General features: G+C 44.9%; 1 long non-coding RNA gene across 1 annotated transcript; it reads right to left on the bottom strand.

Annotated features, from left to right (window-relative positions):
• Positions 1–29319: 29319 nt before the first annotated feature.
• LOC144142090 (uncharacterized) lies at positions 29320–57685 on the bottom strand. The gene is made up of 3 exons (XR_013316824.1): positions 57573–57685; positions 44041–44127; positions 29320–29576 (listed from the first exon to the last, which is right to left on the bottom strand). It is a non-coding gene; the product is annotated as an uncharacterized LOC144142090 (long non-coding RNA).
• Positions 57686–72089: the final 14404 nt, after the last annotated feature.

Here is a 72089-nt window from a genome sequence, read left to right as displayed (position 1 = left end):
ATGGCATCAGCTATTGTAAAATACATATTTCGAATCCCCGAAGGGTGGTTTTTTTTTGTGCAGGTACTAAATTATATAGGAAATATTACCTAAATGAAACGTCAAGGATGTTCCACTCACCAGTGACGAAACGTGTTTTCGGTGAAGCAGCTGGGTCGCAAGACATTTTCGCACAGCGAAATATGCAGTCATGCATAGCAGGGCTAAGGGGTATGTTGTTATTACGCCGCAAACTTAATAACATTTATTAACACAGCACATGTCTCAAATGAAAGGCTGATGTGAATCAGTAGCGCCACGTGTCTCACGGGCACTTAGCTGTATGCTAGGAGCATATGCATGTGCGTGGCAGGCTGGGAAAATGAAAATGACATGACTGGTCTACATGCTCATTGCCTGTTTTTGCTTTTATTCATGGGTATCACGCCTGGAGTAACCAGAGCGGTGCAGTGCTTCCAAGCACAACACGAATGCTAGTTAGATCCGTCGCAACAGCTGCCGTTTTTTTTTAAAGAATGCCCTTACGTCGCCTTTGCGGCGCTAACCTAATATCCTCGTATTGGTGAAAATGTAGCATTTAGGGGTAACTTTTTGTTTAAGAAAGCTTGCACGCGAAAAATATTTGAAAGTTTAGTTAGCATCCTACAAACTAATATTTCAGTTAAAGCAAGTCTGATCTCAGTAGCCGTACCTGCTTTTTCAGAGCTTTTTAACTAAAGGAGAGATGTTTGGCCATCATTAGCTGACTCAAAGAAAGGGGTATTCGCGGAAGTAGTCACTGGAACCGCCTGGCACTCGCGAAGCTACATAGCATGCCACATAGTCCCCGCGGACAAGGGGCTCGTTCCCCCGCACCATTGTATTTCCCGGCCACCGCGACCCCTCCTTCTAGAGATCGTCACGTACACACGCGCAATTTTCTGGCCGGAGATCTTTTCTAGATGGGTGGCCGCAGAGAAAACGAGTATTCTGCGGCCAGATTTTTGTCGTTCGTCTTCGGACCTCGGCTGGCCAAACAAACAACAAGTATTCCGTGGCCAGATTTTTGTCGTTCGTCTTCGGACCTCGGCTGGCCAAACAAACAACAAGTATTCCGCGGCCAGAGTTTTGCCGTTCGTCTTCGGACCTCGGCTGGCCAAACAAACAACAAGTATTCCAGCGCCAGATTTTTGTCGTTCGTCTTCGGACCTTGGCTGGGCAAACAAACAACAAGTGTTCAGCGGCCAGATTTTTGGCGTTCGTCTTCGGACCTCGGCTGGCCAAACAAACAACAAGTATTCCACGGCCACATTTTTGTTGCTCGTCTTCGGACCTCGGATGGCAAACAAACAACAAGTATTCCGCGGCCAGATTTGTGTCGTTCGTCTTCGGACCTCAGCTGAGAAACAAACAACAAGTTTTCCGCGTCCAAATGCATGCCGAAGAGCCTAAGGTCTCTTGCAGCCCAAACTTTTCCAATGGCCAAACAGGCCAAGCATCGACATAAAATAAGCCAAAGGCTGGCCACGTTTTCTGTGCTGCCTGGGTTACTGCGTCTTTTTTTGTGACCATCTCTTCCCACTCAAGGAATCTTTGTCTCGCCTGAAATTCTCCATTGTTAGAAGCTTCGGTGATGCCTGGGGAAGATGGATTTACCTGCACGTAGCGCCAGTCGTTTCGCAGGCCTCCGTCATTTGAGTGTTTCTTCGCATCTCTTTTAGATCGTAGCCTAGTTTGTGATCACATTATACTGCTGCCAAAAGGGGGGCCCTCTTGCTAGTTCTGTGCAATAAAGAAAGGTCTAATAAAAATGTGTTCCAGCGGTGCGATTGTGCCAGTATTAAATACTGTACTGGTTTTTTACCACTACTTGTTTTTTTTATTTTTACAAGACACAAAGGCGTGATCAATTTAAATTGGTAACTTTACATGTCGATTTTCTGAGCAGAATGAATTTTGATACTTTTTAACTACTCTGCATAACGAACTCCTGTAGGCCTCTAATCATTGAAAATTTTCTACTTCTTAAAGCACTAAATACCCGTTTAAAATTTTCCTGCTTGTGAAATCTGTAAACACCCATGTTTTGTCATTTTTATGTGTGTGGATTTTTATCCTTCGCTCTGGATGGACTTAGATACACGTCATTTGTCTGAAGGTGATTTGGTAGTGCATAGTTGGCTGCTCATAATATTTTTGTAGAGAAAGTTAGGAAGCTAAAACGAACTGAGAAGGTTCAGTTTTGACTACCTATAGCGAACAATTTTTTTTTTTTTGTGTACAGAATGTGTGCTAATTTTGCTACCTTCAAGTCCCGTGTTTAATTCGTAGCCCAGAATGCACACAATTTTCTTTTCGTTACTTTGTTACTGTCTATCCGGCAGAAAGTTTGAGAACCACAGTGCAGTAACGCTGATGCCGCACGCCGGTGGTTCACAAAATGCTGTCTATTGCTTTGAAATAACTATAATAAAGAACTCAAAACCAAATTCTTGGTAATACTGCGAAGCTGGCGTGGGCAAAAAAACTCTTCAAAACAATCCTCTGTTTTTTGGGGGGCAATTTAAACTACTTTCCCAGCAATCAATAGCAACAGTTATAGGTATAACCTACACGCTTCACGTCTCGAAGAAAGAAGATTGTACTCGGGCACACCTATTAGTGAAGTAGCTAATAATTTGTGATCACAACCATCTATGCTTTTGTGAATGCACACATTCAGTAGCACTACAGTTCAGACAGATTTAGAGCTATACAAAAGGTTTACTCTCAACAAAAAAGGGAGCTAACTTAGTTTGGTCTTCAACGTCAAAGTTTTGCACCTAAATTTGGGACGTGGTGCTTTAAATAAGCACCAATGGTGAAGCGCAACGGAATCATTTATGTAGAGCTTTTTGTTTCAGAGGACTAAAACATTGGTGCTTGAATGTGATTGCGAATACCAACCCAAACCCGCATAAACGCAAGTAACCATACCTAAAAGCCTTCAAGTGCCAAAAGCTTACGTCACGCAAATTTATAAGCCCATGCACACAAAGACGTGTGCTACGTTTCATCTGCGGCTACCGGATCGATAGAAGCGAAAGAAAGAAATATGGTTATTGATTCCGAAATTAAAATATTTGCACCTTCTTTAAGAGTGTAAATGGGTTTAGGGTGTTCTGTTGTGTTCAGCATAGGAGGAGCACAGCATACTCGGTCACAACAATCTTCCTGCCTGAAAAAAGGTTTTGTAGGGAAAAAAGAACCTTACAGTGAAAGCGGCTTGTGCGGAGATTTGGCAGAATATTGAGGTACCCAATGACAGGAGCTCCCTAGTAGACATTGATTGGCAGTGCAAACGTGTGACGCCATTTGTGTACGCTCGATCATTTCAGTTATTACAACAATGAGTTACGTTGCAGTGCAAGGTAGGTTTTATTGGAATAAAAAGACAGAATCTCTACAAAAATGCTTATTGGCCCACCGCGAGCACTTACAAAATTTATCGCATCATTTCATACTCTGACACTTTCGTAGACAGTTTCCAGAAGCGTGCCGTGTCTCTTCTTTCAGAATATCAGATTGCATTTTGGTTTGTCAGAACACGTGCAGATGCACTTAAATTTTGTGTACTTGTAGGACACGCACTAAATATCCAGCTCAGAAAAAGTACAGGTATTTTAACAAGGAATAATCTAGGCTTTGTGCAATGCCATGCGACCCAGCAAGCTTCTGGCAACCGTCGAGACATGCATCACCGACGAGATTGGTTTGTTTATGTTTGTCGCTGTTGGCGACGTGGCAGTCCATGTTTTTCTAGACATTGTAGTCTTTGTGCCTAAACACACCTTTGTCGTGTAGGGCAATCTTCTATTTAGGGGTGTTTTCTTCCATTGACTTTCGTTTTAGAGATGACATAAAAGGCAACATTTCCCAGAATTTTCTCCTGAACTGGCGTTTAGCCGGCATATTCTATTGTAGCGACATCTTAAACAGGCAATCATCAACTAGTTTCAATGAATCTATGTTTTTCTGTCTGAATCGTTGAAGACAACACAACCTTTTTTTGAAGAGCGTGCCATTAGATCATAAGTGTACCGCTTCGCTCTGCAGAATGTTTGGAATGTAGGGAAATAAGTTTCCGTATTTTATGGCGTAATTGAAACTGTCTTGGTACTTTTCGTTCACTACCTTCGCTCGCGGCGACCAAAGATAATAAAACTCACGGGTACACTGATCATTTCCGCAACTTTCTTGCTGCTCGTGGTACCTTGAGAAAGAAGATGAATAATTGGAAGGAGTTCATTGCCTACAGTGCATGTTGTTCGAAATAAAAAGTCGCTACGTCGTAGGTTCATTTATATCACCTAAATGCATTCTATGAGAGGGCCTTGCTTTTTGTCAAAAGCCAGCTGTGCTTTTAAACGTTTTAATTTATTTTCAGAAGGTTCACAATTGTTGGCATATTTTGAGACATAAACATAGTGTGTGTGAATTTGTATTGATATAATAAGTAGGAACAGAATCCCCCAAAAGTCTTACTTGAGGCAAAAGGCTGAAGTTGCCTAAAGTATAATGCACTTTTGGGAACTCTAAACATACATTCATTTTACAGCGCACTTTGTCTACACATATTTTTCAACTTCATGAAACTGTTCAAAGAAGAAAAATCGCTGTGGGTTTCAGGAAGTATTTCTGTTGATCGGTTTTGCAGAATCTTTATTGCGGAGAAATTTTAACCAGGATTTGATAAAAAACTCTCCTTGCCTATATTATAGAAGCGAAATAAACAAGACAAAATACAAGTCAGGTTTGTAAAAGACTGCGTTGTAATGATAAATATGTACTTATTTCATCTCGAACTCGAAATAAATATTGGAAATATGAAAGAAAATAGTCGACATTGGCGAATCCTTATTACTTTGTGGATATTTCCCTGTAACGCCACAGGATCTGTAAGTGGCATTTGTTACAGTCGGCCTAGGCAGTCAGCAAGAAATATCAGTGGATGCTTTTTACGGGGTGTCGGGACCCGTTTGGTTTAAAAACTGAATGTTTACGTACAGTTTCACCCTTACCAACGGTTTGAGTGCCGGACAATATGGCATTACTGCCGCCGATTGAGTAATACATAATCGCATATTTCAAAACGTTTTTGCTTTTTGATTTTAAAAGTGCCTCACAACTGCGATGATCTGTAATGCGGAATTTGAGCGAACATGGTTAGGTTTCTTGACTGTGCAAAATATAGAGAGGCGAAAGAATTTCACAGCAACAGATACGCATAGTTACACATTACATATTTCTTCACATTACTCCTTCTTAAAGAAACACTCATATCGCATTTCTTTATTGTCGTGAAGAGGGCTTTGTTTTCGAAGAAATAGAAGAATAGATACTCCAATAGCAGCAGGAATGTCTGGTTTTCATTCACGAGGATAAATAAAGTATTTCACTAGTGGGCACAATCCTGGGCGGTGTCACGTCACAGGGGAACGAGATGTCCTCGCAGATAAGTGGTAGGATAGTTCTGTTTGTCTTGATATCTACCATAAATTTCTAATTACTAACATTGGTGTTGATTCATTGGCAGTTAATGCGAGACGCAGGAAGTGCATGAAGGCTTCTGTGAGCGCGGTATTCGAGACGTATACAACCACTACTATCAAGGCGCAGTCGAAATATGCCGTACAGAACCCGCTAACTTCTTGTGATGTAGCCAAGATTTATTTTGCCATTGGTGGCAGCCCCATACGTGAATAGAATACCACTCCCGTGGCCACTTTGTTGCAGGCTTTGCGAGGTGCAGCACTGCAGCTTAAGTGGTGGCCCTCACTTTTGGATTCCGACGTCGGCGGCGCAGAACATATAGTCCGGGGGATCGTTTAGCTGGAGTCGCCGATGCTGCATTTCCTTCGTCTCTGAGAACGATCGCGTAATCGTCAATCACTCGACACATCTCGATGCTCTGACCTTATATCGCAGTGCGTCGTCATGGCTGAGAATGTCTGGCGCTACCGCGTCATACCGTCCTCCCCCTTACACTTTAACCCTACTTTCATCATCCGCTTTCGTGCTCGCTATAACTCGTCAGTCTTCGATGTCCTCCTTAGTCGCTTGGTCTGCGAGGTCCACGGCGCCAACCCACTAAAAGATCATGAGCTTATTGTTGATGTAAAAAATACCTTTCATGACTGGAATGAAGATGAGTACATTATTTAGGCTAGTTCTTGGAAACTGGACAACACTTTGTTCTGTCTTACTGGCTTCTTTAGACACAGAAAATGTTTTTACTGGTGGTTGGGGGGGTATAAGGGATCGATGCAAAAGCTGAGCTACCAGGCAGGCAATAGTGAAGACTTGGAATAGTGAAGAATTGTTTGCACCCACGTTGAATTTTCACAAAGGGTAGATTTGTACTGGTTCCATCATAAAGCAAGGGTTCGGTTATTTTTTGAACTCAATAAAACCAAACCCTTGTGCCCAAGAGGAACACGTCCTTCTGACATGTGTGCTCAACGCTCCATTGTATCCTTTGCGTAAAAGCTTTGTAAGGAATTGCCTTCACAAGTCCTTCTCGCACACCCCAATACATTTTGCTCTAAAACAAGTGTGGTGGAACACATTTGAGGTTAATCGGCAAGAAATATGGTTCAGCCACTCCAAGAACGTTGCACTCTCCTTTTAGAGATAACGCGTCATGTGGCAGTGTTGCCAAAGGCACGCGCGCAGATACAGTCCGAAAACACGTCCACTGAAGCCAAGCCAAAAAGTGCTTTTTCTCTACCAGCAAAAATGACAATGTCACCAACACCTGCCCCGCACGCATTTCGCCATCTCATACCAGCCCAGAGGAGCCTTTCCCCTTCTGAAGAATTCATGGCTATCTAATCTGTATTAGTACGCAGGCAATCATTTATCTTATCATATATGTCCGAAGAATAAATGTACGTTAACAAAAGGTGACATAAAAACTATGCGTCTGTACATCGAAATTAGAACGGTTGCTATCAAATGATCTGCCTAATAGCGTGGTAAAATGATATGCATTTTCAGTTTTACATGTTTCTTAAACCAAAAACAAAAACACTGCAGCACGAAACGCTCGGGTGACAAAATTACCAAAACCGCAGGTGACTATTACGCAAAAAATACCATTCATGAAATAAAATAAATCAGAAAAACTCACTTCACGTTTTACCCTGCGAAGGAGGATGGCCGATGAAGTTGGCTTCCACTGCACTTCGCCTTGCAACTACGACTGCGGAGGAATGTTAGAATTTAAAAATGAGAACGGGAGCCAGTCCCAAGTAGGTGGACTATACCCGCATGGAAGTTCTCTGAACGCCGACCGACACGAGCAGCGCTAATTTTGACCGCGACCCCGATGAGCCGGCGAAAGCTAAGCACTCCGTAGCATTAAAAACCGAAAAAATACCGATTGTTTTCAACGTGAACGCAACTTCTATCAGAAATACTTAGCCTCCACATGTCTGTTAAGTCGTTACCAGCCTAATCGACGTGCATAAATTACTGAAAAGGCGTAATGCCTTTTGCAATAATTTACATATTTCGCACCGAATTATGGCCTGATGTATTTGACATGGAGAAGAAAAGCGCGAAAAACCTTAGAAAAGGATATATTTTCCATAAGGCAATTTGAATACCTTCTTCTGCAAACGGGAGAGCCGGAAGTGGACGTGGAGGAGCACGGAAGGGGAGCATAAAAACGAAATGGACTTCATAATATGCGATAACCCTGGCGTCGTGCAGAATGTGGAAGTGCTCGGAAAGGTAAAGTGTAGTAAAACGGCAAACCATGAGAATCTCTACCGCAGCTGACAGAATAGAACTAGCCGAGCTCTCAAAGTTAATCAATAAGCGTAAGACAGCTGACATACGGAAGTATATTATGGAGAGGATCGAATACGCTGTAAAGAACGGAGGTAGCCTGAAAGCAGTGAAGAGACGTCTTGGCGTGGGGAAAAATCTGATGTATGCACTTAAGGATAAGCAAGGCAATGTCATCACAAATAAGGATAAAATAGTCACAGTGGCCGAGGAGTTCCATAAGGATCTGTACAGCAGCCGGGACATACAGGGTAATGCCGAATGAGACAGTAGTTCAGAGGAGATAGACATCCCACCAGTGACGACCGAAGAAGTAAGGACGGCTTTGAAAGAAATAAAACGGGGCAAAGCACCTGGTGAGTATCAGATAACAGCAGACCTCTTGAATGATGGCGGAGAAATTGTGCTTAAAAAACTGCCAAACCTGTATACGCAATGCCTAATGACCGCAATGGTACCGGAACCTTGAAAGAACGCGAACATCATCCTAATCCGTAAGAAAGGCGACATGAAGGACTTGAAAAATTACAGGCCGATCAGCTTACTGTCAGTCGTCTACGAGGTATTTACCAAGGTAATCGCTAACCGAATTTCCGCAACCTTAGATTTCAGTCACCCTAAAGAACAAGCAGGGTTCCATAAAGGTTATTCAACAATGGACTATATTCACACGATCAATCAGGTGATAGAGAAGTGCGCTGAATATACTGAACTCCTATATATAGCCTTCATAGATTATGAGAAAGCATTTGACTCGGTCGAAACACTAGCAGTCATTCAAGCATTACGGAACCAGGGGGTAGATGAGCATTATGTAAGAATACTAGAGGATATCTACAATGGGTCTACAGCTACCATCATCCTCCATAGGGAGAGCAGTAAAATACCTATAAGGGAGGGAGTCAGACAAGGACACACAATCCCCCTAATGTTATTCACAGTATGTTTACAAGAAGTATTCAGAACAATGAATTGGGAACAGTTGGGAGTAAGGGTTAATAGAGAATACTTGAGTAACCTCAGATTTGCTGATGACGTTGCCTTGTGAATTAACTCGGGAGAGGAATTGCAACGCATGCTTGCCGCACTGTACAAGCAGAGTAGAACAATGGGCCTGAAAATAACGGGCAGAAAACTAAAGTAATGATCAATAACCTCGGGGCAGAACAGCGGATTGAGATAGGTGGCCAGGCCGTGGAAGTAGTAAGCGAATATATCTACTTAGGCCAAGTTGTGACCCGGGATTCCAACCATGAGGCATAGATAATTCGCAGGATAAGAATGGGGTAGAGTGCATTCGGCAGACATTCTCAGATAATGAATGGAAGCCTACCATTGTCCCTTAAGGAGAAAGTGTATGACCGCTGCATCTTACCGGTATTCCCCTACGGGGAAGAAACTTGGAAGCTGAATAAGAGGGTTCAACTTAAATTGAGACGACTCAGCGCGCAATGGAACGGAAGGTGATAGGTGTAACATTAAGTGACAAGAAGAGATCAGAGTGGGTCAGGGAACAATCGCGTGTTAACGGCATATTAGTAGAAATTAAGAAGAAATGGATGTGGACAGGGCATGTATAGCGGAGGCAACATAACCGTTGGTCATTGAGGGTAACAGAGTCGATCCCTAGAGAAGGCACACAGTGGGAAATAAACGCAAAGAGACATGATCGGTCCATACATACAAATCAAACCAAAGAAGACATTCAAAGCTTGCAGTATAATTTGAGAAGAGAAAAAGCGTGAAATAATAAACAGAGTTTCGGTATACAATGAACATGTGGCGTGCCTAAAGGTAACTGAATACAAGCAAGAAAACGGACACACATTCAGAAAAAAATCTACAACAGGTGAATACCTCCTGCGTACTGAAAGAAACAAGATGATGTCATTACTTATATAATGTGATAATTGTTGTAAAGGAGATGGCAAATTTTTTCTGATTGTTTTCGGAAGCAATGCTTTCGGGAAGGCCATTCCACAAGTGAATGGCAACAGTAAGCACAGAGAAGTTAAACGCATGTGTGGAACTGTATAAGAAGGAAAAACATAATTTGGTATTTGAGCTGATCACCCATGTTTGAGCTGAGAGCGAAGTTTGAGCTGATAGCCCGTCGCGGGAAATTCCCGTACAGGTTCTTGCAGTTCAACAGCTTCTTGCATCTTCAACACACATTACGTTAAAGTTGGTCCTGTCACTTTGAAAATATTAGTCGATTCAGGCTCTTCGGTTTCAATTATTTCGGGGAAGGTGTTTGAGTAGCATGTTCAAAGTGTGCCTCTTCTCTCCGTTCCTGGTGTAACGCTTCTGGAATATTCCAAACGACCACTTTTCTTTCGAGGCTTCTTCTTACTGAAGTTTCCTTCGAGAATAGCAGCGCACCGCTGCTGTTTTATGTCGTTGAAGAGGGCACTTCTCTCCCAGGCTTGGATGGTTTTAAGGCATTGAAGCTGCGCTTTGAAGGGTTTCAACTACAGTGCTTTCAGACGATTATGGTACCAAATGCCGAATTAGCTTTGAAATGTCCGCTCGATCCGTCCATGCAGTTGCTACCAGCACTTCAGCAAATCTTTGCCTCCCTCTTCATAAATTGAAAAGATCTCGCCAAAGGTTTTCTCCCCAGAATTAGGACATGTGAATGTGCTCAGCCGGTAGCATACAAACTTCGCCGTCTTTTTTGATGTTACGACCATGCGTGTATTCCTAAATGGAGCTCTTGGAAAGCTTTGACATCATTCAATGTAATATTGTTTCAGGATGGGTGTCCCCCAATAAGTCATTGAGAAGAAAGAAGGCAGTATTGGGCTTTGTGTAGACTTACGCGAATTTAACAAGGCGATAGTTCTGGTCAGATTTTCACTGCCGCACATGGATAAAATGCTTCATGGTATTGTGGCGCAACGCATTTTTCGATGCTGGCAGCTGCCTAAGACCTCCTCGAACCTGTGAGTAAGGACTCGACGGCTTTCAGTACACATGAAGGGCTTTGCCGCCTGAAACGCGTTTGTTTTGGGCAGGCGTAAGCACCTGCGACTTTCCAGGGTATGTTCTCTCATTATTCGCAACTATGCTGGTGTCCTCTTTTACATTGATGACGTCATTGTGTTTGGTTAATCGGCTGAGGGGCACCTAAGAACGTTGAGACAGTTCCATAGCGTATCAAAGACGCAGGTCTGAAGCTGAACGGTAATTATGGGTTCGGAGTTCTGGAGCTTCCACGTCTTGGGCCATGAGGTGAGGCCTTAAGGTATATTGTCACTTCTAGGGAAAGTAAACGCCATTGCAGAAACTCCAGTTCGAAACAACGCCGCCGAACTCAGTTCCTTTCTTGTGTTAGTGGAATACTACGCAGAGTTCATTCCGCACTCAGCTGAGATGGTGGAGCCAAAGAGAGCTCTACTTAGGAAAGACCAAGCGTTCACCTCGACTGCTGAAGTGGGTAAAAGTTGCCCCGCTGTAAAATCGGTATTGTCCTAGGATGTCGCTTTCTAGATGTTTGACCCTGGCGTTCCAATAATAAATCCACTGATGTGTCTGAATGTGGACTTGCGGCAGTTCCTCAGCAACGCAGTGGTCATCCACTTCAAACTGTCGCTTTTTCATCACGCACGCTGTCGTTGGCGGAAAGGGAGTACGAAGATAGCTAAAAGGAGGCGCTTGCATGAATTAGAAGATGCGAACATTGGCATGGTCATCGGTAGGGGTGAATATTCCCTCTCCGAAAAGATAACCAGGCACTCCTTTCATTACGGTCCTCGCAGTGTTCAAGCCGCCACACACTCAGAATCGCACGTTGGTGCGCAAAGCTACTTCGTTTAAAATATACGATGGCGTACCAGAACGGCTCGTCAGACAGAGCAGCAGATGCTCTTTCGCGGTCGCCAGTCCATATGGCAGGTTCGGAGCTTACTTTGGAGGACGAAATTGTTTACACGGTGTTGCCTAATGTGTTGGTCCACGCTGCCAACAACTGAGCAATCGTTGAATTCTGGTTTCGAAACAGAGAAACAAATTCTAAGTAAAAGGGTGGCTACACGCCTATGTCAATAAAAAAATTGCCACAAAAATGCTCTCCAAATTTATCCTGAACCATTTTTTGGACAACAGTGTCTAAAGACCGATTTCGTGTGAACTTCTCACAGTTGTTTCCCGTCAGCTGTGAAAAGTCGCTGCCATCCTTGTTAGGTGTAAATATATTTTTAGTTGATATTGTTGATATTGATGCTAAGTAACCTTTAGATTTGGGACCACGAAACTTTAGAGTACTTGAGCTAATAGTGTGGCGAAAAATGTATTACATTGTTATTTGTTTCAGGTTTAGGGAAGCATGATTCTCATGACACAAAACATGCATACCATGGCAGAGCGGTTTGGCTATGCTCGAAACTTGGCGGCAAGTGCAGGACTTCAGCTGCGGACCTCTGAATTGACTTACCAAACATATGATGTCGAAGAATGCCAAGGAAAGTGCAGAAAGTCTAAAAACCCTTCAGTCTCTATTGACGTACACATTGTTCTTAGGGTCCCACATGTGTCACTCTTCTTAAACGTAATAGAAAAAATGTGCATCACTGCGCTTCGGCATGTTGAAAATGCACTAGTTGGTATCTTCTCTATGGCAGCGGCATGCGTTTACCGCCCTTATAAGGACTAAATATTGCAAGGAGGGTTCTGATTATAACGTCTTGACAGGAGCTCGAGTTTCAAAGTAAAAAAACGAAGAAAAACTGAACATAAACTTTCAGCGCTGCAGGCGTGCGATGTGATGAAGATGTGCTACCTGGCCATACCATTGCAAGTGGAGTACAAATAGCTTTTATAGAGGAGCTAGTGCTGGAGATGAACGTCAATGCCTGCCGGCTATTATGTCAGCAGCTAGTAACATAGGTGCTATTCTTCATCTTTCATGAGTATTTATTAGTAACTACAAGTTGAGCGCAAGCTTCCGTCGTTAATATTGTATCCGTTGCTCTCTGTTTCTAACGCAACGTACGACTGTAGGAAATCGTAGCAAAGTAGAAAATAACGCAAATGAAGCATTGCCACGGGCATAAAAGTGAAGGCCCAGCTCAAGTATAAGCTTTTGCTCGGACAGGAGCACATCAAAGAAGCTGTTTACACACCACGTAGATATAGTGAGGCGGGGGCTGCTATTTACGTTTTGAAGATACCGCTTTAAAATAATCTTTTTCGACCAGTTGGGTTACCTGATTTCCGTATAGCAGGCATAGTCGGGAGGTAAAATCATGTTGGTTGAAATAAAACTAAAAGCAATCGCAGCCCCCCAAAAATACCGGCCGCCCATTGAAAGACATTGACGGTCTCGAGATTTTAGACGATGTTGTCGCGCTTTCAAGAGTTTAAACAGTGTTGTTATCACCCTTTACTAACAACCAACCCTTTACCTCAGGTTTTTGCACGACACGTGTTCGCATAACCTTCTTACGCTTCCTTAAACAATAACGAGCTTTTCGAAAGGAAAGACGCAGCTCTTGCCAAGGATTGGTCTTCATTGCACTTAAAGACCCTAATGACCATTAGGTAATTGATGTCGATTCCACTTTATAAATGCCCTGGGTGATTGCTCACACTGGTCGCATACACACTCACATAGGCACCTCTTACTATCTCCCTGAACGTCACACCGACTTTGTCGACATTTTCAGTTACACTGTAGGAAAAAGTTTATAAAATTTTTAATTACTGCAGTAATTACAGAAGGTGATTCATGTATTCCGTCCCTCCGCAAAATAACCACGTCAAAAGCCCTAGTTTCCTTCACTGAATTGATTACCGTACGCTCAGAATATTAACCACTGATCACACGCCGGCCAGTTACATATTAGATACTATTCTAAGAAATCAACCTGGCACATAAATTCGCTTAGGTTAAAATGTAACCATTATTACAGTGATTGGTCGGTAATAATTTCTCGTGTACACACATTGAGAAGTCTTCAATTGCGCCCGTGCGGGCATAGCAAAATGGGCGCTATGCCGCAGTAATTAGGCGTTGAACTCCTGATTGACTTTCAGGATACTACGATGAATTGCAAATGGTGTATTGTTTCGGACAACTAAAACTACTAGAGCAAATAGTGTGACAGAAATAGTTATAATTTAAAGGACGAATGACATAAGGTTTACGTGATATGACGAACGGCTTTTAAACGGAAATGAAGAGGTTACGAAAAACCCATTCACTCTGATAAATGCGAACCCTGGCAGGCGCGTAAAAAGGTTTCTACGTTAACGGAACGGGCAGTGAGTGAGGCAAAAAACAAATATTTTTATGTTACTTCAATGTTACTTTATTATGTTATTTTATTGTTATTTTTTAATTAGACTGACGTATATCACTAGAACAGCGCAACGAGTAATTTGGGCAAGCTTTTGCGAAATAAATTCGGACAGTTTCCAGAGTCATCCTGCCTCTTTCACTCTTTGCGTTGCCGCAGCCGAAAAGAACGGTTAGTTTAAAACCGATTGTATTTACACCACATGGTGTAGAATGGGCCGTATCACCGCCGAGCTACCGCAAGACTAGTACTTGACCCGAATGTACAACTTCAAAGTTTTTTAAATGGCCGTACTTACACGATTCTAACGCGCTCCGGTTTTCGTCAAAAGTTCTCTGCAAATTCTATTGCGTATAGTATTGACCTCAAGGCAGAACTTGCCTAGGAGGCGGCGAGACCCACCGCAATGAACAGTAACGGCACAAAATCTTGTTCAGTCCAATTCAATACATTATGTCAATATTACGGGTATAAATTTTGGCGTGGGCATTTTGTGATGAGAATGAGTTAGCCTCGTGGAGCACATATTGTTTCCTGTGGAATTGGTTCATGGTTCGTGTCGTGATGGCTCGCAATAGGTACATCCTTCAACTTGAAAGCAATTTTACTTTTTGAATGTGACGTAAACCGACCGGCTTCTCGCACAGAGGGTGTTTACGAGACACGGGTACACAAGTGTCATAAATAAAGAGGGGCCCATAGTTTTGTTCACTGGCTCCAGAAATAGACGATTTCGAAAGGTCGAAATCTTGTTGGCGGAATTCACAAAGCTACAGAAATTGAACCAACCATCGTTCAATTATGAAATGCGAAGTGGAAGGCGAATAAAATAGATAGCGGTTCTAAAGTTTTCCGCTCCATTTGTAATAGCAGCTATATCTGGATAAACAAGCTTATGAACTACGGTTGGTACTTTTTTGCCACAGTTGCTTGCGTACAACTAAATGCCTTTTAGTATGTTCGTGCTGTCATGTCTTTTACGTTTACGTAATAAAATCCGCGTCAAAATACTTCTTTCAAATTTTCTTCAGGTAATTTGCCTCCGCGTAAAAATTGGCGGCACTTTGGAATCGTGGAAACACTGCAACTAGCCCCCAGCAGCTTAAATGCCTTCGTTCTGGATTGGAGAAATGCGAACAATCACAGCATTCAGGTTGTTTTTGGAATGACTGGAAGTTCGCCCACACAATGCCCTTTTTTGAGATTCTGTGAGCAGAGTGTTCCTATTACCTTAGGCCTATCACGCTTCCCTAAGTCCGCAACATGATACGTAAACATATTTATTTCACGGACATAGTCACCAACCTCCACTAAAACAACTTCTTTCGTAATGACCATCACAAAAATATTAAAAGATCTTCCCTGTTAAACAATTATTTGAGCTAGTTGCAGGCCTCAAATTTACAGCAGAGATCCCTTTCTGCCGACCTGCATTGCATTGATTTATCTGCGCCATTTCAGTGGCACTACTTATTAGAATAAGAAACCTTCAATAAATAAGGAAATTTGCCTGTTCCCTGACGACTGCGTGATGTATAGAGCAGTATGACACCAGGTGTAAGTGTAAATAGTGCACCACGGCTCATTTTGACATTTCCAGAATGGTACATTGGTACATTGGTACATTGGTCAATGGTACATTTGACGACATTTCCTGTCCAAGTGCACTTGAAAGACGCGTTCGGCACCCCGGAGGGGCTGTATGAGTTTAATGCTTTGCTGTTCCGGCGTTACTATGCCCCTGCTATATTCGAGCGGATGATCGATACAGTTCTTTGTGGTCTCAAATGAAAAATGTGGTCTTGTTATCTCCACGTTATCGTCATCTTTTCATCAAATTTCTCTGATAGACTGAAGAGACAGGAGAAAGTCATCACCAGTTTTGCGCTTTGCTAGGCGAATCACTGGTTTAGGGCATGTAGTGAGCAAGAACGTAACTTCCCCAGACTCTGACAAGATTGCGGCCGTTGTCAACTGTTGCGGCTTTTGCAACAAATAAATCTGGAGAGCTGCGTGTGTTGGGCCCTGTACTTCAGTCGGTTGCAACTTTGCAACCGACTGAACCGAATTTGCAACCGACAGAGTTGCACATTTTACAACTCTGGCTTGCCCCCTCAAGTTGCTTACACACCCAGGAACATCCTTTGTGTGATGTGAAGAATGTGAAGACGCTTTTGAAGATTTGAAAAAGTCGTTACTCACGCCGCAGTACTGTGCCACTTTGACTAGTCCAGACCGGTTATTATCCATACATACGCCAGTGGACATCGCTTAGGTGCTGTTCACCTGTTGACTGATGACCGAAAAAGAGAAAGGGTTGTTTTCTACTCGAGACGCTCTATCAGTCACGCTTATAAGAACTTCAGAATTACCGAGTAGGAGTGTCTTGGGGTTGCTTGGGCAGTTCATAAATTCGGCCCGCCACTCTACATCTGTCCCTTGACAATGGTGACAAACCACCATGGTTTCTGCTGGTTACAAAGAAAAATCTGTCCGGCCGCCTCGTACGATAGGTCATTCGACTACAATAAAAAAGATGAGTATTTTCCGGCTTTCGCCCACGTCCAGCGGGAGTGTTCAAAGCAGCTCATCCTCGGACTATACTTCCTTTATGCGTATGGGGCCGTTATCAACTTGCGAGATCTTGTGGTGACGTTTTCTTGCAAGGTAGCCGTGAAAATATCAGCGTAGCCGCGTAGTATTGCATTACTCATTTGCGATGTTTACGTTGCGCTGCCCCTTTCGCCCAAGCAATTGTATTCGTTTCCATCAAGGGCAACAGTGACAAATTGTGCATAACATCCGAAGGTAAGGTGCCGCTTCGGTTGTAAAAACAAATCGGCGTTGCGCGGGGCGTGGTTGAAATCTGAACCTACCGCGCAGACATTCTCCTACCGAATTTCAGTGCTGTGGCCACCACCTTAACCAGAACACGGCTGCGGCTTACCTCGCAGAAACAGCTGACGTGGACGATATAGCAACCGTTCAGAGTTTGTTATCTCCACGTGGACAAGCAACCTTGAAAGTTTCTGCTACCACAGCCACTCGTGAGAGAAAATAGCTCCAGTCTCACCCAACGTCCCAGTCACCTGTCCCAAGTTCTTATCACCGCGTTCAGTGACTGCTTTCCTTCCTCGTCCTTGATAAAGCGCACTGTACTTGTTCAACATTATATAACAGAAAAAGAAGACAGAGGTGTACGGCAACAACCGAACAGAGCGTCCACAAATGACTACATGCCAATTAACGTCACTTCAATGAGTTGCTGCGAGATCACGTGATTCAGCTGGCTAAAAGTCCGTGGGCATCACTTGTTGTTCTCGTGGTTAAGAAAGGCGGCACCCACCGGTTCATTATGCAGTACGGAAGTCTTTATAAATATCCCAAAGAGGGTTGATATCCTTTGAAAGTATTGTACTGACTGGATCTACAGTGCCATACCAGATAAGTTTCTTCCATTGACCTGCGCAGTGGATACTAGCAGATTAAAATTTATGAACGAGATCGAGCAAACTCTGCCCTAATCCCCCCTTACGGATTCTTCTAGTTTAAAGCAGTGCTGTTTGGCAGTTGCACTGTACCTGCGATATTCCAGAGAGTAATCGACAGTGGTCTCTGGGATCTCCAATGGCACTCTGGTATAATTTTTTTTAATGGTGTAGTCAACTTTTAAGCCACGTTTATTGGGCATCTCGAACGCCTCCGAAGATTTTTTGTTGCGATTCGTGCCGCTAGTCTCTCCATTAACCAAAAAAGTGCACTTCGCACTCGAAACATTGTTTCTTTGACATATGGTGAGCTGTGCGGGCGTGCGCTCGCACCGTCAGCAGACGCCTCGCGTAACTCATTTCCTATCCGAACGAACAAATGTGCCGTCTGTCGATTGTTATGTTTTGGTGCTTATTAACGACGCTTATTACGGCTTCTGCTTCTTACCGCTGTGCTAATTAAAGGAGCCCTTAACTCGCATGACAAGAGGCGGTGTACCTTTCCATTGCGGAGAAGAGCAGTCCATGGTTTTTGAGCACCTCAAGAGGGGCTTGCAAATGATCCTTACACTTGGTCACTTTCAAGAGGATAACAAGACGCGGAGGCACACTGATGCAAGCAACGGTGGGCTCGGCGCCGTCTTTGTAGATTGACAACATGAAGTTTCCGGTTGGTTGTCTACGCAAGTCGCTCTCTATCACGGTGGAGAGGAACTACTCAAAACAGGAAATGCTTTTTTGGGAGTAATATCATCATCATCACCATCATCACCAGCCTATCTACGCCTGCTGCACGGCAAAGGCCTATCGCGTTATTCGGCAATTACCCTGGTCCTGCGCTCATTGCGACCAATTTATGACCGCAAACTTCTTGATTTCATCTGCCCATGTAACTTTCTGCCACTCCCTACCATGCTTGCCTTCTCCAGGGATCCACTCTGTTACCCTTAATGACCAACGGTTATCTTCCTTCGCATTACATTCCCTACCCACGTCCATTTCTTCTTAATGTCTACTAATATGTCCTTAACACGCGTTTGTTCCCTGACCCACTCCGCTCTCTTCTTGTCCATCAATGTTACACCTATCATCTTCCGTTCCATTGCGCCGTGAGTTGTCCTCAAATTAGGTTGAACCCTCTTAGTGAGCCTCCAAGTTTCTGCCCCGTAGGTAAATACCAGTAAGATGCAGCTGTTATACACTTTCTTCTTCAGGTGCAATGGTAGGCGGCCATTCATTATCCGAGAAATATTTTAGCATGCGGTAATGTGGGTGAGTATAAAGTTCAGACCCTACTTGAACGGCACTCATTTCGCGTCGTTAGTGAATGTCCCTCTTTGTCTTGGCTGACAACTCCCAAAGACCAGTGGGGACGTCTTGCGCGCTGAAGCCTCAAGGTTCAACATTTTGATGTCACTATCGTGGATAAATCGTGCAAGCAGCACATGGACGTGGACTGCTTGTCCAGAGTTTTCCTTGAAAGTAATCCTGTTTACTAGGAAGAGGAGTATTGTTTCCGCGAAGCCTTCGAAGGCAATGATCTTGACCAGAGGCAGCAACATGACTCAGAGCTCCAGCCACTCATAGAGTACCTCGACGTAACTAGCGCGCTTATCCCTAACCCTTTTAGACGCTCACTTCCATCCTTCGTTCTCTGAGACAGCGTACTCTTTAAAAAGGGCTTAACCCTACAGGATCTGAATACTTTCTGGCTGTGCCAAAATGACTGCGTGATGCTGTTCTACCAGCTTGCTACGACGATCCCTCACTTGGGATTTGAAACTCTGCTCGTATGATGGCAAGCATCCGCCAGAAGTCTCACTTTGGAAAGTTAGTCGCGACAATAAACACTGTGCCACAACGTGCCGGGATTGTGAGTGCCGCGCAGTTCCGTCTACGGATCGCCAGGTTTCACAGCCTACATCTCCACTGAGCCTGCAATTGCAGCAAATTTGCATGAACTTACTCGGCCCATTTTCTTTTCTGTTAACTGGAAACACGTGTATGGTGGTCGCTCTTGACTATCTTACACCATTCTGTGAAGCCAATGCACCAAAGGTATCATTCTCCATGGTGCCACCGCAGTCGTCATCTAGAGCCGATGAACCACATTTACATCACCGCCTGCTGAAGAAACTCCAAACCCTGCGCGCATTCACCACCGCCGCACAACAGCATGCCATCCACTTACGAACAGTAAGACCAAGCGGCTAGACAAGAACATCGCGGATACGATTTCAATGTACGTTAAGGATGACCTCAAGAACTGGGATGAGCTGCTCCGCTACGTTGTATTCCCATATAAGACGGGGCCCCAAGACACATCCTCCTTCACTCGTTTTTGTCCTGTTGATCGTCAGGAGTTCACGAAAATGCTTGATACGATACTTCTGGCCAGTGAAACTGAAGCATACACTTCAAGCGCTTAGAATCCGCTTCTCGCACTGAATCAGTTGGAGACCTCTCGCGATGTAAAATTGAAAACCAGCAAAAAGTCAATCCACCCTGATATAACCATTGGAACAGACAGTTTAACACTGAGAAGAGCAGGTTTGGGTATAAAGCCCTGTGCGCCAAAGAGGGCGATTCGAAAAGCTCTTGCACTGTCACTTCGGCCCCTAAAAAGTGGTGCGTCTACTCAGTGAGGGTACGCAACATGTAGTTCCCCCAAAGCCTGTTCGATTTTGGCGGAGAGCGTTAATAAATGTTGTTGATGTGGCTATGATAATGCTGTACCGTTTGTTGTAAATGCGAATGTCTTGTCAAAGGGCCTCCTAATAGTCGTCCAACTGCTGACGTGCCGAACGCCCTGCTGGAGTGCTAAAGGTGCCTCCAGGATTATAAGGGGTAGTCAGAACGAAAGGGCCCTCCTTCCTGTGTGAAGAGGTCGCGAGCCTGACCCCGCCTGACGAAGCGACGTTGAAACATAAGAAACAGAATTCACATGTTTATTCCAGGAAACAGAAAGATAAGTGTGAAAACCTCCGCAGAGAACAGAATGGGCATCACAGCATCGCTACATAAAAAAGCAAACTGCCTCCATAGTGCAAATAATTAGATGGCGCTTCCCGAACACTCACAAATGTCTCCGAGTCCATTGCCTTAAGCCGCATGTCCCACGCCCACCGGATGCGCTGCTCTTTCCTGGATGGCCAAGGGTCGGTATTGCGGTTAACGGCCTGTTTCGCTCTCATCCCGGCGATCCGCCCCGGCCGGGCTGTGTCGTGTCGTTCAATTCATTCCGCGGCTCTCGTGAGTGCGGCTTTTAAGCCATTTCATTGGTTGCTAGCAAGTGCCGGGTTTTTTCTGCACTACACGTGGTTGCGGTGGCTTACTGTTCATCACACACGCACGCACGGGGACATGACACACTGACGTCACTAACGTTCGACCCCCGCTCACGGCACTGTATTCAGCTTACGCGGCCGCACATGGTGATGAAACGCGCGCTCCTCTGATGCCGTTAATGACCACTTGACGCCCTTCGTTAGCAGCAGATGAAGGGGCCATTCGAAGTTCGCACAGTTGGGAATGAAGTGCCTGTAGAAGCCGACCATACAAAGGAAGCGCTGCAGACTTCTGATGTTCTCTAATTATTAGAACTGCAAGGTCGCCTTGAGCTTCTAGTTTGGACGGGCTGAACAATGGTCGACAATTAAGCCGAGGAGATCGATCCTGCTGGCCGAAAGTTCTACCTTCCGAGGGTTATTGAAAGGCTTGCGTTTTGCATGCGGAGCAACACAGTCTGTAAATGAACAACGTAGCATTCAAGGCTGCCTGAAAATACAAGCACATTGTCTATGTATTACATCGCGTAGTTGAACTTGGCGTTCCCCACCACGATGTCGATCACGCGCTAGACAGCTGCTGGGAAATTCGACAAACCGAAAGGAGCCTGACAAATCCAAATAGCCCTCTGGTACCAAAGAACGATGTTTTCTTGATATCCTCTTCCGCTATAGAGATCTGTAGGAAACGTCTACTACAGTTAAGTGTAGTCAAAACCTTTTCTTAGACTAGCGCGTACATAACCCCATCGATGGATGGAAAAGAATACAAGTCTCTTGTGGTAATCGCGTTTAGGCTTCTGTATTCTACGCACATGCGACGCTGCCATCCTTCTTATGAGCCAAAAGAATCGAAAATGCCGAAGGGTTTTTAAAGACGACAGTCTTTCATGGGCTACCTAAACCCATAAATTTTGGTCTGTCGGTCTGTATGTATGTCTTTCTGTCTGCGACTCAATTAAGCCACCCGGTCAAAGTAAAACAATGCCTGCGCAATAGTCTTATAAATTCACAGCTAAATCTACCCGTCTAAGTCCGGTGTAATGTTCATACTTGTCAATATTGTTGAAGAAGAACAAGACATACGCAAATATAAGACTACAAATTATACAGAAATATTATTTGCAGTGTTCTTTATAAAAAATCATACATGCTTGACTTCTGGCGCAATTTTAAGAAACCAACCGGCAACAGTTATGGAAGGTTTCACTAGATAGGTTCCACGTTCTGCTTGCAACGCGCGTGGAGTACAGAAACGTGGTTTTATAAACGTTGACGCAGGGCGCCTCGATTCACGCTCGTCTTCGCTGCATGACAGCGTTGGCATCGAGACACCCGGTTTGGAGCAGTGGAACACGGGAAACATAAAATGATTCAGGCAAACCATTGGCGTCTTTACCTTGGGAGGAGGACGATGCAAGAGGAACAACATAACAGGTGAACGGGAAAGCGAAGGAAGGCATTTACTTTGCAAAAGTCGATAAAGACTATCGTCTTATGACGACATTTGCAACAAAAGGAGCAGATACGCGGCCAATTTTTTGATGGCCTCACAGCTCATGTACTTTTCGTCTCCTGCAGTGCTCTCTTCAGCTGGGGTTGTTTGTGGACGCTCAAGGGCCTGGGGTTGAACCATAGTGAACGCGCATCTCTTGTCTTGATGTGGTATTCCAAACTGTTTACTGTACTCGTGGCTTTTGCACACATCACTGCGAAAGATGTCAATACTGCTGGGAGCCGTGATTTTCCCTCCATTGGACCTGCGAACGAAAGCAAGAGTTTTTGCAAACCAATTTTAACATTTCTGGAAGTGGTTTGGCGCTGACAGCAACCCTGATAGTGATTCTTAAGATCTTGTTGTAAAAGCTGTTCAGCGACGTTCCACGGCCATTGTGGTAGTTTCCGGCTATTACGCCAAGCAATAGACCAGCCCTGGCAATAAACTTGCGGGCCAGGATGGCTACGCAGGACAGGGAAGGTAGAAAAGTACAAGAAACGATCCCTGCGTCTGCGGCCATCAACGATTACTGTCAGCATCGCTGACGATATTATCGCCGCGACCTGGTGTGAAGTTGTTCTGATGCTGGTGCTTACGTGCCGGAATTAGATCTTCCTGGGATATTACCATTCTCTGACAAGGTCTCCCAACACAGAAACCGTTCATCCAGTGTCCTGTGGGTACGGGATAATCAAGCGGGCTACTTTGACGTAATAAAAGGTACATTGTCCATCCTTGCAGCCTGTTCTGAAAGATCCAACGGCCAACAACTCACCATGTGCGGTTCGTTCCCCGCTGGAGGCCCTTTCTATGCTTTCCGCACCACGTTTCCGCCTTCCATGTCGTCCATGAAGGGTGCGGCATGCTCGAAGGCTGTTGGTCTGGAATGTTGGGTCTGATCCTGCATCTGGAGTACTTGCAGAGTTTTTCGCGGGCGTTTTGACCACTTTGGTTGCAGTGGGTCTTTGAACTGCTGTGTCTGCGGCTTTGTGCACTGCAGCATGCCACGATGCGGCGAGTCTCACCGCAATTTTGAGGGACGTATCGCAATTGGTTGCGCCAGTGTTTGTGCCAGCGTGCCCCTGCGCGGAAGGATGACCAGAATACCCGTGCGTTGTCGCTTGCGCATGTTGGCCTCACTGCGACAGGGTGAGGTACTCGGTCTGATAGCTTAAGTACTCGGCCTATTAGAATGCGGCCGGCCGTCTTTTCTTGTTGGTCAGACACGGTGATGCGGACACGACGTTCTTGCTGATGACTCCGCGGATGGATTGGCGATCGTTAGTAAATGTCTCTCTTTTCAGTGGTACAAGCGTCTGGTCATTCCGGCACAACGCATTGCTGGGGTGAGTTAGCGCTTGAAAACTATCACTTACGCTGCTTCGTACCACTAGGGTGAGCTAGCGCTGCAACCTTCCCCCACCGTGGCGATGCACCACAGGGAAGTCAGCCCTGCAACTATCTCACACGGTGGCGGCGCACCCCTGGGGTGAGTCAGTGCTCCAACAATTTCCCACAGCAACGCCGCACCGCTGGTGAGTCAGCGCTGCAACCCTTCCGCCCTGGCTGGTCTTCACTGTTTTAAGTGCGAATGCACTTTATAAGCGACCCCAAACCTTCCATCGCCGGCGGCGGTGGCGGCGTCCGCAGTCCTCCTCTCCCTAGCAACGGCGTGGAGCGGAGAGGAGCGTCGTTAGCAACGGCGCGGTGACGTCACTTCAACACGTGACCGCGCTCGCTCCGCCTCCTCGCCGTGGCTGAGCGGGTGCGCGCCGCTCCTCGCACCGCTCCTCGCGCCGTGACGTCATGGTATGACGTCACAGCGCGCCTCCTCTCCCCAGCAGCTGCCGCGCGCCTCTCTCTCCACCGTGACGTTACACTCTCTCCTCTCCCCCTCGCACGGCTGCAGCTGCCGTGCGCCGCTGTCCCTCTCCCCTTGCGCTCGCCTCCTCTCTCAGCCACCTGGCTCGGCGCGCTCGGCGCGGCGTACCCCCTATATATGCAGCGATAAACTGCGAGACCTCCGTGGGTCGGCTCGCGCGCGCTCACGGGCGAATTCCAACGGATTTTAACTTTACTCCCCCTCATAGCATCACCCCGTGCATTCGCACTTAACCATGTTCACCCTCGGGGAAATGCTTGGGAGTTTTTCCTTTGGCAATTCCCTCATGGTTGCCGGTTGTCGGACCTCACGCCTACAAACAGGGAGGCCTTCCAGAGTCGCTGCGTTGCTCGTTTCTTGCGGGGTCACGAATGGTCTCACGTGGAGGTTACCCTGCCTCAGAGACACGCGCACGGGAAGCCTCTAAGCATGCTTACTTAGGCGACAGAGGTTGGTAGGATTACGTGGCCATCAGCGAAGCTTTTAGGGCTGTGGCCTCCATGGCGAGGTTGCCAAAGTCGGAGAACCGCTGCTGCAGCAAATATGGCTGGAACATCGAGTAGCACTGTCGGACAACCCGGAAAACCTTTTTCGCCACGGGTGGTGCCAGTTCCGTTAGCTCGTACAGGTCCTGCTTAGAACGTTCATATTCCCAAAGGCTTTCATCTGATCCCTGAGTCCAATCGTGACGTCCCTTTTTGATCCGGTACTCGTACACGGGAGTCAGAAATCAGCTGACATTGTTTATTGAAGTACATTAGGTTCTCCAGTCGCTTGTGGGGATGTCTGCAACCACCATCTGCCGCCCGCAAGCGCATAGTAAGGCTCTGCTTATCGGAATGCTATTGGAAATTGTCATGGCCTTTTGGCAGTCCGCCAATTCATAAAGAAAGACAAACACCGATTTGTTGTGGGTTGTACAAGTATTTACACACGACCAAGTTTAATGGCAAATATACCCTGCAGTGACAGCTGCATTCAGTAGCTTGTAACGCCCGTAACGCCCGCAGTGAATCACATAGTAAATGCCTACCTCTGTATAGAAAACGCGTTGCCACAGAATTTAGCTTGAACTTCTTCCAACTATCTGCCCGGTTTTGTACAAGACAGGATTCTTCAAAGTGAGCCTGCACAAAAAATTGTCAATAATATTTCCTTATTCTCTTGAGAACTTAGAACAAATGACGAGAAATCAAGCCAATTGAACTGGCATCCACACGCGTTTCGGATGGCATGCGCAAAGATTCATAGAACCAAGGTGTTTTCACAAATTCCTCTTCAGCTCGTAGTGCTACTTTTATGACATGATATGCGAGAATAAATATCCTAAATATCATACTCAATTTCGTGCACAACAATATTTATAGCACACCTTAATTTGACACAACGCGGAGAAAGACGAGCATAACGCGTCTCATGCAGTTTTTTAACCTTCGGGATATGTAAGTCATAGTCAAAAATTGGCTTTTGGTAATATTAGCTTGATGGGCTGGGATGAAGCTTCGGTACTAAAAAACATTGCACACATTCTTACAACGAGGGCCTTATTTCGTGGTAAAAGTGAAATGACTGAAGCTGCAAAGCACCACCTGTTTCATATCGGTCCCTCGCTATAAGAAGCCAAGTACGTTTGCATCAATGAAATATCGAAAGGCCGCCAAACCACGAGAAAACCTCCCACATAAACACATAAAACCGTACATCTGGTATCTAGACAAAGCCACACATACAAGCTGACAATAGCCCCAAATGTATTTTGCCCTGCTGAGAAGCTGGGTGCTTACACTGCATATGCAGGAGTAGTTTGTCGGCTGCCACTTCTCCCGCTTGATATTCACCGTCCACCGATGCCGCCCTTTTGTGTCCCTAGGGAACGAAAACATCCTCCAGCCATTTTTAGCGCTGTTAGAGCACTGGGGAATGCAGCACCCAGCAATTCTGCGAAAAGACTTTGTGAAGAGCACCGCTTTCCGAGCGCCCATTGGAGGCCGAATGCAAAAAAATGGCGGTGGCGCCTCGCGAGAACCGGTCTTGGTGGTGGCGACCCCTTCCAAGTGTGGCGCCACCCTCAGCAGAGCGGACGCACAACGAGGCAGCCTAGTGTTCTCGATTGCCCGCGTGTTGTGCCTGATGTGTGCTTAAGACATTGCCGACCAGACTCGCGGTAACCGTTACCAGTTTGGTTTTGGCGTGAAACTGTGGGTTCCTTTGTATCCTCTGGCTGTATTTATGGTTCGACGAAATCTAGTTTGGCCAGTGTGCGCGTAAAAGGTGAATACTGCTTATATATAGTATCGTAACGATTGTTCATCCGTGGCATCATTCCTCATTGCGTCCGAGAGACATACCACTCCGCTGCCCGCTGTTTGTGTGCAGAAACGCTTGCTGCCGTAATTACCTTAAGCTTGCATGTTCCTGGGTCGAAGTCGGCTTGACATTTCTGACTGCATACTTTAGGCAGTGCAATACTCGTGATGTGCGTTCAAGGCATTAGCTGCCACACTGCTTACGTTTACCTGTGCTGTGTGAGGTAGGTGACCCAAGTTTCTTCAAACGTCTTTGATCAATTAAAATATTCTACTTACACTAGTCTTACGTTCGCAACCTGACGTATAGAGAAATAGAAGGGGCACTGGTTGTCTTACCAGTAGCATAGTTACAAAATGTTTCTTTTGTTCAGGAGCAGAAAGCTGGAAAAACTCAGAAGGTGTGCTGCTGTTTCTATGCTATCATTATTAGTGGTAACCTGAGACTTCAGAACAATTGCCCATAACGCTTGCGTGCTTAGTAGCAAAAATTCTTACATCACAAAGTGTATTTAACAATAACCCTTTCCTGCACTTTTACGCCTAAATATCTTTGGCAGCCGGAAAGTCGGAACAATTTTTAGAACTCTTAGGTGCAAAGTTGTTTCATCACCATGCGCAGCAAAAATTAATCCGTTTCTGTGCTTCCTTAAACCTACAAAACACAATACGAAAGCAGATTACTACATTCTGTGTTCATTCTGTAGGATCTGTCTTGAAATAGACTACGGCTGACTCTGGAGACATTTGGCTCTCCACAGATAGCTTGTGAAAAATATTTTTGGTTCTCTTGTAAATGGAAATGAAAACTAATTATTTCTATTGTTTACATAACCTGGGAAGTCTTGGCTGTAGTATTCACTCTCACTGCAGATATCGTCGGCATGTTTAGGGGTTGCCGTTGCGAGTGTGGCGGATCATCAGTGCACGGTGGACCTCATAGGCCATAAAAGGGTACCTCTTGAGCGGTGAATATTGTGGAGATATTCACCAGTTCGCATGGAGCAAAGATAGCTGAGCCCAGGGAATGTAAAAAAATGTTTATATCTTAAATTGTTTAGCAAAAAAACATTACCAGGGCTCGTGCTGAAAAAAAGTCGAGCTTCCTAAAATGAATCGGGAATTTTTCAATATTTTGTAGCGCTCCCTGCGTAAGTGCAAGCATAAAGCTATTGTTGGGGTTGTCTGATAGCCAGTCGAATATCTGCGCCAGTTTCGGACGTAACACGCAGATGGCCTGTAAATTAGTTTTGTGGTACTAATATCACGATAGACAGGGTCACCTTAATGTAACCGACGAGACAACAAACGCCATATGGTTCAATGCTGGCTTGCAGTGTCCAACAACTACACTCTTGAAACGTTGCGCAACTCCACTTGAAATTAGTGCGACGTGAAGCCGTACCTGCCAATCAGTGCGTTGTTTTCATAACGTATATTGTTTTCATAACGTATTCACTCTTTATCGCAACATTGCTTTGGTTTTAGGCATTAGGGTTGGCGAAGGACACTCTTTTGCGTCAGGTATTGTAGATAGAAGGCTAAATTTTTGCGACAGATTTTAAGGCTCGTCCTTGTTCGTACGGATCATTAACAGACAATTTTAAGGGGCTACGTATTAGAAAGGGGGAAATTGCTAGGCCAAGAATTGAGAGAAAAATTGTCGAGAAGACCGCGAGCCCATAAACAGCTGCTTGGAGTGTGCGCGACAAGAAATAAAGCTCGCATCCAGCACTCGGAATCAAACCTGGTCCCATCTAGTTATGAATCAAGGTTCATCTGATTCCGCTATTTTTATATTCGTGGTACACACCATTCTTTTTGCGTTCGCAGGGCCCGTGTTTGCTTTGGCCTGGCTCGCAGTTATGAAATCGGCGAATTTCCACACCACTATAATGGAATTCGGAGCGCACAGCGTTTTCACTGGATTTGTAGGTCGTCCTTTGAATTTAGAGTTCAGTTTAGGTGAAATGGACTGTGGCTTTGGGATGTGAGAATTTGGATTTTTGACTTTAGTATGATAGATTGTGTGCTGTAATTTAACTAATTCTGCATAGAGCAATTTTCGATATTTACTACTTTTCTATTAGAAAGGGGAAGACATCTGGATTGAGAAGGCAGCCGATGTTTTTATTTTTGATTAGCACGCTCAGCAAGAACAGCAATTTTATTCAAACATATATTGTCGCGATGATGTGGTGAGAAGTAAGGGAGCCTAGTAATACCTGTTTGGAGTGCACGTCTCAAGAAAAACGATCGCATCAAGTGGGCAGAATTGAACCTGGACCCCTTCAGTTATTAAACAGGGTTTATCGGATTACGCTATCATCACTTTGGTGAGGTATATCATTTTCTTTGTTTTCGCAGGGTGCGTGTTGGGTTTGGCCTCGCACGCAGTTATGAAGTCGGCGTCTATCTAGCATCGCTATCGCGGAAGTCGAAGTGCACAGCGTTTTCCCTTGATTCGTAGCGCGGGCGTTAGGTTTAAACGTCGGCTTTGGTAAACTGAACTTCGGCTTTGGCTTTGACGGTTTGGATTTTGGAACTGAGGTGGGTGGATTGAAGACTCTAATTTAACAAAGTTTTATAGCGAAAGTTCCGATATTTAACCACCTATCTCTTAGAAAGGAGACGACTTCAGAAAATCAGAATTAAAGCTTGTCGTGTCCACCAGCTCCATAGATTTCTGAGTCTCCCCTTCTAAAATTACAAGGTGGCTGAAGTTTTTAATTTTTTGTTGGGCACAATCACCAAGAAAAGCAATTTTATTCGAACATATCTTGTCAATAAACAGACGCAAACTCCTCAGCTTTGCGTGTAAAAACTACATCAGTCTGGTTCAAGAAGAAGACGACTCAACACTCAATATCTACAGTAACATTTGAACATTGATCCGCGTTGTAGATGGTGTGATTTCCAGCCGACGAACACATCAGGTCGAACATGAATAAACAGCACGTTGGGATCGCTGAAAGCTGCGATGTTTTTATCCACAGTTCGCAACCTAAAAAAAGAATATTTTGGATAAGCAATTTTACTGTGACATTTTATTTTGTTTATTTGCAGGCAGTCAGTGACAAAGGGCATTACAGTGATAGGAGGAAAGTTAGAACACAATAGTGAAGTTAGAGCAAGAAATTGTGCAGTACTCAACCGTTGTTTATTCAGAATGACAGCATTCCACACCAGAAAGAACAAACGCCCAACATTTCCACAAGCCTACACGATAGTGTTCCATTATTTCAGGTCGTTTGCATACAATAATTGGGACAAAACTAGGTAGGAGAAGCTGGAGCTCCCATTTTGCACCGGTGACAAATGCGTTCTGACAAGTGAGGTCAATTGCTTATTACCCTATTCTTCAGAAAAAAAATTTTGCACCTTTGCGAAGTAAGCGTAAACATTGTTTTTTTTCTGTGATCTTGGCGTAGTGTCAGTGATAAAGTTCCAGCTATTCTGCTGACTCTTGATGGTTGCTGGAACTGGTATGGATGAAAGATACAAAGCGGCATGTTGAATTCGAAACGGCGTCTTTTTTAGTGGCGAACAATCCAGTGGCAGAATACAGTATACATGCTCCTCTCCCGATTTGAAGGTAACGTTAGTGTGAAGAACAATTAGTTTGACATAGCTACGCGAAAAAGTATAGTTCTTACGAATATGTTCTTAGTGATATTAGGGATAATTGCACAGTAATCAACGCGACCATTGCATGAAATGTTGGATGATGCACTTCATCCTCTCTATTTGTTGCGTGGCACAGCTTCAGAACCATCTTTGTTTTTAGGTTATCAGAAGAATAAAACGTTTACATAACACTACTTAAAACGCACCCCAAGTGGAAGTAGCGCCAACGTTTCCACGGAACTATTTTACTTACACGTCTGGGTTTATTCGAAATCTCCAAATGTTTGTGTCTTGCATTGTAACATTCCGAAACAAATTATCGACCGACGGTTGGTGTTCCAATTGTGAAACAGTTTCGCAGTTTGTATAATATCATATTAATGCAAAGAGCAAAAGGAGTGCCCCCCTTTGGTTAGCCCTTAAATTGGGCCACATGTAGAGCCCTCATTGATTATAAATGGGTTCCCCGGAACACACTCTTTTTCAAGGTGTTCACGTTGATTGTAATGAAAAAACTTCAGTGGGAGCTTGTTTATGTTATGCATGTTTTGCAAATATGCTTATCGTAAGCGGACTAAAAATTGTAGTGCAGCAAGAGGAAGCAATACGACGTGCCTTTAATACAAAAATAACCAGCTTCAAAATTTTCTCAATGAAGCCAGAAAGTCCCTTTTAACGCCGACACTATTGATGCATGTTGGTGAAGTCAGCAAACACAGCCTGGGCATTCGGCCAGCAGTTCGTAAGATAAGTAAACTAAAGGTACTGAAGTATTGAAATTCTTTATCACGCAGCAATTCACAAAGGCAGCGCCGTTTTGCGTTCAACAATTTTTTTTCTAAATATATGAGAGACGTTTGTTGCCGACGGCTTGCGCACAGTAGATTTATTTGTTTCCTTAAAGCAGAAACCCAAGAAGACTGTCCTGGAAGTTCTGTTTCAAAAGGCTGCTGAAATTTGCGTAAGGTCTGAGCTCGTTTTCAAATTTTTCTTCCTGAATAAATGTGGGAATATTTTCGTAAATGCGCTGTGCAGCAGTCTCAATTCCGCGCTATAGTGATCGAAATACCACAGATGTAGCCGCCATATTAACACAATGGCTGCCTTTTGAGCATGGCGTTGTTGATGTTTAGTATAGGTAGGGACCATGAGTCTTCTAGATCACTACCTTTTTCGCAACTACGACACAACGCGACACAAAATGCAAGTCGCTATGCGCCCTAAAGTTTGTGTGGATGAACAGCGTGTCCAAGATATTTTAAAGCTAACCCCAAATCGATGTCGAACGATCGAAATATAAAACACGTAGCTGCCGATTTTCCTCAATATTCATTTTGAAGCAATCATTCCTCCCTCCAAATTGCCGCACAATTTTTAAGATATCAGCCAAATTTTATTCTTATCATGTGAAAATTTAAATGCGCTAATGTTTTCACTTTGTGCAAGCGTGATTGCCGAACACGTAAACGCTGACAAAACAACAACTTTCTGTAAACATTCCTCAAAAAAGTTTACCTGTCACCATTACGGCACCGGTTACATTGCGCCATTAAACGTCCGCATCGTGCTGTTCATCCCTAACGCCCCTTACCTCTACATTATCTGGACCCTTGGGCATGAGCGTCTCGCGGAGAATGAGGCGGCTCGTGCTGGAGCCAGCGCGCTTATCTACCGGGCATTGCCCTTTAACACTCCAGCGTCCCCGTCGGAAGCGTATCATTCCGTACTTCAAAAATCCAAAGATATTCTCGAACACTACTCCCTCGAACGCCGCATCTTACATCCACCCCATGAGAAGTTGACTTAGAAGCCACCACCCACCGCCACCTTCAAACCAACCCACACGGCACCCTCGTCCGTGCCAGCCATCCCACCTCCTACTCGGCCACCTGAAAGTGTTGGCACCAACCCTGCCCTCTCCACCATATGATCTGCGCATGCTTTCACACACTATACCTCACTCCGATACCCCCATGAGCTGTCGGAAGGCATGCTTGTCAGCCGAGACAACGGCGATCCCTTCAGCTGGTTGAAAAGGCCCGACTTGCAGCGACGGCTAGGGACTCTTGGACTGAGAAGAGCCCCTATTGCTATTACTCCAGAACTAATATAGAAATAAACTTTTTTCCTGCTTCTGATTATAAATTGTTGTGCGGAATGACCACTCAGACTAGTTTTCAAAGGCAATCAGAGAACCACTGACAGTCTTCTTTTTTTGTTCGGCCAGAACTTCGCATATAATTAGGATATAATAGACGACGATATATATACCAACACCTGCAAGGGGTGTTCTAGAATGTTACAAAACGTTGACCCTTTCAATAAAGCTCCGCAACATACACAAAACCTGTAATAATCTTGGAGTATATATTTCGTACCATTTATTGACAAACTCGCAGTGTAAATACTGGAAATGATATTTTCGGATTCAAGTGTAGCTTACACATTTCTTTTTCAACAATGTAATAAAGAGAGAGAGACAGCCTTTATGAAAGATGAAGAGGTCAGCCCCAATAACGGTAGGGCTTGCTACTTCAGATGGGGGTTAATGCAGTGAGGTGACAGTGAAAATACAGAGAGAGAAAAAAAAAGCTGGGGGCGGGAAGGGGCGATACACAAATATAAAATGTGCATGTTGAGAGGTAACAAAGAAAGCTTGACGGGTTGGCAAGGGTTCATAGTGAAACGAAAACGATAAGAAACAACAACAACCAGAAAGAACGATTAAAACGGGATGGAGCACTACTATCAATTACTTTTATTGAAAAAACACGAACGTATATACATAAACGAAAGACACAAAATATCATGCTACATCACTTGGCCAAGACACAAGGGAACCTTTTGTTAGATAACATCCAGAGAATATTTCAAGATTAGACAGAGTTACGGAGGGGGAACTTCCACACTTATCACCATTTTCGCAATGTGAGCTGCCTCCACGATTTCGCATGTCTTTTGGTCACGATTCGGCATGTCTTTTGGATATAAGACAGTCGTTTTAAGTGCGAATGATCTTATTAAGCGAGCCTGAAGCGTCCGCCGCCGTCCGCATTCCGCCGCCGTCCGCATAGCAACAGCTGCGGGTGCGCGCGCTCCTCGTCTTCCTTGGCAACGGGGGGAGATGGGCGCGCGCTTACTGGCCGCTGACATGGCACATACCCACGTGGGGGATTGGCCAGGAATCGGGCGTGAGAAGGGCTAATGCACCCGCCTAAAGGAGTGCTGACACGAAATTTCAAAGCTGAGATCCGCTCTAGCAATCAAGTACAACGACAACACAAATACGTGTCTGTGCATGGCACATACCCACGTGGGGGATTGGCCAGGAATCGGGCGTGAGAAAGGGCTAATGCACCCGCTTAACGAAGTACCGACACGAAATTTCAAAGCTGAGATCCGCTCTAGCAATCAAGTACAATGACAACACAAATAGGTGTCTGTGAATAAATGCATCTTTCTTTCTTTGTAGTTGTGTGTGTGTGTGTGTGATCTCTCTTTCGCGAACATTACAGTTTGTGCGTGTGTGTAATCTCTCGACTACTCATTAAGATCACGATATCCACCGTAATCGGGCAATCAACAACCGTGCATTCGCACTTACACACTCTCCCCCTCAGGGAAGTGCGAGGGAATTTTTTCATTGAATAAGAAATGGCGTCCGCACGACGGACAACGCGCCACAAGATTTGAAAGCTTATCTATTAGGGCCCTTTTATGTTCGCTCAGCAGGATTTTCAAACAGCGTCCGGTAAGGCCGATACATGGACGTGTGCCCTTCAGCGGTATCTCAAAGACCACCACCACGCGGCAGGCCATATACCATTGTGTGGGTTTGATGTAACAAAGGCCCAATTCTCAGAATGACAAGGCCTTTCTTTTAAACTCCGCGCAAACACGAGAAATCTTACCAGGGGCAATAAACAAAACATCAATATCAAAATGCTTCGCGACACTTTTTGATACAGTGTAAAATCATATGCATGTAGGGCAACGCCATGATCTTTCTTTTTTTAATTTCAGCCCTGTATCGGTTGGCCTCAGAATAACACCGAGATTTTACCCATTTCCCAAGCTTCTCACGTACACTCGACCACAGGCTATCGGGGAACCCAGCAGCTTTCATCATCATCATCATCATCATCATCATCATCATCATCATCATCATCATCATCATCGTCGTCGTCGTCGTCGTCGTCGTCATCGTCATCGTCATCATCATCATCAGCAGCAGCAGCATCATCATCATCATCAACAACAACAACAACCTATCTCCGCCCACTGCCGGGCAAAGGCCTCTCCCATTAATCTCCAATTACCCCGGCCCTTGCGCAAACGCCGACAAACTTATCCCCCCAAAGTTTTTGATCTGATCTGCCCATCTAACTTTCGGCCGCCCCCTGCCACGCTTGCCTTCTCTAGGCATCCGTTGTGATACCCTTAATCACAAACGGTTTTCTTCCCACCGCAATAAATGCCCTTCCCACGTCGATTTCTTCTTCCTCATTTCTACCAATATGTCCTTAACACGCGTTTGTTCCCTGACCCACTCCGCTGTCTTCTTGTGTCCTAATGTTACACCTATCGTCTTCTTTTGAATTGCGCGCTCAGACGTCCTCAATTTAAGGTGAACTGTCTTAGCGAGCCTCCAAGTTTCTGAATCGTAGGTCACTACCGGTAAGATGCAGCTGTAATACATTTTCTTGCTTGGGGACAATGGTAGGCTGCTCTTTATTATCTGAGAACGTCTGCCGAATGCACTCCACACATTCTTATCCTTCGAATTATCTATGCCTCATGGTTGGGATCCGGGGTCACAACTTGGCCTAACTAGATATATTCGCTTACCACTTCCACGCCTCGCCACCTATCTCAAACCACTGTGCTGTCAAGAGGTTATATATCTATACTTTAGTTTTTGCATATTTCGTTTCCGGGCCGAGGTTATACTCTGTTTGCCCGGTGCGGCAAGCATGCTTTGCAGTTCCTCCCCCGAGTTAATTTACAAGGCAACGTCATTACCCTTTCAACCAAGCCACCTGTTAACCGAAGCTAGTGCTCACAGAATAGGGAAAGAATTTAGAGAGGGCACACTTGATGTACAAGCGCGAGATGCCATTCTTAATGAGCCAACAGGAGGCACTAACATATTGAATTTAGTATTTACATCTGAACCGGAAACCATTCTGTCTGTATCAAATTTCGATGGATTTAGTTATCATAACATGCTCCTAGTTAACCTAAACGTACCCTTAACATCCACTGGTTTCAATGTCAAAAAAATTTACGACTACAATAGAGCTAACTACGATGAAGTGAACAAAGAACTAGAAATATTTCATAATACAATACTAATGCTTTCGTTTGAGAGTCGTTCAATTGATGAAAACTAGTCGCTTTTCAGGAATAAAATGGCTGCTTCGGTTACAAAATACGTACCGCTCATTTCTATCTCAAACGATAGAACAAATCCATGGTTTAATAGGGGTCTCCAAAAACAAAGAAACAAAAAGAAGCGATTGTACAAAAACGCCAGGCGTGTAGGTACTCCTCAGGCATGGCAGAAGTATAAAGAATGTTTACAAAAATACGTGTCCGCTTTAACGGCTGCGAAAAATAAATATTTTTTATGCGACCTGCCTGGAATCCTTAAAACCAATCCAAGGAAGTTTTGGCAAGAAATATCCCCCCGAAACAATGGCCATAAATTTTTGCTGCACGGTGAGGACCACATTCCCATTTCCGACGTTAATTGTGCTAGTGTCTTCAACACGTTTTTTTTGTCAGTTTTTACCCAGGAAAACTATTCCAACGTTCCCCTTTTCGATGACCTTGATTGCCCATATATGCAACCAATTTCCCTTACTGTCGAAGGTATTGAAGCTTTAATAAGCAACCAAAAACTGTCCACGTCCGCAGGAGTAGATAACATAAACTCAAAACTTTTAAAAAAACACGAAATCAATTTCAAGTGTGATCTTATATCACATATTCACGCAGTCATTATCCTCTGGCCATTTTTCTAGGGACTGGAAAATAGCTAAAATCGTGCCGATACATAAATCGGGTAATAAAAACTCACCGGACAACTACCGCCCAATTTCGCTAACGTGTATCTGCTGTAAGATGCTGGAGCACATTATCGCTTCTAACATTTACTGTCATCTTGAGACCAATAAATTCTTTTTTGCTAACCAGCACGGTTTTAGGAAAGGCTTTTCTTGTGATGCGCAGCTTTTTGAATTCACCACGGACTTACACAATAACATGAACAGTAACTCGCAAACTGATTGTATCTTCCTGAATTTTTCCAAAGCGTTTGATCGTGTAGCCCACTGCCGTTTAATCTGTAAATTATCCGCGCTCCGATTAGATTCTTTAACTTTATCTTGGCTTCGTAACTTCCTTTTCATGCGTGAACAGTTCACGGTTATTAATGGTTCTACTTCGCCGCTTTCCCCTGTCACCTCTGGTGTGCCTCAAGGCAGCGTTCTTGGCCCCTTACTTTTTTTAACATTTATTAATGACCTACCTTCTCGCGTAACATCTTGCATGCGACTTTTTGCTGACGATTGCATAATTTACCGGAAAATAAATAACCCTAGTGACCATGTAACGCTTCAAAATGACTTAAAGGCTATCTGCGACACGTGCAATACGTAGCAAATGTCTCTGAACTTAACCAAATGCCGAAAAATTTCTTTCAGCCGAAAACGCGTAACTCTAATTTTTTGTACTTCCACACAACCATTTAATTACTGATGCTTTAAATAATAAATACGTAGGCGTGCTCTTAACGGCCAACCTTTCGTGGTCCACCCACATTAACGCCATATGCGCTAAAGCTTCGCGATCACTGGGATACTTACGTCGAAATCTGCATGCTGCGCCCTCTAATATTCGTCAACTAGCCTATAAAACTTATGTACTACCACAGTTAGAGTTCACTTCTTCCGTTTGGTCACCCTACCAAAATTACTTAATTGACAAAAAAGAAGCAGTGCAGAATCGGGCTGCACGGTTTATAACCAAGTCATATAACTTCGGCTCTAGTATAACAAAAATAAAACACGATCTTTCACTAGAAACACTGCATCTGCGCCGGCAAATCGCTCTCCTGTGCATTTTTCACAAATACATTCATAGCACCAGCTATTCCCCTTTGCGCATTATAACCCCTGTTTCCACATCACACAGATTATTTAACCAACGTAGCTTCGCACGCATGTACGGCACCACCAACGCATTTAATTCATCCGCTCTTCCACGAGCTATCCGCTTGTGGAATGATCTTCCTGATACCATCGCGTCGCTGACTAACCTGGAAACATTCCGTCATCACTTGCAGATCCATTTTTCAGATTGAACAGGAATGATTACGTTCGCATCGGTTTTTTCTTAGTTTCGCATTGCGTTTTACTTGTTGATGTTCTTATTTTTTGTATAATTCTTTTGCCGTTGGTACGATGATGTGATGAAGTTCTTTTTTATTTGACAGCTTACTTGACTTATTGATATCTGCAAATGACATGACTAATTATTGTATAACTCTTGTTCGTTATTTTTGTGTGATTTCCTCCACAAGCCCTCTTACTCAATGCCCTGCTGGGCCTGTACGATTCCTTGAATAAATAAATAAATTATCAATTGTTGAGTGGGCCGGCATTTTAATTCTCAGATAGGCACGAACACCACAGAGCTTGCGTTGACATCTTGAAAGTGTTTAAGGTTTGATTTGGATTTGGATTGGATTGATTTTCTTGTTTAAGTTGCCTAAGGACAATGTTCTTCAGTTACTTCACCTACGGTTGTGTTTTTTGATCACCACGTTTGTTGGTGGTTCTGGCCTTAGATCACCAAACCGCTCTAAAGGTTTGGTGAATTGGAAGGTTTGGATTGATTTTCTGCTTTAGGTTGACTAAAGACGATGTTCCTCAGTTACTTGACCCACGGTTGCGTTTTTTAAAACTACGTTTGTTGTTGTTTTCGCCTTAAATCACCAAACCGCTCTGAAGTCCTGATCGGCCCAGAAAAAAATGTAAAAGAATGGCATCGCGTTCTCGTGCATCAAATTTGCCCTCTCGAAATCCTGTCCCAGTTCTGTGAGCACTAGCTTCGGTCAACAAGTGGCTAGGTTGAAAGTTGCGGGGCTCCCCGATAATCTCTTGTCGAATGTATGTGAACAGCTTGCGGGTAAAGTCTAGGTGTTCTTCCGTGACCAACCGAGACGGGGCTGAAATTAGAGAAAGAAAGACTGCGGTGGTGCCCTACATGCGTGTGATTTCACATTGTTTGAAAAAATTGGCCAAACATTTTGATGTATATGTTTTGTTGAGTGCCTCTGGTAAGGTTTCTCGTGTGTGCGCGGTTGTTGAAAAAAAGGTCATGTCGTGCTCAGGGTCGGGCTTTTGTTCTGTTAAGCACATTCATTCGTATGTGGCCTGGCGCTTGGCGGTTGTTTATAAGATACCACTGAAGTGCAAACGGGCCTATATCGGGCAAACCGGATGCTGTTTGAACTTCCCGCTGCATGAACATGAAAGCGTTCTAAAAATCAACAAGTTCTCAAACCTGTCCGCGCATTGCTCGTCGTGTGGACGCCATCCCTTCTTCACTGAAACTACTATCTTATACCGTCACCGTGACCAAAAGACGCGCGAAACTGTGGAGGCGGCTCGCATTGCGAAAATGGGTGATAAGTGTGTAGGTTCCCCCACCATATCTCTGTATATTGTTGAAGTAGACTATCTGGACGTTTCCTAACAAAAGGTTCGCTTGTGTCTTGAGCAAGTGAAGCAGCATCATATTTTTCGTCTTTTCTTCATGTATATTCGTTCATGTTTTTTCAATAAACGTTTAGTTGATATTAGCGCTCCGTCAGGTTGTAATCGTTCCTTGTGCTTATTGTTGTTTCTTTGCGCTTCTTTTTCACCATGTGCAGAGGGTTCAAAGGACCTGTTAGAGCCCTGTTTCCGCAAGAAACGTAACCAGCGTTTTTGTTCGCAGCACTGCCTCATTCTAATTAGGCCAGGATACAAAACGTTCGAGGGTTCAAGAGGATCTCCACGTCGGAGTTGCACAAAGGCCTTATATCCTGTTGTCTGATGACCAGCATATCGCGGGCACTGGGTGTAAATGTGCATAATGGAGTCGGTAGTACAGCATACAGTACACAATGACGACTGTACCCAGCCTATCTTAAACAGGAAGCTTAGGGTGTATGCAACGTAAAGTCACAGCAGGTTAAGCACGGCTTCAGTGCTCTTGGACAGACCCCGCGAATGCCTGAAATCGCACTTGTCTATCACGTGGAGAGGTGCATACCTACTCAGAGGATTCTGCAAAGCTGGTAGCTGGAGCTGCCATCCTAGGTTAAATGCAGCTGCGTTGATATCGTCGTTCGAGAACGGGGTTCAGACTATGAAGTTGACGTTGCGGGCTCCTTTGTCGGCCTCTATAGTGACCTTGTTGTCCGTTACACCAGAATGACGGGGTAGCCGCTGAAGGCAAATTTCAGGTCCTTCGCGCACCGCACTTGTGTATATTTTACTTATTCACCAACAAGTGGGTTCCGAGGTGGCTGATTTGGTAGTCTCAGGGCTGGCCGGAATCGGAAAGAAATACCCACCGGTGAGTAGGACTTCGCCCGTGTAAAGGAGCGCTGCTGTGACAGCTGGTAGCTCAGGGGCGGTGGAAAATGTTTTGTGGCTGAGCTTACGGAATCCATGCGCCCGATTGCCGAAGAGGCCGAAGTCATAGATACGTTCATGCACATTTGAAAGGGGTCTGGATAGCGTTTGTGCATATGCTCCAGCACAAAATATGCCAAGGCCGATGTGGGCATAGACGACTTTTTGCCTATTCTAGTAACAGTGGTGGAAACAACTCATACCGCGTACAAGAACCGTGGAGTAGCAGGGAGCTTGGGTCACAGGAGATTGTACGGCAGGACGAGACCTACGCGAGATGCAGAGGCGGCAGCCAGTGGATGAGCAAAGCATCGAAGAGCAAGTCGAAGGCCAGTACGGAGAAATTTTTGTGACCCGAGAGTGATCGCAGAAAAGCACATGGCCGCACATAAGGTTCCTATCCTCGAGGGGCATTTTGGAAGGCCCAGGCATATTCGCAGTGCTCGAGCTGGCAAGCTTTCCCATACGTTCAGGTTTTTTCTGGACCCATCATGTCAAGCCTGAAGGCTATATGGCAAGACGCTTACAAACAGCGTTTTGTAGAGCCTCAATAGTGCTTAAACTGAGCATCCCCAGGTGCTTCCTGTCATCATGGGCAAAACGTGAAGGCACAAAAGGAGTACCTCCTTTCGCCGCCTAATATGGGTAGCCCAGGACTACGCACGGTCACTTGTAATGCGTAGAAATTTAGGACTGCAAACGTAGTGTATCTGCACGCCATTTATCCCCAATGGCTATCCACATACATTGCATTTAGCGAATGCCATGGGAGCGCTCTGCTCGTGACAGAGCAGCATCCCGCAGCTGCAGGGATCTTTTCCTATGGCAAACAGAGCTTGCTGCACTTTTGCTCGTCTGCCTCTGCGTTTTCTGGCCGAAGCACAGATGTAGACGTCGCCACCATACAGCGAGATGTGAGCTACCCGAGGAAATACTTTTGGGTTGTGGATGAGGCAGATAGCGAAAACTTTCGGGCTCACCACACCACCTTGTGGGACCCCTTGCTTGGTGGCATGCCGTGTCTTGTCGTCTTTGGTTTGCCAGGCTTGCATATGGCCTCGCAGTCCTACGAACGCCCCTTCCCTTCTAATTGCTTGGCTGCTACACTGACAAATGCTGCCTTTATATCCAGGAAGATCGCAGTGGTGAACCTTTTTGCAGCCTTTTGTGCAGAAACATCTGTTACCAGGGCAATAAGAGTGTCAATGCTGATTCTTCCAAGCCGCTGTAGCGCCATTTTAGATGCGACGCTGAGAGCATCTCTTGTCGGTGGCCCTGTCCTTCCTGCGTGCGTCCGTCGTCGTCATTGGCGTCCGCACTCTCCTCCGCTCACCCCACTCCTCTCTGATGGCGAACACTATCTCGCGAGGGGCATTGGATTGGGTTGGATTTGGATTGGATTGGTATAAAATAAAGTGAATTGTGTTCCGTCATAGCAGCGGCAGACGCACTGGCGCCGGCGCGTGCCCGGGTGAGAGCGAACACTCTCTCTCAACATCTGCGGGTGTGCATCCCAGCGCCTTCTCACTCCGCCGGTGGGCGGCACTGCGCGCTGTGCTGCGCATGTGCAGTACTCTCTCTCTTCGTGGTGACCTCTCCTTCGGGCGCGCTGCGCATATAACCGGCGTGCCGCTGTCCGGCGGCCTTTTGGTCGACGGTTGCTCTCCGCTTGCGCTTGAACCACCCTCAGCGTAGCATCACACCAGGGTTCCCGCAAGGCGAGGTGGGTGTACTTTGTTTCATTACCTTTCCAATATAGCTTACTAGAGCAATCTATCTGTGAGAGTTTATATCTCTGCAGTATTTTCAGTACTGAGAACCGGTACTAAGCGAGCAATTTCGCAGCTAGCCTCAACGGAGCTTGTCTGCCAAGATGAGCTATATACACTGAGCAACTGCTAGAGTGCTTTGATGCCGAGGAGTCTCAGAGCCGAATACATGACTGCATCATACCCCGGTGAGGAAGACAATTTAACCATTTTTAATGCCGCAGATAGTTCATTGATGGTAAACCGCTCATCCATCATCACAGCATTCATAGTAAGACGCCCTCGGTCAACTGCCCTGGAATCAAAGAAGGGCGCTGGGGAGCGATGACTTTTATACAAAATTCTTCCGAAACATTTACTTCACTGACTCCACGCTTTAGGGCTACTGAAGAAAATGCGTATACCCGACTGAGTGGGGCTCTCAGGCTGCGGAACACCTGCCAAATGCATGTAAGTGTCTTGCGTGGATGTGATCCTGAACAAAACTCGGCCGAGCTGTTTCTGAACGTGCTTCTGAACGCACTTCTGCGAGCGCCTGGACGCTCGGATGTCGTCTATTAGTAGGGTTTTTCTGTCGCGGCACTCGGCTTTCCGATAAAACAGCGAGGATTCTCACAGTCCCCAGAAAACTTAGACCAAGTCCTTTGGAAAAGGACTCTGCGTGTTGATTGCGATTCGGCCCGACCAATGGCAACTGTGAACCCCTCGCATGTTGATAAGGCTCCAGCATTATCTTCTAACAGGTCATGGAAGGTATCCCAGTCCACAAAACATGCGTTCTGCTTAAAAGGTCCTCCACAAATTCATTTAGTTATTGTGGAAATGGACACGTGGTCACTACCATAACTTGCAATATCTGAACGCCAGCACACAGACGGCAGCAGGGATGTAAAGTCCATAGTGACATCCAACAGGCTTGAGATTTTGCCGCAGAAAAATGTAGGGAATCAGGTCCGGCCCACTTCGCTTGCAACACGGAGCAATATGCTGCCTATTGGCGTAGTTTTTGTGCTGCCCCAAGCTGGATTCTGCGCATTGAATTCCCCAGTGAGCAAGTGCGGGAGAAGTGTAGTGGCCTAAATGTCTTCCAAAAGCTTCGTGTCGAATTTTGCCCTTGGTTGGATGTGCCCGGTTATTATGGTGAAGATCGCACGGTCATGCTTTATTGTTGCTGCGATGTATTCGTTGGATGCTTACTGTGCGACACTGCGAAGCACAAAGGTCAAGTCCTGAGAAATTCTGGGCAGCACACAGCTCTCGTCCGAGCACGGCAAAGACTAATGAAGTGTGTATGCCGGCAGGCGAAACTCCGATCGTAAGCGGGATTCGGAAATGGCAGCCACAGGGACTGTGTGCTCATAACGTGCTGCTGGAGGTCGGACTAGCGACAGTGCAGCCCACAGGCGTTTCATTGAAACAGTTTCCCCATTTTTGAGAATTTGCGCCAGCACTAATTGGGTGCTCTGAAGATGGTTTACTGCCCTTCCCGTTGCAGGGAAGTAATGGTGTTCAGGAACGTTAAAATGGCTTAAAGCACAGGAGACGCAAAAGCAGGTAGGATTGAACGCTCAGATTAAATAAGCGTGAAAAGGGAGGATCTTGACTGCGCGGACGGCTGTGTGTAGGACCGATTCATGCGCTTTTGGTAAGAACGTTTCCAGTGAGGTTGCTGTGGGCTGCGGGCCGAGTGGAAGTTTGAGGACTTGGTCTGAAGATTGCAGTTGTAGCGGCGGAAACTCAATAATCTCAAAGTTCTTGTCTTCAGACACTGGCTGACCTGGCTCCTTTGTGTAAATGTTCTCGCGTTTCGCTTCCCAGCGCCTTTTTTAGACAAGATCGCGGCTTTCGTAGCCTTGTGGTCAACCTTAATTCTTCCCGCTCTTGTACTTATGGATGCATTTCATTTGCTGGTAACAATGTATTAGTGTTTTCACAAAGGTAAAGTGGAAAATTCACATAAAGAACACGCTGCCCATGTTTGGACCTACAAATACAATTGCATAGCCAATGAAAATATATTTCGCTTTGACAAGAAATACTGATCGGGTTCACCATTGCGAGCGGTATTTTCGTCGTAGCGAAAATATCTGCTGTCATAGCTATTACTACCTATAGATGTCTTGTACAACGCTTCACTGTGAAAACCGGGAGTTCCTAAACTAATAAGTCTTTATTGGTTTTATCAGCATGTAGAATACAATGGTCTCAATTTTCGCATGCGACACGGTGCCTTTTAAAGAAACCAATAAAAGCTGATGGAATGAATTCACACTTTTTGCGGTAAATCCAGGAATTACATGTAACAGCTGACATGCTATTTGGTTATAAATCGCGTATAATACAGCGTTCTTCGCGAATACCTCGAGAAAAAAATGGAAAGTACCTTCTCCGGAATTTTCATAGGGTATGCTGAGAAGATCGCAAGTTTGTCCGTCGGTGAAGATGACGGTGTCGTTTACCCTCGTTCCATCTGTGGAAAAACCAATCCCGTTTACATAAAGAAATAGGAGAACAAGGTTCGCCAATCAAATGTGGACACAGATAAATAAAAGAATACACAGAAAACATGACTCTCCCCGGGCATTCTTAAAAGCCCTCTAAACACCCAGAATCAATGCTCACACGCCTATGTAGGCAAGTATTATTGTTCTTACACCATTACTGCAACGTTGACCACGAAGCCGGAAATTTTTGTTGTTAGAATTTAGCGCTTTCGGAGGTGACCTTATTTCTCCAGATTGATCATAAACAAACTTTCGTTAAGACTTTCCAAACCAGTGTAAAATTTCTTTCCCGACTGAAAAAAAGTGCCGACGAGCAACAAATGGGGCACAAAACTCCATATTTATGCAAGTTTCCATTTACATTCTCTTTAAAAGGCCTACAAATTTGGGCAAATGCCGGACATTTTAAATGAATATCAAAAGGCTATCACAAGGCTTTACTGTAACTACTCCCTACTCCCGTCACTAGAGTGTTGAATTCGTTGAAACAGGTTAGAAGGAATGAGCTGTAATTTCCCGATGAAAGGCTCAGCACGCTGTTCTTCAGTATCAAACGTTTAGTAGTACTTTACAGCAGGCTAGGAAACGCGTTAGTACTTAAAAAACGTCAAGAGTCCTATGGAATACTTCAAAGTTTGATTTGTATTCAACCAGCTCGTTTACCACAGAAATGAATTCAGGTGCATCACAGGGCTCGGTTATAGGGTACCTTCTTTGTCAGCTATTTCTTGTTGGCATACCAACTAACATACCTTAAAATTGAAGGCTCTACCTGAGATTGTACGCACTCTCGTTTGAACATTTATTCTCTTGGGAATTATGCTGTTATGAGTCATGTTTTCACGGATTTTTGTATTTGCTGTCTTCCGGCACAAAAAGTCTTTATTTTGGTATAAAATCGTGTTCACGATATTTTCCAATGAATCTCCTTAGCAAATTCCACTCTCACTGCTTTATACCTGTACCTACACACAGACAACCGAACAAAGGTACCTGTGACTTCATTTGAATATATTATGCCTTGGTTCAAACTGCTTGATATGAGCTCGAAACATTGCTACGATTTCATATTACACCCTGTGGAACCTATGCATAGCACAGAAACAAGATACGCTTTTATTCTAGAACAGTTAGTACGTTCTTTACTTGAATAATATTTCCGCGTGTAGGATTGACACAATGCACCCGCGTTTCTCTTCCTTCAAGATACATGTGGACCTGCACACCAACATAATTCGCACCACAAGCAAGCGTGCGCTAAACAATAGAGTGTCGCCTAAAAATGATGTGCATCAACTAAAACATTTTCTCTAATTTGGCACTGGAACCAATTCTGTAGTGAAAGGCGTGGGCTGTCTGTAGAGAAAGTCCTGTCTGCCGTTTACCATTCAAAGAATTCCCAATATTTCAGCACCCTTAGAGCTTGTGGGGATGCCTTGTTTTTAGTTTATATTGCATATTAGTTTTACTTTTTAATGTGTTTTTTATATGAGCATTAGATACACTGCTATGGTACCTCTCAGAAACGTCAAAGAATGAATGAACACAGAAATAAAAACAGCTCACTAGATAAAAGATTTTAAAGCTGCTTTCAAGGCATAATTGAGCTGTTTTCGAACTGAAAAGCAGAAAACCCGGTGACTTGTTTTTATGAAGCAAAAAAAAATACTCTCATTTCTTCCTCAGTTGCATGGCGCCTGCAAAGATAACAAAACCCAGAGGATCTGCTAATTGGTTTAGCCATGTACCAGAAATATTTCTCAGTTAATCACAACTTCGCAGATCAAGTAAAAGTAATTTAACATGTGTGAAGACTTTTAAGGAGTAATATTAGCACGAAGAAACAAACTGTTCCAATGCAAAAGAACCCAACAGAAACAGTAATGTCGCCTTGTAGAATGTCAGAGTATCCCGAAAGATTAAAGCTAATATGCAAACACCAACTTTAGTGCATCTACCATCGAGCGCGATGCAAGCTTCCAAATGACTCCGGTATTTTGTCGGCAGTGCTTGAAATTAAAGCGCATAGAAGCCCGTCGTTCATATTGTTTAGGTTATGCGTCACGCAGGGGCACGGACAAGAATATCTATGAGCCTAATGCGCCTATTGCGGCAAGCGCAGGCCTGGGACAAATCCACGTCAAAATGAATCAAATGTCGACTACAAAATTTCGCAGCTTTAATTGCGACGGAGAGGGTAGAGGCATGTAATAGACAAAATGATAACGGTCGCCATTATTTCCTCTGAAACACCGTGAAATGGCCATCGCTGGGGCCGCAGGGTATCCCTCCGCCGAATTTGGGACCATGATGTCGACAAGCCCGTCCGCTTTGAAAGGAGTCACATCTGATGCGTGACATCTTCTGCTTTTTCTAAAGTAATTAGTTTTTCATCGCTGAAGCAATTTCCAAGCATACTAAGTAAGAATATTACGGAAACGATTCGGGTCGCGCTCAAAATACCCCCCGCAAAGTACACTTGGCGCCGCGTGGAGGAATAGCCAGATCAGATGATCAGGCGCCAGGCAACTTTTGTCGTCGTTCTTAAATTGCACTCGTACATAGCTTGTGGTGCCGTTCTTGCCAGAGCTTACCACGGCTGCCAGGGAAGACACCTAGGCGTCGCAGTACAGTGGCTAGTAGTCTGAGGAACGAGGTTTTTTGGCGTCCCTGAGTTCCGGCAAACAGACTGACGGTCGCGAGCATAGTCCCAATTCCCGTTACCTTCAGCTCGTGTTCGCGCTCCATGTCCACATCATCGTTGTCTTTTACCTGCGAGCAATGGAGAAATTAGCGACCAAGAACGTCGTCGGTATTGCGTTGACATTCGCGGTTGCCGTTCGACACATACTCAGCCTAGGCCAAGTGCTTGTGACGTTAACTAGCCACCCAAGGATACGCCGCTGTGCTTCTCAGCGAGCACAACTACGTTTGAGGCGCCACAGGAGAAACAGCTTTTCATTTTCAGCAGATTTCACGCTGGATAGAATTGGGAATATTTTTTTTTTGTTTTATAGGGGTGGTGAATATTACCTATTTTGCATAAAGGGATGAACCATCTGAAGGACGCAAACTTTGGCTTACGATTGAAGAAAAAGTCTGCAGAAAATCAGGCACCTGTCTATTAACACTAACATTCTTATACCGCTAGTCTATAGTGAGTTCGCTACAGGTAAATATCGCTATTGTTGAACCCGCCGTAGTGGCTCAGTGGATAAGGCGTTGCGCTGCTAAGCACGAGGTCGCGGGTTCGATTCCCGGCCGCGGCGGCCGCTTTTCTGATGGAGGCGAAAAGCAAAAACGCCCGTGTGTACGAGATTTCGGCGCACGTTAAATATCCCCATGTGGTCATAATAAATCCGGAGCCCTCCACTACGGCGCGTCTCACCGCCTGCGTTGCGTCGGCGCGTTAAACCCTACAATCAATCAAATCAATCGCTATTGTGGCATACCACGGCCGCTTAAAGGCGCGCCGAAGAAATGAGCTCACACCGGTCACCAAGAGAGCCGAGCGTCGATTTATTGTCAAAGCCAGGTGTAAGGTTCACTTATGAGGTCAGTGGCCAGGCGCGCAGGCTGCGCGTGAGAACCCGCCACTCTGTCTGGTGGCTCAACACTGTGGACTCTACGCGGCAGCCGTTCGCCAATTTGTCACGGCGCGCACGGGAGAAGGATTGTCTGGCCGACCGAATACCATGATGATAATCCCCCATTGTGGACGCAGACGGTTCCGCAGGGTTCCGAGAACCATCGACATGGAACGCGGGGGAGGTGTGATTACCGACGTCGGAACGAGGGCCGCGCGAGCCTCCATTGTTAACGGACCCCGGTCAGCACGACGCACAGTCGCGCCTTTCGGCCTCGCCCTTCGGGGTCGTACGCGCTTGTTGGCCAGCGAGTGGTTCGTTGACCCAAAGATGGCGGCGACTCAGTGAATATTCTGTAGCGCACTCAGTGACAGCTGTCTACGCGAATTTGGGCACTCCCTTACGCGTTTACGAACGCTGTAGCGGTGTTCCCGAGAGAGCGTGAGCTCGAGTTGTTATAAGGCCGAACTTGGCCGTTAGAAATCGTTCTTGTCTGAGCGTCCAGCTGGGCAGTTCCCGGCGGGACAAGGAGTCTCGGCCGTCGAAGTTTGGGATTTGTGCACCCCCTAGGCTAGAGGTTATGATCGCGTCGGAATTTTAGGGTACAGCGCCGTACCGGGAAACTAGACGGATCCTGCGGCGAGACAGGGTCTCGGCCGTCGTTTCTCGAGCGGTTTGTGTACGCTCCGAGAATAGGAGAGTTAGACGAAATTGAGGAGCTCGAGTGATTTGTGCGCACTCGGAGATAGCGTCTAGCTGACGTTTGAAGTTTTTTTTTTAACTACTCATGTACCCAATTTTCCTATTGTAAATAGCTGTATATAAACTTTCGTTTCACTTAATCAACCTCAACGCCTCGAGTTCGTCAATTCGACCGCCATCTCCAAGAACTTCAACACCATCGCCCTGCCAGCCTCCTGCCAAATCAACCGGAGCCCGGGCGATTGGGTTCCTGATCGACACCGGACATCGGGGAAACGACCCACTGTTATCTTCACTCCAGGCTCGCTTATATCTAGGTGAAACGTAACAAAGGAAAGGGGACGAGGGAGAGGAGCGGGGATAGATGCTGCCGCGACGTAACGAAAGTTGCGCACTTAACCTTGCGCGCAACGCAACGGTGTTGTATTCGCAAAATACGCAACAGCTATGAGTAGCGGTAGTCATTGAAATATTTTTAAAATTCGCTTTTGGTTCATTTCGCCATTTGTGTAAATATATACCACAATTGGCCTGATAAGGTGTCGGCACCCCACGCCAGACAGTTTCGGGCCCTTTTATTCCCCTTCTCCGCCCCCCCTCCCCAATCAAAACCTCTAAGCTTAACCTGAGTCCTTCAATGCCTTTCTGGTCATTGCTGCGTGCGCTGCCCAGGGAGGTCGCGGCGCTGGTGTTGATCGGAGGGCAGCCGGGGGGAGGTGGGTCACAGCGTGTTTCGCAAGGAACGGACCACGCAGTAAGATCAAACAGACGCTCACCGCCTTATCAGCAGTGCGCTTTCGCTTTACGTGTCGTGGGTCACTCAAGTGGACCTTTCACTTCGTGAGTGGCAAAAAAAATTGGTGCGAACCGGCATGCTGCTACTGCGCTCCTTCTTCTGGTCTGGCTACACAGCAGCGGCGGCCGCCCGATGCCTTCTGATCTGCCGTGACATCCCTCGCGGTAGCCTTTGCCCCCGTATGAGTCTTGGCCGGGAGTTTTGTGACCAGAGAAGCATTGAAGGACTCTGGCTTAGCTTAGCCGTGATCGCGACTACGGGCGGCGCTGCGAAGCATGCCTCTGTGACGTCGCCTTGGGGATTCTCGCATTTCTCGTCTGCTTCACTCGGGCTTGCCCTCCCTGGAGTTTCTTCGCTCTCGCATGACGTCTGATGCTTCTGCGCACCAGATTTCGCGTGCGCCTAGCATTTCATAGAGTTAAAATAGCAAAAACTTACTAGCTCAAGGCGTGAGGTAAAGCAGAGTTTTTGATACCGCTCCTGGAGAAACATTGCCGGCGTCGCCACATTCCTGCGAAGCCGGTCCTGTGCGGGGCGTGAAGAGTCAAAGCTAGGAGACAGATTCTGTATTAATCAATCTTTCGAACAAAGGCTACAGCCAGCTGCTGGTAACCGATAACAGCTAAAATACAATACGAAAACAAATTCCAGGACTTCGGGGTTGTCCGCTTTGGTAGAGGGCATTACGATTCCCTGTAGTTATATGTAAGGTAAAACAGTTTTTGCAAGCTTGCCAAACGCTCGAAAATATTGCCGTCACTTTACGTTGACATAGCTAGAAATTATGCCGACATGGACTATGAGCTGCACAAACTCTAGGTTTCGTGCAGTTACAACTAACCCACAGTGTGTATAGTCGCTCCGTGGTTTTATAACAGGATTCAAACCGCTTTGAACGTTGATTGAGCAAAGCGAGCCACCTGTACGGTACATATACATGAATATTATGTTTATTAGGACCTGGTGGGATCTTTTGGTGCATTTTCACAGCCGTACCTTTCCAAAATTACGACATGCGTTATAGGAAAACTGCACTAAGGGGGCGGGTGTTTACGGAAGAGGTGGAGAAAAGTTTAACAGTAAAATGGACTTATTAGTTGACCGGGTCCTCAGTCCAGGACAAGAGAGTAAGCGTGTATTTTTTTAATTCATAGGACGCCGTGCCGAGTAAACTAAGATTTGTTCTTTAGACTTGGAAAGATTGGAAAACAAGAACGAGCTGCTTGGAAATATTTATCGGTTTCTAATATTGTAATATATGCAGGTATACTATTTATTGCGTTATATCAAGCCTTCAACACTGTAATCATGTCATAAATGTGCGTGTTGAGAGTCAGTTGGTTGTGATAACGGTGGGTACGGTAGAATTTAGGAGCACAAAAGCCGTCTTCAATACTCTGGACAACACTGTCTGGGGTGCAATTGCTGTGGCGTAGCACAAACCTTCTCATTGTATTTGCATGTGAATAGACAACGCAGCCACAGCGAAAGCCAATTTCTGAAGAAAGGAATGTGTGCCATTCAGCGTGAAGAAAATATCCACATGAACTTTGTGAGCCTCCTAAATATATAAAAACCGACTAATAAACGTTTGTGAGGGTGAAAAAAATTAATGCGTTGGGCACAGAAAAAAGCCTTCATCTTATACAAGTCAACGACAATGAAACAAACAGAGGACAGCCGCTTTTTTCCCTGCGGTGTGATGCGCGTGTATGGGCCCGCTGCTTGGTACGTAGAATTAAGTTGTTGATTGTTCATAACAATATCTCAAAATTACTATAGGGGAGCCGACGCATTTTGAATAGATATCAAGAAACTCTGAGCGCTGCACCTCACGAAATATCTTAGAAAGGACGAGTTACACACGACCTTCTGAACTATGCTCTAAAGAAAGTTGTTCTTTCTCTCCTCGTGTGTTGCAAAGTTGTGGGGGATACAACCAAAATTTATTCAGTTGTGTCGGAAACTTCAAAAATAACAGAATTACTAGAAATACGCTTTTAAATGCCCTAATGCATAAAAGCATGCGCAGGCATTGCTACCCCTCACAAGCGGAGTGTAACAGGCGACAGCGGCCCGGATCTTTAAGCCGACGTCAGAGCCAGGGGGCGCCAATCAAACATCGCTCCGCCAAAAGGCACGAAGTGCCTTTGCTTCCCCTATACTGTATTTTACCGATAAGCAAAGGGTACTGCAGAGTATGTACTTTATGATAGTTTTGTACATGCTTATAGTGTTCTTTCACGGAATTTTTATAACTGCTTTGGTTTTTGGGGGGGTGGTATATAGGAAATCAATCTTTTTAATTTATTCAGAACATTTTTGTAAAAAGACATTTTTTCTCGTCTTCCTATTCATTTTTGTTTTAAAAATTCAATGCAGCCAATTAACTTCATTTAGGCAATTAAAACAATTACAGTTATTTTCTCGGGAAATCTGCAGTTTTTGTTGAAATGCACGGCGACACACGTTCTTACGCCACTTTAGCCATTTGTTGTTCGTTCTTTGAACGCTATTTTGCGGTCGTTTTTTTTCGTGCGGTTTGGAGCGAGGTGTATGGCTTTAATATTTTTAATTTCTGATATCTTGTTTGGGAAATGTTGTTTACTGATTTTTCCTATTTCTATTTTACCAAACTCTCTTCCACCAATTATCTCCATTTACGGTTTAATAACACTTACGAGTTTTACTTCAACCAAATCTGCATTTTTCTGTGAAACGAGGGTGTTACACGGTACTGGCTTCGAGGGCATTCGGCAAAGAATTCTACACACAAAAGCCTAGAGGTTTGTCCTAATCGCTGTCGAGCCTCCAGCTCACACGTCTGCTGTGGCGAGGCTGCTTTCTGAAACCCGCTGATCTGAACCCCGCATGGCTATTAGTATGAGTGTGCTCCTTGTGACGTATACGTGTGCTTACGGGGCACACTCGGACTTAAGGGTTCATCTTCCAAAGATAAGCGTTTACTCGTATTTCTTATACCTTCTTAATGTCTGCCGTCAAAGTTGTTCTTTGCTTTTGGTTCTTTGGTTCTTAGGTGCTTGGTTGTTTTTGGTTCTTTTTGGTTCTCAGCCAAGCACATCAACGTAAAAGCAGACACACGTGAACCACAGCTCTTCATTTTGAGCAGATTTCACGCTTTCACGCTGGGTGGAACTCGGATTTAATTTTGTTTGCGTTATAGAGGCAGTCAATATTGCTTATTTTGTATATAGGGATGAATTACCGCAGATTGCATGCTTCAGCTTTATATTGAAAAAAAATCAGCAAAATTCTTCAGATATTTGTCTATAACGCGTACATTCTTCTGCCGCTTGTCTGCAGTGAGTTCTTCGCAGCTAAATATGCCTGTGAGTAGCTGAATTCATGGAAATATTTTTATAGTTTTGTTTTTCTTCTTCTCGCCAGTGAAGTAAATATATATCATTATAGCGACGAACTTGCTTTACATCCGAAATTTTTAAATTTTTTCCTAAAAAAATATTTTTCGTCATTTCATTATTGGGAAATGTTTTTTACTGATTTTTCTTATTATTTTTTGCAAATTATGTTCTAATATTTGTGCCCATTTACGCTAAATAATCAAAGCTGTATTTTTTCTGTTAGGGCAGCGTATGGGTGCGGGAGCACTCAGCGAATAATGGTAGTTTTATCAGAATCCCAGTCGAGCCTACATCTTAGGCGTTTGCTGTGGCGAGGCCGTTTTTTATACCCCGCTGATGTTATTCTTGGCTTTTAGTAGGGGTTTCGCTCCTTGTGGCGTGTAAGTGGGCTTACATTTCCAACTCGTGTTTCCGGTTCACCCTCCTAAGATGGTTTTTTACTCCTATTTTTGGACTTTATTAAAATCTGCCCTCAATGTCATTCTTTGCTTTGCGCAGAATACACGAAATTAGCTGTTCTGCTCACGCAGCTGCAAGCATTAGGGCTTATTTTATACAAGTGTCGTTTTAGAAATTTAAGTGACTATAAGGAGCCATGAAGGCACAGAACAACTCTATTCAGGAAAAGGAAGCAGCTTTAGGTAATTCAGTCAGCTGGATTTCTGCCCAAAACCCGTTTTTTAAACTCAAAGTGCATACATGTGGCTGAAAATTCACATTTCACGCTACACGGATGTTATAGGGCTTCGGTTAATGTAATTTGGGCCACCGCCTATATCGGGTATTTGTCGGTTACACGCAAACCAGCATTCCACCGATACAAGCAAACTGCATGAGAAGGGCTCCTACAATCACACACTCCCGTTTTCTGGTGGTTACTAAGGTAGCCAGGCGCACAAATGTGCAGTGGCATTACTGAGAAGTGGTCTGGCATGGAAAGTAACCAGTGCTTTGTATGTTTTTTTATCATATCGCACATTTCTGCTATAAGTTTGCGACAAATTTTGTAACATTGTTATTTCAAGAAATAAACCTGTTTATTAATCGAAGCTTCTTTTATCCTTGCCGTCTTTATCACCTCTTTTAAATTCCATACTTCTTCATAACCGGCTATCTCCAAAGCTCATTCCCTATCCAAAAAAGACATCTGAATGCTTTCTGGATGAAAAGATATACATTGGTACTGTATGGCTTAGGTACTCATCTTTTGATGCATGTCTTTATATGCCTGCAGGAGAGCGATCGGCATGTTTCACGTAGTGAATCTACCTTTAAAGAAACGTATCAGTGACAACTCTACTGTCAGCATGCATTGAGGCAATACTGTTCCTCAAAGCACGTTCTACTTTTATAAGATATCAGCGAACCTCCACAACGCGGGACATTTTGTTCTTTTGCGCAATGACCCACATTTGTAATGCGTTACTGACTTGTTTTGATTAGCCCTACTCTACGTAAGGGGATTCTGAAGCGACCCGATGCATTCAGCCGCTTGAGGGCCTTCTTGATGTTCCGCAGTGCCTTGCTGTCCTTCACCTACCAGGCCCTTTTTGCTCTTTCCACTGTTGATACCAGCGGCAAATCTCATAACTTTAGAGTGTTAGGCATCTTCTTTCTTCAAAGATGATAAGTGCAACGTCTGCAACAAAACTTCTACCGGTGATACCACTGTACGTTCTCCAGAGAGAGAGAGAGAGAAATAAAAGCTCATTATTAAAGAAGAAAGTGCACAAAGGTTAGCTAAAATGCGTAAGTCGACATGCTGCTTTCCAGGAAGAGGAATGAAATAAAGATAGATGAGTAGTACAAAGAGTAGTAGGTGAAAGGAAAAAAAGAGATAGCGTCATATAGAGGGACATGGTATGGAGCGAAGACTGCCCCGATAAGGGGGGCTATAAAATCGCAGCGACTCCAGTATCTTCAAGACAGCCGAATAACGCATCCAGCACTTTCCGCTGAGATGATGAAGAATGACATGGTCCAAGTCGCAGGATCAGCGTACTTGGTCCAGGGGGAAGACATGTCATCATCTGCTGTAACAGGCTCTTTGCGTGAATTTAGGCGGTTCCCTCTAAAGAGACACGCTCAACGGTTTGTGGGGCGTTATAGATGTTGCAATATGCGCTTCGACTTTGGGTCCTTGCGATGAAAGTACGTATTTGTGAACTCGGCATTGAGTCGCAGTTTATGAAAGAGCGTTTTCCGCCGGTGAGGTAGTCTTTCTGGCAGCCTCAGTCTTATATATGCGGGAAAATTGAATATAGAAAGTCATGATGATGTTTTGGAAGGGACCATCAGCGGTTTCTTTCTGCTAGAGCTAGTGCTTTGGTAATAGTGGAGGCATCACTTTTGGCGAAGAAAATGCTTCTTTAGTTTTTCGTTTCTACGCTCCTGTGTGGAGCCTCATCTGCTATCTGATTTCCTAGGACGCCACTGTGTCCAGAGGGCCACTGAAGTGTTACGCAATGGCCAGCGTACGCGAGATAGTGAATGTGTTGTACTTCGCGCGGGATGTGGTCGTGGATGCTGAAACAGGTAGCACGTCGCAGGCTTTGTAGGGTGGCTGTCGAGTCTGTGAATATGGTCTGTTGCGTCGGTGGCTGAAGAAGTACGTACCGTATGGCTCCTTTGATTCCATAAATTCCAGCTAGCCTGTACGAAGTGGCTCCCTCAAGCCTGTATGACAGTGATGTGTTAGCTAACGAAATAAAAAAAACTCCCGAAGAACTACGGTCAGATGTTGCCAATTCATCTGTAAATATATAGGTCTTTGCGGAGTAATGTATGTGAATATGGCAAGTGTACCCTGAAGTAGGCATTTTAAGAGATCCGTTTTTTTATGTTTTTTGTTTTTTATGTGTTATGGTAATAGCTGGCAAATTCCACGGCGAAAAGCCCAGTAGCATTGCCGGCGGTGCTTGATTTGGAACACAAGCATCAACTGCTTTTCTTGTTTTCCAAAGCTGGAAGCGTATTGATCCGCACTACGAGCCAGGAAGAAGGTTTTGGCATGTAGCCAGTTCCCCAAAAAACTTCGTAGCGTCTATTGAAGCCGTAACACTTCCATGGGCAGTTAGCCATTCGAATCCAGGAACGCACTTTGGCGCCAGGGGAGAATTGCTTGATATTTGTACAAACGAAGTTGCTGACGCTCCATCCTGCCTTTAAGTCACCAATCCTCTGCGCTGATATCGTTATGTCTTCCATGTGTTGTGAAGAGCCATGTTGGTGAAAAGCCAGTTGCGATGGGATACATTCATATTCCTATAACAAGCACTTTACCCCGAAAAGCTCCGGATTGTGGCGTATTCCCCCAGCGGGCATGTGCCAAAAATAAGGAACACCAACCACGACAAGAAGCAAAGGAGAGCAAGCAATCAATTGTGATGCAAAGGCATGAAAACGGGGCAACTTTGTGGGCTTTATGAAGGCTTTAACCTAGGAGCAAGACTCTCACACGTGATGGGTAAAAACGAATCAAATAAAAACTTTAGTTAACACAGTTAATAGAAACTACTGTTCAATTTAGCCCTCAACAAAGCAAGAAAGGAAAACGTGGAAAGCGATACGCTGTTGACGAAAGCCGAGTTCAATGTGAAACTCTGACGAAACGTCTCGCAGTTAGCATAGATACGTGATGAGCTCCAGGCAGCTAATGTCAGGGGCGTCTATGACAACCCGGTGATGCAACAAAGTTTCGCTGATCTCTTTTTGGGTGATCTTTTAAGCTGTCTTCGCCGGTGTCACTGCACCATCGGCGAAATATTGTACTTGGTCACCTTCTTCACAAACACCCCAAGTGGACAGCATTCCGCAGTGACCAACCCTTGAGCGGGCCCAGGTGAGTGTGTCCGCTGGTCGGCAGTGTGACCGCCGATGTCCAACCGAAGCCAAAACCTGCTGAGTAGAGAGCAACCGAAAGCAACGGCACGGCAGCCGATCTAATTCAGCCGAAATTATGGCACCTGCTTCTTTCACTTTTAGGAATAAAGCACCTTGGGTGTTCGGCCTGCGGACGCCTCATGCAGTAGTGGTACTAAAACACCACGACGCTCGTTTTCCCACGCTTCGAGCCTCAACGTTTCTTCTGCATAGGCAAAAACAAGCATTACGAGTGCACATCCTTAAGCTCGTTTTCCAATGCTTGACACGCAGAACGCTCAGCTACGAAACCTCCCTAACTACTTCCAAACTTCTAAACCGCATAATTCATAAACACCGCATCATTGACACCGTATCATACACTTATACACTGCATGCTTCACGCCTTCCCAGGTTCAGCTTTGCTGGAGGTGGCCCTTTGTTTCAATACTGATCCCTACGCTGTCCCTACTTTACCTCCACTGGCATATTGTGATATATCTTGCTCGCAATCAAAGAAAATCTGATGTGCTAACATTCGCTTCTTCTTCATCACAGTGACAAAATGGATGCATTTCAAAAACATAATTCTGGAAAAAATGACAAGCTATGGATCCGTATCAAGAACAGCAGGTTTATTTTTAGGAAAAGGCGGTGGAATAAGGTCTACTGACCAGGCACTTACTCGCAATGACCATTTGGTGTTACAAAAAATTGTTTGCGCGATGAGCGGCCAGGACAAAAAGCTAACGCAAGTGAACGTCGTTGGTTAGTTGACCTTTCATTCGGACTGTCGTTTAGAAAAGGCTCATGTGTTGCACCATCGAGTAAAGAAAATTATCTCGCAGTTGTTATTTATTTTATGGCAACCGCAAACTGTCCAAAAATTCATACCTTCACTTTTTTAAAATCGGCTTTCCTTTTTCTAGCGAAAATATCAAGTCACGGCAGAAGAATCGCTGAGAAATATTCACAGTATGGAGCTTTAAGCCTACACAAGGATGTCTGTTGTCTTTAGGTCTCTTTGAAGTCTGTGGTACAATATGACGCCACAATAAAAATAATTAGCGACGTTCACTTACTTGGAAGTGCGTATTGAATGGCGTTCTTCATTGAATAATTGTACTGGCTGACTGCTTCAACTGTGGTCTTCCGAGAGTACCTACAGAGGTAAAACAGACAAAAAGCTTAAAAATAACTTTGGTACATGTAGATGATTCTCGATTCAAAACCCCGTCACAATAAAATATTGCCAAACCTTTCAAAGGTGACCAGTGGAGAATCAGGCACGTGAGGGGAACCACAGAAATTAAAGATTGTGACCAAATTTTGTTTGATTTGCAATTTTTATAAGGAAACATTTACCGCATCATCGGTAGTATTGTAGCGAAGACGTTACCCCCCTTTTGCCGTGATCTTCCCAAACAGCTCGCGAGCATGACAAATATGGGCGAAGCTCTCGCATTTGGCAAATTTCCAGCTGATGTTTTGGAAAATACGGTTCAATATTTCAATGATGCTAACCTTGGATACGCAATTTCTCTCAAATCTCTCTTGATCGCGCATGCTATGTTACGAAGCACTCAGATTTTTTCTAACACAACAACACATGTTTCTCAACTAAAAATTAAAAATACGCAAGCAAAATTTGTATCTTTTGTTCGTTTGTCGCTGATGACATTGCTACAACGACACTCGTGGTTTTTCTAGCACGAAAGTGTTTTATACCTGGTAGACGAAGGTTTAGGTCACGTCATTTCTGTCATGGAAGTGACGCCACCAGAAAAAGTCCCAATAACACTGCGGTGCCCGTATTCGAGCCCATGCCTATCGAATTCTCTCGTCGCAACGGGAGGTACGTGGCGCTTTACCGACTGCGCTGTATGAGCAGATACATGAGCAGGTTTACAAAGGTGGCGTTTGTCTTTTCTTATGAATAATGCAAATGGTGCTGCCGTGTGGGTGAGGCGAAGCGAATTAGCGCATGATGACGCTAATGAGCGCCTACAGTAGGTGTCTCGATGCTAGCGCCTTTGTGTACGGGGGACGCCCGTGAACTGAGACAATCTTCGCGCTGGCGTTGTTTCCATGACCGTTGTGTTTCAAGCTGCTGTTTCTGTGCATGTCAGATTTGGTGTTCTGGCCCCTGAATAAACCGGCTATTTCTTTTTGCACCCTTCACACATGCAGAAACTTCCTTTAGGATTCAACTGCTCCGGTGAAGGCACCTTTTACTTTCCTGTTTTACCGAATCCTTAAAAAGATGGATCAACCGTAATTTTTTTGCTGCGCCTCGTTATTGCCTTGACTCACGTAATTGAGGCCGCATACGTACAACACATTCGCGTTCTGCACCACGTTCCACCGTTAGAGAAAACGTTGTTATTCTGCGTAAAACTATTGTGGGGTGCCTATGTCATGGACGCCGCCGAAAGAATATTGGCCAATTTTACTGACGGGTGTTCACGTGGGCTCACGGACGTTTGATGGGAATGATATTCCTAGAGACCACTGCAGCGAATATGGTATTGTGAACGACGAAGGGTTGTACTTCGCCTCAGTGGAGCAGTGGGCAATTTGAGGCCTCTAGAAAGGAACAGCGCCGTCAACAAGAGAACCCCACCAGTATCACCCCCTCAAAAACTGCTGGAGAGACAAACAAAACCTCGTTAATAAAGCATAAGTTGGACTTTGCACGCCACCCAGCGGATGGTGCAGAATCGGAAATTCGTTATATGCGACGTGTCTACAGCACAAGCCACAAAATTATCACAGAAAACAATGCGCACCATTGAATGCGATAGCATGCATACTTTCACAGCCATGTTTGTTTTGTGCAGCGCGGCTATCCATTATGTACGCACGCCTTTCCGCAGTCGCCTGACACCCTTTTTGTTTTATATTCATCGTGTTGCTGTGAGCGCAAAAAAAATGAGGACCAGCGCAGCGTACCAATTAACACTGATCTCCATGCACGGTTACCCACTATGAAGTCCAAGTCTTGTGCCTGCAGCCACAAAACAAGTTTGACGTTCCCTGGTCAGCACTATCTTTAACGCCTAAGCGGCCGGTGGTTTTCAGTAAGTATACGGGTAACAAGTGTGGTTTGAATCAGTTCTACATTACAATAATTACAAGGAGAACAAAATTCTGCAAAAAAAAGGCGAACACAAAAACACTGTAATCATGGTGATTGCAACGCTTATGTGATCGTAATTACGGAAGGTGGTTGGATGGATGACGTCTCTGGGAAATAGGTATTAGCAGCCTTTACATGCAACGAGAACTCTTCTATTGCTATTTTATCATCTTGGACTTCAGGATTTTTGGACCCTGGTCGGTATAGTATGACTACTATACAAATCTTGAAATCACAAATAAACAGAAACTGCGACGAAAAATCTGCGCTTATTGGTTGCCGACGCATAGGGAAGGAAAGGTTGGTTCTATTTACACAAAGTGTCAGGTAAATGCGTTGGCACATTGCCACCTTCTCCTGCACGCTATGAACAATAGGACGAGTTCTGGAGGCCTCAGTCAGATGACAAAAAAACACATTTTATTTGCTCATGCCTACGACACTGCGAAAGCTGCAGTTGTCCGCACAACGAAGTGCCGCAGCGATATCAGCGTATAGATGAAAGTTTACCTTTCGGTTAAAGGAGCACTTTTTTGTGGTTTTATTTAAACTTGAAACACAGTGCTTTGATTGATGCAATAAAAACGAACCTCGCAAATATTGCCCACCGTAAAGCTTGCATAGCAAGGAAAAAGAGAAAGCCGTGTCGAGTGTCATATAAGGCATGGGTGCTTTAGGGTTAGCTAATCTGAGGACTTATAGCCCTTGTTGACAATGTCATAGAAGATTTCAGATTGCTGTCAAAGTTTCAAAAACTGTTTTGTGGGAATGTAGCGTTCTTTTGTCAAGACAGTCTAAAATTTTAGTTTTGGGACTTCAGCCTGGAGCAATCCAGAATCGTGCCGCATTTTGCAACGCGCTCGCATATCTACAAGGATCAGGATAACAGCTTGTTGTAAGCAAAATTGAATGGTTCCACGGTTGTTCTACATGCTTATGAATGGAAGGCTCCATCAACTTCGTAATAAACCAAACATCAAACTAGTAATAATCGACGGGGCGGTGGCCACAGCTGTAAAGAGCCGTACCCGAAGAAGCTAATCTGCGTCTTTGCGCAGGTTTGTGCTCTCGTTGTACTGCCTATGTATTAAAAATTATGTTGTAGTCCCTTCCACGTGCTGCTATTTATATTTTCAGCTTGACGTTACAGTACTAAATTATCAGAATATATCCCAAAAGTCAAAGAGGACCTGTGAATTAAAACTGAAAGGCCTGAAGAATCCGCAGTAAAATTTTAAATCTTCGCACGGAGAGACTCCACTCATAAAAAAAGTGATCTTAGGCTTGGAACAGTGAAAAATTGAGTTAAAACCTGCATACTTAATAAGCGAAAGAGTGAGGCATAAAAAATTGAGGCAGTTCTGGCTAGAGATACACCCTTGGACTACCGAACAAATTGTGCGAAATAAACAATATTCGGTCAACTAAAAGAATCACCATAAAGTGTTCAAACTGGGAATATGAAAGGATCTGGAACATTTTATCACAAATCAGACGTGTAATCAAAGACCTTATTTGAAACGTCGATGTGGAGACACGCTATCGTGTTCCAACATGTAAGTCTAACGCAACTAACATAGTCCTGCAGTTCAAATCATGTGACAAACGCTACAATGTCCTAAAAAGGCCAATGAACATAGGCTCGAAAAAGACGTTGTTCTAGGAAAACAACTACAGTCGAGTCCACTTATAACGATACCCTTTATAACAATATATCGGATATCACAATAAGCAGCTATGGCACCGTCACCTTTTGTATTCTTTTTGTAGTAAAATAAACCGCTTATTACAATGCTCCAGTGCCACGATATGAGATATAACGAAATATTTAGGTTATATTGTGCACCAAATATGCAACAGTGATGACTCTAATGACGAGTGCGTGACACAGTGCCTCGGGGACTCCGTTTCCACCAAGGACATTTAACCTCAGCTAGTTAAGCACTTATAGAAACTTTTGGAAAAGATTTGCGCTAGCTTCACATGCGGCAAACAAAGGTGGCTGACCGTGGCTTCTTTCCGCAAATTATTCGTAGTACGACCTTGCTGGTGTCCGAATAAAATTTTCTGAGCTCTTTTCAGTCTTTTTATTTCGCAACCAGCTTATAACAATTATCGGTTATAACGGTAAGATTTTCCTGCACTTGAATAGTGTTTAAGTGGACTAGACTGCACCCCCATATGTCAGCGAACACCTTTGATGGCTCTAAAACTTTTCGGAGTGATGGTTAAACTACAACAGGAACCTCACGACAAGTTGACGTGTACTTTACAAGAAAGTATCATGGCGAAGCAAGCAAAAGATAGAAACTGTGGAAATTACCTGTGAATAGAACCTTGCAAAGATTTTCTAATCATTGCTATCCAGACAGAGCACTAGTCGTCGGTGAAACCAATTATCATTATCTTGTTTTAACTAAAACTTACCATAAATAGAAACCTATTGATGTTGGCCTTGAATATAACGCTCGCTTCGTTTACATGAAAAGTGGCACGGCAGCAAACGTCTTCAATTTTTGTGCGTTTAACGTTTAAGTCCCACTTGAAGCACGGGCCTACGGCCGTGATGAGTGTAGCACGTTTGAACTTCATTGATTTAAAGCATTTTATGTTTCCCGCAAAAGTCGGCGTAGAGCCGGTCTTGCGATATGTATTCATTTATCTTTTTATGTATTTCAATACCTCCAATGCCCGGAGGGCGTTACAGAAGGTAGTGGTTATGTTACAAGTAGAGAACACAATTGTACATGGAGAGATTAATCAAGTTGCAGTAGAAATGCGGTTTATATATAGAAAACAGTATTGTTTGGAGAAATTATACAGTGCTAATAGCAATATACAGGCTCAAACAATGCAGTAAATACAAAGCGAGCATACGAACCATTGCAATGTAATATAAACCATCCACGAAATAAAATCAGCGTAGAAGACCAAAATACAATCTAAAATACAAGCAGAAGAAAATAAAAAGAGAACATACGAAAACTTCAAAAATAAATCCACCAACCAAGAGAAAATTAGCACAAAAGATACGAAGACCGAACACATGTTCGATAAATATACAACGGACGTGTGGAGACAACAAGAAGGAAAAAAAACTGTTTAATGGGAACGAAAGTAGCGTTTGGTGGCCGTTCGAACTGTCCGCGCATCGGTGATTGTGGCAACTGAGGTGGTTTTTACTTCGACCTCGTTTCCTAATTTTCAAAAATCACAAGCCAATAAGAAATGTTAAGATTAAGCTTATTCTTGCTATTGTATCTGTTTTCTCCTGGCATACCAGCACTAACTCGTGACATTTTTTTCTTTATCTCTGAAACTTTACTTTGTCAAACAAACAATCTGGGTATTATTTGAGTTGGCGACTTCAGCATCTATTCGTGTGAACGTGAAAGAATTGCAGATACATAAAATAACATTGTCCACACAAATGGTTTCATAAACACAATCAACGTGCCAAATGGTGTTGCGATGCTTTCCTCGCCCAACCGCAACTTCATCATCAGTAAGAATAACATTGTGGTTTACAGTGCGGGAACAATAAATTTTTTTTTGTAAGCATTCATCAGTTTTCATTGCCCATTGATCGAAAAACCGACATTTATCCCTTGATTACAAATCAGTTCTTCTGCAATGGATGAGCGACCAACCTTTAGAACGTTTTAGGCAAGACATCAGCCTGCATGATTCAACCTACGTAACGAATGAAAGAAAGGATTCCGTTGCATACCGTGAGGTCGGACGAGGTTTAATTTAAATATACACTTTACATTTTTTTTAATGTCGCCCTAACCTATTAAAGGATAAAGACGACATGGAACACTAGTCACATCTAGCCGTTATAAAAAAACAGATATCTCCTGCACCGTTGCTTGATGGTCTCGAGATCGCCGCAGCATTTGACAGAAAGCAAGGCAAGAACAATTCGCTGCTCAGACGGCAAAGCAACAAAATATCGAGAGAATGTAGCTGACAGTATTCCAAGGCAACAAGACGTCACTTGGGAAAGACTTAGCTGCGGTTTAGATTCATGATTGTATGATTGCTTGATTTATTTATTTATTTATTTATTTATTTATTTATTTATTTATTTATTTATTTATTTATTTATTTATTTATTTATTTATTGATTGATTGATTGATTGATTGATTGATTGATTGATTGATTGATTGATTGATTGATTGATTGATTGATTGATTGATTGATTGATTGATTGATTGATTGATTGATTGATTGATTGATTGATTGATTGATTGATTGATTGTAGGGTTTAACGCGCGACGCGACGCAGGGGATGAGGCGCACCGTAGTCGAGGTCTCTGGATTACGATGACCAACTGGGGATCTTTAGGTTCGTCGAAATCTCGTACATACGTGTGTTTTTGCTTCGAGGAAGTTGAGGATCGATATCAGTGGCAGTGTGGTCGTGCCTTGAGGCCCACTTGCACTGAGATTAACAATTTGTTTGCAAATATTGTCTATTCAGAAAGTTAACTTCAGACCGACATATTCCTAGTACCGGGTCTACGCAAATTTTCTCACGCCTACAAATCAGCTTGAAGTTGTTTTAAGATTGATAAACCTCTCAAATAGCTAAGCACAATATGATGAAACTTTTCAAAATGTGTCTCCCAAACTATCTCCTGAGTACTCCCGCATATTTAACTTTAACCATTTTAAATAAACGTATTTTCTTATGAGATGCCGGAAAGTCTTGATAGCGCGTTATATTTAAAAAGGGGAATACGAATAGCAATCTAACTATGGCCCAATATCAGTAGTTTTTGTTTATTTATGTGTAATGAGTACTGCTTTTCATAAGAAAAAGCTCTGCTTTTAATGCTTGCACTGGTCCTCAAACGCCGGAGAAACCACAGAACTGGCGGCCGCTTGCTCTTCGTAGAATTCCCGGCTGTGTGAAGCAAATGGTAACAATAACCAAAGGGAATAATACCTTGCACCCCGAATGTGGTGATAGCTCAATCGGATGGACGCCCGTTCGATCCGCACAACAGGAAGAGTTTTGTTTCTTTACTGCAGGATGAAAAACCTCCGATGTTAAATATGTTCCGAAAACTTTCAGGTGTACATTATGTATTTCCGACGAGAGTTATATTTCACTCTGACACTGTTATAGCGTTCAAACATATGTACAAAGTCTGCATTTTACCTATTCTGATTTTTATTCCGGAGCCTCAAACCATTTTAAACTCCACAGCAACCCTAACATGCTCAACCCCCTCAGTAGACACACAAATTACAGAACGCTGGCGCATTTCATTGCTGTTTTTCTCACTAACTACAACTTTCAATCAGCGCCACGCACTTTGTTCATCTTTGTTATATGCGTTCATATGTTTCAGAAATGCATTGTTTCCAAATTTAGAGAATTGCAGGAATATATTCACTGCGAGGCAGCATATGTCCAACTCACCTAGTTTTCATTCCGAGGAGCCGCTTTACTCGGAGCTGCTCAGGGGCCCCTTCTCGCCACCGCCAACCGCTCTATCACACCTGCCATTCTGCTCACCGCTACCGCTGCGTCTTAGAGAAAGTGCCCGGCCGGCGAATAGCGGCGGTAGCGTCGTTATCAGATGATCGCGGAGAAGCAACAGAAACGCGAATGTTTCAAAAACAATCTAAAACCGCCAGCACCGTGCCAGCCTCAAATTCCACCGTGCGGACTAGGTGTAAATTCAAAAGCAACTTGCACGGTGGGATAGCCAGGGTGAACCAAACATTTTTCAATGTGAAGGACTTTCCGAGCTGCATTTTGGCTGGTGGTTTAACGCCTAATTCTGGGACATCCCCAGTTGCCATTTTAAGCGCGCTCGGGTTGCGGGCGGGGGGCGGGGGGGCGGCGGTGGGGGCGTTCAATCACACCTAGGCTCAATGCTTACGTGTTTTCTTTCGAGCCAGTGATTCGATGTTTTGGGCTTTTCTGGTGGCTTTATTGTTGGGTCACGTTCCTTGGGCTGCGCCGTATACAAGAACAGTCCGACGTTCATTTCGTCGTCAGAAGTCTACAGAGAACCCGACGGATCAAGCTCATTGGACAGCGCTCCCTTCTGGGTGCTCTTTGCTGCATCCGCCACCGACCAAGGTGTCGGGCGTGCCGCATGTGGCTGGGGCGGTCCACCACAGCTTCCTCCGTATCCATCTCTTCCGTGGCCTCAGGTGGGCTTTGGGCCGGTGGAGAATAAACAGTGGTTGCAGCGGCATTCCCAAAGGTCGTGGTTGCTGCCACAGCTGCCGCTGGCTGGGCAGGCGGTGTGATGCCGGGTTGGGCCGCCTGACAACCCGGGGGGGGGGGGGGGGGGGGAGAGAGCTGGACCCAGTTCGACACGCGGTAATTGGTCCCCGCCAAACCGAGACGCCGCTCCGTGCCCCAGCGAACTCGGTCGGCGTAGTACCCCATAGGGAAAGCGGCGAACCGGCGAACCGAGCAAACATCTTCCTAGTGGCGCGGCTTCTCCCCGCCAGAGGGAAGGAGATGTTTTTAGTCACTGTGACATCGATGATCTTATTTTCTCGTTTGAACTTCTCACAGCTCTGGGGCCATGCCATGCATCGTCCCTAGTAGTTTGCATTGGTCAAGGTCGTAGAGTCGCAGTTTTTAGTCGAATGGTCTTATGCTTGGGAAGTTACCCGACTTTGTCGGGAAATACCCCAGTGGAAGGGGTCGTAACTTTTAGTCCGACGGCGATGGTCGAGTGGTGAAACACTCGACTCGTAAGCTGGAGCTACCTGGTTCGAATCGTGGACCGCGGGATACCCACCGGTTTCTTAAGAGGGTACAAGCGTCCCCGTACCGTAGCTTGTCTCGACGGTGGAAAAAACGCTTGGAGCTTGACCACAAGCAGCCATGGGAGGTCCTGTGGTAGGTCCCCCGAACCCCTCGGGCGGGGTCTCGGACCGATGGGCACTCACCATTTTAAAGGATACAAGCGCCCCCTGTCTGGCCAGGGGCTAAAGGGCTTTAACACGAACTACCACTGCGGCAGACGTGGTAGGTTCATCGAGAGCCGCTGGTCACTCACCAGAATAAAAATTGGGACAGCCGCCCCCCGTACGGGGGATCCAGTGTACTAGACACCGTTACACATCGTCGGTTTGTACAATGGGGTACAAGAATGCGGGAGGCACTTCGGTACCGCTTGCAACCAACCAGTAAAATTGGTACAAGCACCCCCTGAAACGGGGACTTCATGCTTGGGAAGTTACCTGACTTTGTCGGAAAATGACGCGGTGGAAGGGGTCCTAACTCTAAAATCATGTTTCATAGGATCATTTCTATACGCATGTGTACGAGATTTCGGCGCACGATAAAGATCCCCAGGTGGTCAAAATTAATCCGGAGCCCTCCACTACGGCGCGCCTCATCGCCTGCGTTGCGTCGGCGCGTTAAACCCTACAATCAATCAAATTTCTATACGCATTGATAACGGAGATCGTCCCGTGATCTTTGAGCCGTTGCAAAGGTTGTTTTACATCAGCAAGAGGTAGTACCGTGGCCGAACAGCTAGTACCTGAAGCAGCGGCGCGGGTTAGGGATGTAAAGACGTACCACACACCTAATAAAACCAGGATTGATGTGTTCAGTAATCTTCAGCCGGCTGAAACTCAAAGCCATGAGTTTTTTGGTACCTCTATATTATCTCTACGGATGGTGATTCACATGAAAACTGTGACCCCTTCATCCTTCATACCTTCCAGAAGGTCGGCCTGTTTCGCTTAGCAGATCTGGCTAAGATGTCACACCCTGTGAGCTGTTGAGGCTACAGTGGGGTGTGACTCTGATATCCAGATCTGCCATGCGGTTTGGGTCCGGATTTTTGTGGCTTTCTGCTGCTTCCCAAATTCAAATAGCACTCCACCGTTTCTTAGATTCTGGTATCGTATGTCCAGCCTAGGATACTTTCCAGTACCTTAGAGACCAGGAACACAGTTTGAGAAAAAAGAGGGGTTAAGAATTGACCACAGATTTGAATAACCAAAATTTGAGTTGTTGTCGGATTTACAGATCCATGTTTGGAAGCGGTGGAAAGAATCCTTCGGTGCAACACCTTTTCAGGGACGGATTCAGTTTGAGATGAGGTTTTGACGATACCATAAAACATAGTACAAAGCAGGGAACGGGGGTACGTCGTCGGCCTAACCCGCTCCCGGAGCACACTACCTGGTACACAGACAGGGAGCCCATCCACCGGAGCTTGACCTGGGCTCGACGGCCACCGTTTGTGGTTTCTGCCCTTCACCTTAAAACTTCTAGCCACGGTAGATTACAGCGTGAGTATGGGGGCTCGGGTTACGCGGTTTCGCCAATACCGTCACCAAGGGTACTCAAGGTGCCCCGGCGGGGGGTGCCCATTTTGGAAACCTCGGGCGAACGCATAGGCTGCTTGATTGCCGCGGAGTAACGAATGGGGAGGCGCCCAAATTATTGATAGGTTTGTTGGGGGGGGGATGGTAGAGGAGTCCGACCTAGAACCTGCATGGCTTTTTTTAGGAAATTCATCTCACCATGTACGCACGACAAGCTGCTTGGAAGTATAAGTGATGCTAGTACTGGCTTGAGTCTGCGCAACGGCTAATACGATCGCTGTCTCTTAAGCTTGAATTTTGTTGCACTGCTTTAAACTTATGCTCGTGATGAAGGAAGTGTAGTTTGCGACAACTGCAGGTTTGGTGCTCGCGCAAGCTTATGCTGCTACATCCGTGTACACCGCGGGGGCAGATCCGATGTTTATTTTTTTGAGGGCTTGGGCAGTGGCTCGTCTTCTCCCTTCATTGTGTTGAGCGTTCTTGATCCGTGCAAGGGGGAGGGGGTCCCCGCAGCATCGACCGAAGGTCCCGTGGGATGTACGATGTCGTTCTAATGGTTTGTGGAAGTGCATAGCCTACAGAGGCTTTGGAGTACCTGGCGTCCAAGGGGGTTGTCACTAGGCGTGTTCTCTGCGTGTTGAGGAGGGCTTCAGTCAGTTCTCCTTCCTTGTTATGCAGTCCAAGTGCTTGCAGTAGAGCAGTTGATTTACTTGTGGGCAAGGCTAGGGCTTGTTTGCACGCTTTACTGATTATTGGGCTTATCTTCTGCTTTTCTGGCCCTTCAAAGATGGTGTAGGGGGCCACATAGGTGATTCAAGAAGCAATAAACGCTTCAAGCAAACGCAGCATGTCTTGCCATTTGATTTCATTCCGTGATTCTGATTCGCTGTACTTTGGAGCATCGTATTTATTTCGCTGTGATTGCTTCTAGTTTTTAAATTAGCTGTTGTTTTGCAATTTTCTTGATAGGCCGCACCCTATATCTTAATTGTTGAGGAAGAAGTGTTACCATGACCATCCGGTGATACCTTTATATCCATGGCTGTATAGCGTCGCCTCTCTTGCACGAGTAAGATTTTGAGTTTTGGTGGGGCCCAGGTTAGTCCACAACCTTTTGCATAGACCTTAACTACAATGCCGGCCTGTTGTTTGTGGCATTTCATTATTCATGACGATCCTTTGTTGATACGTATAGTAAACTTCAGATGAGGGCTCTGAATGAGCCCAAGTTGTAGACCCGGGGCTGTGGTTGTGTAGTGCACCGTCGGTCTCCTTGTCCGTTCATGTAGGCGTTGCTTAGTCGGTACGGCGACGGGCTGTTGCTTCATTACCCTATTCAATCCAGGTTCCATTCCTTGCGGTGCCAATAATTTCTTTAATTTTTTCGGGAGTTTTTTGTTAATCGCAACGGTAGCGAAAGAACCCTTGGAGGAGATAGGTATACTGGTTTGCAGTACTAACAATTCGAATTACTCTGTGCAATGGCGCCTTTACCTCAACAGTATTGTAAACTGGTGTGATAAATGGAATAGGAAACTGAACGTCTCCAAATGCAACTCTATGCGTTTCAGCCGGAAACGGTCAAATACTGGTACTAGTTACTTTTTAAAGTCGGGAGGCATTGCATTTTCTGATGATGTTAAGTATGTCGGCCTCACATTCTGATCAAGCCTGACGTGGACCAAGCACACTGAAAGCGTAGCAATGAAAGCTGGCCGTGTACCTAAGTATATTAGAATAAATTTCCAAAATGTGCATCAGGACGTAAAGGAGATTTTGTACAGAATTAACCTGCGCCCCATACTGAAATATCCTGCTGCTACATGGGATCTGGACACCAAGGTACTCATTAACAAAGTAGAAGCTATTCAAACCTGTGCTGGCCGCATTGTCACTGGTTTATTCGGCAAAATAACAGTGGTTCCGAAATAAAGAAGGCCATGTTTTGGGACTGCTTACAAACTCGCCGCACAGTTTGCCGCCTACCATTCCTCAACCGGATAGATAACCGAACCACACGTATTAACCCACAAACCTATTTTAATCCACCTGCTTACCTATCAAAAAGAGAGAGAATAGTAGGAAGATCAGAGAAATTCATTTCCGCACGGCGCTTTCGAAATCATTTCTCCTTCAAGGCTTAGTTGGCAATTGGAATAATATTCCGGTAGACGTTGCTTGCACATCTTGAGTTAGAGTTGACACCGTTGTAAAGCGTTATCGGCGTGGTGACATTGAAAATGGCGTTTTTTGAATTGCTGTGATCTTTTTCCTGTCAATTATTTTTATTAGTATAAATATTGCTGCTACATGTTTGTACGTACTGAAATGTTTGACGACCGCTGCGACTAGTTTTATAGGATATACTTCTTTTTTATTTTACCTTTTCGTCCTTTTAACACGGAAGTGTTTTATGCCAGGGTCTACTAATATCTGACTCACGTCATATCCGTCACGGAAATGATAGCTCCAGAAATATTTTGACAGGCGGGGCTGCGCCGGCATTTAAACCACGAACTCTTTAGCCGCTACAGCAGTCAGAAGGTACAAAACGCGCTACCGTCTGCGATTTAAGGCAGCCTTAAATAGAGCGACAAACATGCATATAAACCTTCCCTTCAGATGGTGCTGCCTTCTAGGAGAGACGAAGCGAAGTCGTTCATCATTATGCTAATGAGCGTCGACAGTTGGCGCCTCGATGGTAGCGCACACGTGTATGGGGCGGACGCGCAGCATAACCTGGGGAGAAACCTGTAAGGCAACAACCACGGAGTAACGTCAACGCAGACTTGCAAATCTCCCGCAAGTTTCACGGTCGGTCCGCGGCTTCTTTTGCTGCAGCGAACCATGTGTTACGAAATGTTTCGCTGACAACCCGTTTTGTTTCGTTCGCACGGACGGCTTGTCATTGCCTGCGGCTATACCAACGAAATATAAAATAGCGATGTGCACGTTCATATTGATTCACAATAAAGATTCCAATGTTCCTGTCAACGAACATTTCGCGTTCGTGTTCTACCGGTTCCTACGGAAAAGGAATAAACCACAATTTTTGCTCTTTTTTCTCGTTTCTTTTCCTCTTTAATTCGGCTCCGTTGTCGTTTGGTGTTATTCAATGCACTTTGCTGTTAACTTTTCTAAAACACCTGTGTTAATTTTAATTGTCTTCATTTTTGTTTAGTACGCCATTAATAATTCGGTTTCCGGACTGAACACTTCTTATATATCTCCTTCAACAATGCCTCGGGGCGAATTATAAACCTAAATAAATAAATAAATAAATAAATAAAAATGTAATTCGGGCATGCTGTGCGAAGAGGATAGGAAGCACCGAGCACAACTGCACCAAATGCAAGAAATGCTTGAACAAGACGGATATATGGGCAAAATTTATCGAATCTTCTTATGGTGGCAATGTTCATTGTTGTCGACAGTGTTGAGCAAAACATAAATACCAGGTACATTTAGGGCAAGACACCAACACATAAGTGACATTTGCATTGTTCCTTTATTTAAAAATACAAGGCTGCTTGATTCAGGAAGTACCAAATTGAAATACGCCATCAAAAAAAGCGTTCGTGGCATCCTGTCGTGGCAATGTTCCAAGTTCAAAAGTAACAAAAGGTTCCAATGTATGGCTGGAGCAGTGGAACAAGGGAAGATTCAGTTTTCTCGAATGCGAATAGATCTGCAGGCCTCACGTAGTTTTATAAAGCTTAAACGTGCGTGTGCAGAACGCCACGCAGCTGAGCTTTTACAGTAGCGTTCACGAAGTTATTTCAACGAAGCTTCGCAACTTGTTTGTTAAAGACGCCAGGGCCGTAATATCAGTTGGATGAATAAAATAGGACTTTCACCTTCAAGACTCGAGTACCAGAATACGCCACCTCATACCAACTTCTCTGTGAGGGAAGTGAGTTTGACGGCCCAGCTTGCAAACCGCCAAATACGAGTGCATCACGCCCTAGCGTAAGCCTCCTTCGGCCGCTTCCCTCACTAGGTGTTTCGCCGTCTGACAATTTCTGAACGGACATGGAAGATTCGTTTGCGTGAGCATTCAAAGCGAGGTACTAATACGTTTTTGTGAAAATAGAGTAACTAGTCTGGGTTCGAGCAGGAGAGAATGACAACTTT

The sequence above is a fragment of the Haemaphysalis longicornis genome, unplaced genomic scaffold (genome assembly GCF_048455015.1).
Source record: "Haemaphysalis longicornis isolate Haplotype H1 unplaced genomic scaffold, Haemaphysalis longicornis Haplotype H1 scaffold_6, whole genome shotgun sequence".
NCBI classification, from domain to species: Eukaryota; Metazoa; Arthropoda; class Arachnida; order Ixodida; family Ixodidae; genus Haemaphysalis; species Haemaphysalis longicornis.
The sequence above is the reverse complement of the archived record's forward strand: the minus strand, read 5'-3'. Positions and strand labels throughout refer to the sequence as shown.